This window comes from Haliotis rufescens, unplaced genomic scaffold, assembly GCF_023055435.1.
Source record: "Haliotis rufescens isolate VD_foot unplaced genomic scaffold, xgHalRufe1.0.p SCAF_3, whole genome shotgun sequence".
NCBI classification, from domain to species: domain Eukaryota; kingdom Metazoa; phylum Mollusca; class Gastropoda; order Lepetellida; family Haliotidae; genus Haliotis; species Haliotis rufescens.
Genome location: NW_025964001.1, coordinates 25,297,872 through 25,351,332, shown reverse-complemented (window position 1 = coordinate 25,351,332; position 53,461 = coordinate 25,297,872). Strand labels below are relative to the sequence as shown.

Below are 53,461 nucleotides of genomic sequence, written 5' to 3'. Positions count from 1 at the left end.
TGATTATTTCTTTTTATGTCATCAAAATATGATCCTTAGCAAACTTTGAGTAGTATATGTTCATGTACTCCAGATTTATTTGTCCACACATATTGTTTTACACACTGAAAGTATGGTTCAGTTTAACACTAAACATTCCCATCTTCATTTCCACACACTGATTATGATATTGCATAGATTGGTTCCTGTCAAAACTTGCATTGCATCACCTTGCTTTAGAAAGATTGATTCTTCCTGATATAAATTGTTCAGAGTAAGTGAGTATAGTATTTTTACGCCGCTTAAAGCAATATTTCAGCAATATCACAGGCTTCACACATTGTACACAAATAGTGAAGGCAGCTATTGTTAGAAGTAGAGCAAAACCCTACTCACTCATTCAAACTAACAGATTATATCCATCAAAATGACACAAACTCAGGTGATTTTTTAATCATATTTATTCATATATTTGGTGGAGTAAGTAAAATATAACTGTAAAAATGTAACTAATTATATTAGTCTATTATATTCACCATATCTGAATTTCTAAAACCATGCAAACTGAAGAAATTACCTCAACAGAAACAACAACTCAAACATTCATCTACATTCTCCTAGCTCTGGTGTATGTCCCCTACTTACTCCACGACCACCTTAACATCCGATGGATATTCACGGCAACCTGCAAGGGAGGTAACTCCATTTGTTAATGTGTGAAGCGAGTAGAACAACATACACAACTAGGTTTCTAGCCTGATTCAGCAATAAAGGAACATTTCATAACATTTTGGCACACACAAAACAACTGGCCTGACAATGTAAATGACTGTTTGACTATCTGATATACCTATATGTTGATGTGTTCACTTTGGTTTCTTATTTATAAATAATATCAGGACATTCTGCAACTAATGTCACTAAATGCTCATGATGACCCCAGGCAACATGTTGAGTGAGTTAGTGAGTTTGGTTAATGCCGCTTATAACAGTATTCAAGTTATATCATGGCGTGTTAACTTAATGTGGGAGGAAAGCCCAAAGTGATGCAGGTCTCAGATGTTTACCACTTCGGTGAAACCCACGAGCACGGGTATGGTGCTGACAAACCTAGAAACATAAATGGGGTGAACCGGGATTCGAACCCACAATGATAGGTTTCTGGCGTGCCCATGGGACGCCTTAGACGACTGGGCATCCCGTTTCAGACAAACCTTAAAACTAAGCAGTAAGGCAGCAGATCAAAGTTTAATGTTGGATTAAAATCTTTTAATTAACCACATTACCAGGTCGGCAAGTTATCAATCAGTGGGTTTTACAGTCAATGAATAACCGTTCAAAACATCATTTTTTTAAAATTAATGGCATCTCCGGGTTGGTATTAAAACAAATTGAGTTGAAATGCTGTCAACTTGACATGATCGCAAGCCGTTTCACCACCAGTCTGAGAAATGATAAAGTAGGATTTACGATCATGTAAGGGTGAGGGTACGTCTTTCATACAACACTGAACTTTGAATTTCTCCCTTGTACATCATCACAGCATTTTGAAGCAAAGGGAGACAACTACTCTACTTTTGAATCGACAAAGTCATAACTGATTTGCCTCCTTTAATAAAGTGTCACTGAGTGTCCAAAATTGAATGTACCATAATTTTGACGCAATTATATCAAAAAAATACTTTCCACATCAACCACTGATATAAGTCTTAAATGTACCTGGATCAGTCTTAGATTATCATCTACCGTAATGTCTGTACCGTAACATTATGTAAGTCTGGGTTTACAATCACCACCATAATCACACATACAACCTGACACTTTTCAACTTAAATGACCAAAACAAATAAACTTTGACACCGTGGAAGCACAGTTTAAAGATGTTATAACCCGAAAACCCTTTGTATGTGGAACACCCACAGTTGTATATATAAAAAATATTTTGCTTGTTTACCAATCCGTATTTCATTTATTAATTAAAAATATGTTTACCCCAGAACCTTTGATTTCAATATCAGCCTTATATGTGCCAACACGACATTACATTTGTTAATATCAAACATGATTATATACAAACCCTACTGCCTTAAAAAATATTCCAGTATGATTTTGGCGCAGGTCACTTAGTGAGATCTTCAATAGAATTAAACAGAATATACTAAATACAACAGAGCCCATATATGACATGAGTAAATAAAATTCATAATATAACAAAAAGAATAAAAGAAGCATAAAAACATGGCGCAAGAATATAAAACAAATATTGCACAGAGTGAATAATCCAATACACTGGCCATATCCACAGCATAAAGTCACACAAGTAAAGGGAGACTACTCTACAAGTAAAGGGAGACTACTCAGGCAAAGTGGCTGTTCCAGCCAGTTTCCTTCCAGTTGTCCAAATGTTACTTTCTTTGCCAGGTAACTTACATGAATTTTTATCATTGATTACTCTCATTCCTGATTATCCAGTGTGTGATATCTTTTTATAATACCCTGGACCCATTTGCCTCCATAGCTTCAATTGGAGTTTCATTGCACCACATCCATCTGTTTCCACTAAACTTGCACGAAAGGACTTTTGCTCATGAGTTTGAAATCAATAACCAATCAAAATACCTCTTCTGAATATAATTTTGGCAAAGATCTAGATTCAAAAGTGATGCTTCGTTTGAGCAATTCTTCAATTAAGTTATAAACCTATTCATTGGGATCGCTATTAAGTAAGAGACTTCTTTCTATAGGCATTAAAACCTATTGTGAGGTTTTACTTTCCAGTCGGGTTAAATCTCATAAACAGGGACGTTGTAATGTAATGTCCTGGGTCTTTTATTAATATAACTTCCGTTCAGATTGTAACATGTAATGAAATGTAAAATCAAATGACAAATGTTTTCTTTATATTCCCGAGGATCGAACTCGCAACCTTCACATCTGTAGCCCAGTGAGTGTACCACGAGGCTACAGAGGTGTTGATAAGCCTCACTGTTTTTTAGAATGTCCTTTTCAAGATCTGTACGCCAGCAACAGATATTTTACGCGGGTTTCCTAAGGTTCATGGAAAGTATGTTCGAAACATAAAAATGTTGATAAATGTTGTTTTAAGTTTCTTTTTTCGGTTTATAAGCATGGAAAAACACTTTCCCTCGGTTTTGGTAGACAGAGCATGCCCTGGGGGTCGGGAATAAACCGCGGGGGCTTCGCCCCCTTGGTTTTTCCCTCTCCCCAGGGCATGCTCTGTCTACCAAAACCTCGTGAGTGTGTTTTCTCCAATACGTAATCGACATCAGGAGAATGATAAAGGGCTGTTTTGTTGGGAAAGACTGGGGAGAGAAGTCCTTTTGCTACAAGACATTCCTGATGTAATCTTGATGGCATGAAAAATCCAATCGAGTGCTTGTTTCAATCAGGTAAGAACCATGTAATCTGATTGGACATCTATTTTTAGCCTCGTGTCATTTAAACTGGACACAAAATAAAGGTATGGTGAAGAATCGGTCCAAGGTATTTATCACAATAACATGGAAATTTAACTCACTGGATAATCGAGGATATATATAGACAACATTTCTGTTTCACACAAGACACTAATTACAAGCTCAGGAAAGAATAAAAATGTGAAGTTCTAACACACTGTGAAGAATAGTCTCCCCTTAGCAATCCCCAACAAATGATAAACTGTACTTCCTTCACATATCTTGGGCCCAGAGCAGGCATACCAAGCGACTGGTATCAAGATAACAGTGACCTAAATAACACCAGTTTTCAAACCCAGGCTGCCAATATGTAACAGAACTGTAACTGATAATTGTATTTCGGACTGAGTAGAATATAAAACCTTGTACGCTACAGTACTTTGTTTCAGGCTGGCCATCTCAGGCGACTACACCTTCATAACAATCTCAATACAATCAGATCTCTTACTCCAATGCTGAACCCTTTTGACAGTCCAATCTAAATGAAGGATGCAGAGTTCTTCAGCCAATCCCATACAGACCACAACTGTTCCTTTGATGGTATTATGTTATGGATGTAGATGGCATGGCGCTCAGAAACAACTGGATGTTAAACATAGCAATAACAAAGTAATTGCGCTACCTTTATTACATACATCTAGTTTTGGAACCTTCCATTTGAGTTCGCTTCTGAGATACAGAAATCAGATATGCTGCTTATTATGCTGCTTCCTCACTCGTACCAAGATTAGAAGTCTTGACACTGATTGGATGATTTGAAAGGTCACTGGCTGCAACCTGTGGAGGGATGACAAATATTCACTCAGGCATCATATGGAAGTAAAAGATCTGAATTAATGAGATTGCCTTCACAGCAAGCCATGGCCACCCAGTACTATAAGACAGCTGCCCAAGAGTGTCTCTAGCCTCGTCTAGTTTTGAACTCAGATACAGCTTAGAGGACAATCATGCTTTGGGAAGATTACCAGACACTACGGTCAACTGTGGCAATAATTCCAGGTACCAATCCAGAGGTATTGCTTCTCTGGAATCCTACTGATCAAACTGACATAACCTGTTCACCCAAAGCACAATCTCATTAAAATCAGATCTTAGTTCTCGCTATTGCTGAACACAGATCTGAGGACATCCCATTAGGGGTCACGTCAGAACGACCTTTCATCCGACCAATCAGAGCGTCTCTGACCAGATCATGAAAGTGACAGACGGAATGTGTTTTCTAATCATGCAACCTCGGAAAATTTAACAGGGGGTATTCCGAACGACAGTTACGGGTTTTATAATTTATATCCATACAATCTAGGAAATCTATAAGCTATTCCTGAATGTTCTTTTTATCAGTTTTATTTTTGAGAATAGGTCAAAATATGTTTTGAAGCGTAGTCGCCAATTTGAAACTTGTGCCGTAAAGCTCGAAAAAGCTGCCTTCTGATCGGCTAATATCGATTTCTTGTTAGTCATTTCATTGGTCGGTTGAAGTTCGCGAAAGGTCGTTCTGACGTGACCCGAAATGGCATGTCCTCAGATCTTTGTTTAACGGTAGCGAAAACTATGATCTGATTTTAATGAGATTGCCCAAAGCATCATGTCGTAGCAGTATGACACACTGATCCTAGGAGTCGGACATGTCTGATAGATACTCAGGCTTGGAAAGATATTACAAAACAAATCATCCATGCTTATAAATTGCCTATGGTAATAAGCAATGTGGATGAACTGGCCAACTGGATTGCCTAAGCAACTTCCAGTCTTGTTGAACAATCAAAACATCTGTACAGTGACCCAGGGCACCTGCTAAATAACAATGATGATAATAATGAGTATATTTGAAATGTGATAGATTCCACGAACCTGTATGCTCAAAGTGCTACACCATTATTACCCGAGTCAATGGATCAGTGTGTTCTGGAAAGTCACTCTCAACTCCCTGGGGAACATACAACCCAAGCTGCCTATGAGGAGCTAGAGGGCAACAGCCAGATTACTGTCTCATCCTACTGGTTACCTTTGTAATCAGTTTCCAAAAGTGTTCTTCAATAAAAACTCATTTTGTACATTTTAGAACAGCACTAAATGGGGGTAAGGGTAACATGAACAAAAATGTATATTATGAATTTTTCTAAGAGGATTTGACTATTTCAACATGAGCAAATCTTTGGCCCAGGCTAATTTTCCAAAACTTTAACTGTGACATTTATAGTGGGTCAATTGGGGCTGTTTGTCCTCCTGTATTTATCTTACAGAGTAACGTACAGTTTTCTAGGCATATGTTGTACAATGCTTGTGAGGTGTGACTGTTATATTGCAAGAGGCATTCTTATCATGTATGGATGCAGGTTCTTGTATTTGATAACAGATATAGGATGAATATCACAGCATGCATAACCCTGGTAAAGAATCTCATATAACATGCATCACCTTCGTAGTTCAAGCAAAAGGAATGTTGAGCAAAGTAAACGAATTGCACACATAAGCACTCTATATTAGGTCATTGATAGAATTCATCAGTGTAGCAGTACTCACAAATCACAACACAACTATAAGCTGTCATGAAGTAGGTCAGAGAAAAACATTTGGAAAATTTAGATACTTTTTCAGATTTGAGTTTTCACATCATGACAAGAAGGTAGGTTCTGTGCATCCTCGACTATGCAGGGCATAATATCTCCATTCCATTAAGATAAGTACCCTGGGCACATTCGCTACCATAGCTTCATTTGGAGCCAGAACTTGCACCTAAGATTGCGAGAAATCGTGTGCTAAGTTTGCAATAAGGGAGAAAAGAAAACTTTTTTTTCAGATTTGTTTGTTGTTTAACAGCGTACTCAGCAATAATCCAGCTATATGATGGTGGTATGTAGTTAATCAACATTCAAGTGACAGACATCATGAACATTGATCTACACAATTGTGATACAATGACATGCATCAACCAAGCCAGCAAGCTTGACCACATGATCCCGTTAGTCGCCTCTTCCGACAAGCACAGTGACCTTTTGCGGCAAGCATGGGTTGCTGAACACCTATTCTAACCCGGGTATTTATCATAACATAATGAAGATATATAACACCTGCATAATGGAGGATGCAATAGCTATGAATTCAGTCAAGGCTGTGGTTTTCGATATTTGATCATTCTGCTCAAACAGACTAGCATTGTCATGGATGGACCAAAGCACACAGCTTGATATTTGATGGTATGGAGTTTGCGAATGAAATCACAAGCTACCAGCTTGATGGCAAAGCATCTTCTACATGTAATGAGGCCTGAAGTTTCAGTTCTCAAATGTACAAAATCATCAAAATTTAACCAAATTTAGAGATGAAGATTAGTTTACAGGCCTACAGATTAACTGCAAAAATACAAGTATCAAATACAATAGTCAAACTAGGTTTGTTAGAGATGCAGACACAGAAAGTGAGTGAGTGAGTGAGGTTTTAAGCTGCTGTTAGCAATATTCCAGCAATATCACAGAGGGGCACACCAGAAAATGGGCTTCACACTTTGCACACACACTTTGCATGACGTACACAGACACAGTTGTTTTTAATACATTGTATGTCCATACTACAAACTGAAAACTACACTAGCACTGATGTTCATTTCAACAGGCCTCTCACTGATTTATCTCAAAACCAAAACCTACATCAGCAGTTTTTTCAATCCAACAGGATTCTGATTTAGACCAAGTGTCCATGGTGCCGACGTACAAACCAACCTTAAGACTACGACTGTTGTAAGTCAGTGTTAAGGTATAGACAGATGATCTTTGCACTAATATCTCTTTGTGCAACCCATGTCATATACAGGTATATGTAGGTCAAAAGGTGATGCACATGAACGCACATGCAACAGATGTATTGCAAGCGCAGATAGATTTTTGGGAATAGATGGTGTGCATTCCAAATCCACAAAGATATTTGCATTTACCATGTCACACATAAAGCTTCCAGGGAAATATTGATCATGTTAGGATGCTTCAAAACGGGGTGTGATCACCCCTGCCCCCACCCCTGTACCTTGGTATGTATTACTTCAATAAGTTATCCAGCTTCTGATAATCACTCACAACACTGACGTGTCTAATCTAAACTGGTTTATATCCTAACTTTCACATGTGGTCAACGATGCTTGGGCAAAAGATCGTGGTTGTGAGTGAGTGAGTGAGTATGGTTTTACTCCGCTTTTAGCAATATTCAAGCAATATTCCGGCGGGGGACACCAGAAATGGCCTTCACACATTGTACCCATGTCGGGAATCGAATCCGGGTCTTCAGCGTGACGAGCGAACGCTTAAACCACTAGGCTACCCGACTGCCCCTCGTAGTTGTGAAGAAAGGGCATGGCGGACAGAAGGGACACATGAATGTCAACAACAGGTGCACGCCTTGGCCAGACTTTCTCAAACTTGTCCGCCGACTCCAAAAACGTTGTATTCAACCAACAATAAACAAATATTAAATGTTAAAACTGATTAACTGTTGCTGTTAAATACTATAATTAGGCCAGACAAACAAAATATATTTTAAATTGGATACAATTTTTTTCGACATAGTGACCTGAATTGTTGGTCCTAAAATAGGTAAAACAAAAAGAAATATAACCTGGCCTTAAGAATATGATAAATAGGACTACAACCATGTTCAAAGCCAGGTTACACTAGTGCTATCAGACTATGATTAAGTCTATGTTCTAGTGTTCACAGCAAGAGCGGACAGGTTTATTTGTACAACATCAAAGCTGGCAACAGCTTTCAACAAGCATAGGAGTGACTAGAAGCAATATCAGCGACAAATCATGAATAGACCTGATCGTACAAATCCTCCTGGACAAGGAGCAACAGTTTCACCATCAGTCAGTCTCCTCATTACCTCACTGGTGGGCATTATCACTGTCTGTTTGAATTTCACGCTAACACTTTGAAAGTTAACCAGGTTTTCATTACTAATTTGCTTTACTAACCACCGACCAATATTTCACAAATGTGGAATACAAAATAATAATTTGGATATACCGGGTAATCTTCTTTCTAAAGAAATGTTTTGTCACTCAAATGACAAAAGATATCCCTCTAAATCACCAGTTACAGTTTGACAAACAAACTCTGTATACCAAGTACCGTATTCGACGTAATAAGCGCCCAGGGCGCTCTCAAAATTAGAAATAGGGAGCTCTTATTAGGATATTATTTAGAGTTGAAAGATCGTAAATTTCGTGGTTTATGCTGACAGCCTGAAATGTTATATACGACAGATATATTTTTCCAGGATTTAATTGCCCATAATTAAGGGTGCATATGACATACGAGTGCGTATTATACACAAGTAAATAAGTCTTGTGTACATTAATCAATTGGAAGGGATGCTAACTGAGATTGTTCACTAGCCAATATATTAGCAAATATCGCCGTGGGCGCTTATTACGTCGAATACGGTATACCTAATAAAATCGAGGCCTGCGATGTCCATTATTATAACATTCTCCAATGTTGTTAATTGGAACTGTGTTGTGATATATGTCCCCTGAGAACCAAGGACAGAAGTACAAAACATCTAAAAACATCAGATAACAAACTATTATAGTGAAGTTATTTCAAACTTCAACAACAATACATCAGGTTGCCTTAAAGAAACTAAAACGTTTAGTGACGACCATCTGATAAGTTCACAGAGTGACTCATTTAGTGAGCCGTAACCTGTGTGGAGTGATGCTCGCATTATTGACCATGAGGTGTGTTGTGTTTCAATGTCATTAAAATCAGATCTTGTACTCTGATACGATGCCTCTCTGTGTCATGATCTGAAAAACACGCCACAGGAACCAGGTCAACTCTGTACAAACTTTGACCAGCAATTCTAAATGAAAGAATGGGCAGGTTCTTGAGCCAATGGGATGTCAGCATTCTAAAATTATTCATCTTCATTTCTTTAACATCTTAATTCATAAAAACACCACACAGGACATGAATATCCCCTTGATAGTACATCCTTTCTCGATGTAGATAACATAGTAACAATATGTCACCACATAACAGCACAGCCTTTATCATTTTCCATCCATTCATTTTGAAGATACAGAGATTAGATATATGCCACTCTGAATGCTTCTGTCACTCGAACTAATAATTTAGAAGCCTCAACGCTGATTGGTGTAGAACCTTCCCTGAGCATGACTTCCGGTAGAGATTGAGAGGGCATGGTTTCACGGTGCTTTTAGCATAATTCCAGCAATATCACGGCGGGTCACACCAGAAATGAGTTTCAAACATTATACCCATGTGGGGAATCGAACCCGAGAAATCGGCGTAACGAGCGAACGCTTTGACCAATAGGCTACCCCACCACCCCTCCTGTGGAGGGACTGTCTTCAAGTCAGAAGGCTGCCATCAGAGTTATAGATCTGATTTTGATGAGATTGGGAGATGTTAGTGCCTTGCTTTGTGCATTCAGTTTCAGTTTCATGTTGTTTAACGCCGCACCCAGCAATATTCCAGCCATGTGACAGTGTTTTTTGTGGATTCAAGCTGATGTCATGTCTCAATGGGATGAAGTTAAACAGTACCCTGTGTATGGCTCTTTCATCTTACATTATCTGTGGACATCATAGGGAGGCACTTATGTGTAACAATAATAAAAACAATAATAATAACAGTAAGAAAATAACACAGGGGGAATATTGCTCGATACAATCAGATACGTATAAATACAACATTCTCCGAAATGAAAACAAGTTTTTTCTTCTGCTCAATGTACAATGTAGTGGCTCCAAGAAAAAAGACAGCCTAAAGGCACTAATCCTTTGGGATGTTCATAACAAGTGAAAAGTGTCTAAAAATGCAATACAGTTAAGTCTCATAAAAATTTCAAAATATTTCCAACATTTCCAAAATAATTGTTTTTTTTACCACAATATACAACAAGGTAAAGGTCCAAAGCATTCATCGTGATTAACATTCCACAACATAATCAAATATCAGACGCTGACAAACTGGACGTAACACATAGTGATTAAGTGATATCCAAAATCTCTCAAGAAGTGACATAAATACTAATTAAATCTCTCACAAAACTACGAGATTTGTGAATATCAAAATTATTCCAAAAAAAAGCTGACAATATTTCCCTGATTTCTTAGCTGATATTTATAAGATTTATATCGTACAGCATGGATATGTTGTCATGGAATTAGTATCAGGGATGGGTAAGTTTGACATTAACTCTTGTCAGTTGTCTGTTTCGCACATTGTTACTCAAGCACCCAGACAACAGACATCAATCTATATCAGAACATCACTTGACTTGAATATGACCACCTGTGCAATTACATCATTCTGCTTCGAACGACAACCTTTTGGAACAAATATCAACATTTTCTCCATGGCATTTTGTTGAAGACCAACTGTGTGATCATGATTTGTCTGTTATGTGTAAAGATACAGAACGGGAGGACCACTGCATCAGCTGTCAGTGGATCTAAACAAGGAATACACACTGAAGTACCCTGAGCAAGTTGACAGTGGGGCCTGTCCTTCATGGAAGATGCAGCAGATGTGGGTCCATCAACATATTTACACAGAAAGACCGGGGGTTCTACATATACTGAATACATATAAAAACAATTAAAGATTAAGCTGACTACATTTCTACCTGGCATGTAGCACATGTTGACTATGGCACATACATGGACCATGGTGCTGGCCATCAACTGGATGTCATCTGTACACAACTGGATACAATATGGAAGACGAGTCACACACCCTGCACTGCTGCTGTGAGTTTTAGAAAACAGTCCACTACTGCCTGAGTGACACAAGGGGAATGACAGTTATGTAAAAGACAATGAATGGATTCCTGGACTCGGATCTTTCTTATTGCATAGCATACCGGTACTCACACATTTTCTGTTCATAGGAAATGGATATAATAAAACCTTACACATCTCATTGGAACTAGTATCTCATGAACACCTTACTTGTCGCTTACAAAGGACGCTGATATATCATAAACACCTTACTTTCTGCTTACAAAGGACACTGATATATCATGAGCACCTGACATATCTCTTTGCAAGATACCTGATATCTCAAAATCATCTTACTTATCCCTTTGCAAGGGAACTGATATCTCTTGAGAGCTTTACATATCTTTCCAAAGGAACTGATATCTCACGAGCACCATACATATGTCTATAAATAGGAACTGATATCCCACGAGCCCCATACATATCGCTTTAAAAGGGAACTAATATCTAAATATTACTTTGCAAAATATATCAAGGCAGAACTCCAGCATGACATAGAACCAATAACTATTGTTTTTAAAGCTACCTATTTCAGTTAAAACATTACCTTATATCAGAATACAGTTTCTGCTGCCCCAAATCAGTGACAAACAGGTGCAGAGATACGAGGATATGCTAGATGCTTGTATCAGATATGTCAAGATGACAAGCTGGATATGTTACATATCCAGGACTCACACAATAGAATAATGCTGTCAGGAGTCCCACTACTGAAGCTGGTTTATCATATACATGCATAATCATGATAATAAACTCGTGGTCAAGTCGTCACTGATGCGAACAACTTTTCACAAAATCAGCCAAGCAATTTGCATCAATAGAGCCTGATCATTTGTTCTTAGAATATTCAGAAATTTGCTGATTTGTGAACATTGTCATCGTGACGCCTGATGGCCCAAAGCAATTATATAACTGTTGTTAAAGTAGTGTAAATCGTGGAGTCGTTTAGACCAGCCTGCTAGATGACCTGGCACAGGAGAAGACAAGGTTACAGGCTGACCTGCATCTTCATCATCTCTTCACATGAATGGTCCTTACCCCACAGTAGCAGCAACCGGGGAAGTGAGGTGGGCTGGATATCACAGAGGACAACCGAGGAGGAGAATCACATGGAGTGCGACGTCAGTGACGACCACAATCTCAACATCACTGACTCAGAAAAGGAGTCTGAGGATCACAAGGGAAACAGTGATGACCATGACACAGACTGAAGATCTATGGATGGACCAGGGAGGAACTACAGATGGCCGTGATGGTCTCAATGTAAAAGTGTTGAAGGATCATAACTCCAGTAATGTTAAGCAACAGATGTTATGGCCACCCTGTCAACGTTACCGTTCACTGTAGAAGCGTTGGAGGTTAATGAATTAAATAAGTTAGTGATGGCAGCAACTACTTCTGTGCCAACATCATGGTAGGCTGCGAAAGAGTATTAAATCATGAGTTTGTGAGCGACGGCAGTGACTGCCTCCGCGCCAACATCACGGCAGGCTGCAGGTACTGCTGGAGGAATGTTATGCTGAGAGGCTGCTTCGTCACCATATCCTCAAACGGCATCTTCTCTGATGTTGGTTTAGGTGCTCCGCAATCAATCTGGAAAGGAAACATGGGATGCTCAGTTGTTATAATTAGATATGTTATAGTGAGGATATGTTATAATGAGGATATGTTATAATGAGGATATGTTACATACTGAATTATCAGTTGCCTTACATTATATTTTGCCTTTGCCAGAAACAAATTCAAGTAGCAGTGTACAAATAGACAGATCATGGTGTCAAGTTTTAACATTATGCTAAACAAAAAGTCACAGCAGAGAGCAGGACAAGTTGCTATAAATCATGACACAAATAATTATTTGACTTCCATCCCCAACCACCTCACTACCAAACACTCTGCTTATTATCATTTAATTGTTAGAGGTGAGGTGAAATGGGGTTTATCGTCTCTTACAAAATGTGTGTGTGTATGTGTGGCTGCCTGTACTAGACTGGACTGATGCCGATTTAAAGTGCTAGCTCAATGAAATACAATGCCGCAGTTTAACATGAATACCCTACTCAGACACGGTATACTGACTCCGAGCTGACCAGTCCTTGTTTTAACCCCTTAATGCCTTAACGTCTTTTGGTATGACGCGGCCGGGGATCAAACCCCGGACCTACATGTTTTGTTACATAGGTAATGAAATACACCATAAACATAGTCCCACAAAATATTCATGCTTTATGTGAATCACATCAGTCAACAGTTAATTCCCAGATATTCTTGGAACAGTTTATGAACACAAATAAAACATACAAAAATAGAATGCTTCCCATCTCATATTTTTTCTCAAAAACTTCTTCTGAGTATTCAGCGTTAGAAACTGGCACTAGTCCTGTAACTTCTTTGATAGGCATTCAGAAGTTGGAATACTAATTAAGGATAAGAATTTATGGATGAACAACATTTCGGTGTAGGTTCTTGCCTGATACCGGTAAATTCTTATCCTTACTTACTTGTCCTATAGTCCGTGCCAAACTGCCCAATAATTAAGGTATATAAGGACTAGTAGAAATTTGGCATTTTTAGGGGTTTTGCTATATGTTATCATTGTAAGGGCTAGTGAATTAAAAATGTTAGTTTCTACCCCTGGTATTATGTAATTTTGTTGAATGGGACAGTTAACAACTTTAACTCTCTTTCAGAATTGCTGTGCCTTCGGTGACATGACCACCCTGGACATGTAGGAACAATGTAGCCTGACCTGCATCAAGTAGGTGACCATGGAGTGGATCTTCTTGTCCTTCTGGACTGGCTCGATGATCCACCCACTGGGCAGGAGCTGAAACACATGCCAGTCAGTAGTCAGCACATACACCGAGTTACGAGGCCGTGTAGCTCACTGCATTGTTTCTAGAATATTTGAAACATTAGCAATAGGTGAGGCGAGGTGAAATGGGGTTTATGTGTGTGTAATGACAACTTTATAGTGCTAGCCCACTGAGATAAAATATACCATGCTGCAGTTTAACATGAATACCCCACTCATACACAGTATACTGACTCCAAGCCAACCAGTCCTTGTTTAGCCCCTTTAGACAGGGTAACAAGAAGTATCATCTTTTAACGTCTTTTGGTAAGATGTAGTAGGGTATCGAGCCACTGACCTTCTGCTCTCTGGGCAGACACTCCATCAACTAGACCATGAGGGCAGTAGCATTAGCAACGAAAGTCAATAGCATGAAAACAAGTCTAAACATGGATCCGGACCCTTGTATTGTTCAGGAAGTGTTCCACAAAGTGCACTGATGTAAAAAATGCTGGCATATCCAAATGAGTGAGCGAGTGAGTTGGGTTTAACGCCGCTTTCAACAGTATTCCAGTTATATCACGGCGTGTCAGCTTAATGTGGGAGGAAAGCCCGAAATGATGCAGGTCTCAGACATTTACCACTTCGGTGAAACCCACGAGCATGGGTATGGTGCTGACAAACCTAGAAACATAATCGGGGCAAACCGGGATTCGAACCCACAATCATATGGCTTCCGTCATAGAATATGCTTTACAGTCAACATCCAATTTAATCAATTTGTAAAATGACTGAAAATTTCATTCATATTGTGGCATGTCAGCTTGATGGGGAAGGAAAGACTTTGATGTTTTCCACTTTGGTGAAATCCACAAGCACACTTACGGCACTGACAAATCTACATATATATTCAGGGTGAATCAAACTCTCCTGTATAAGTTTCTGGCACACCCAAGGAACGCAACTGCACAGTTCCTTAGATGTTCTTCTCCCAATACTTACTGTAGCTCTAACGGTATCACCTCTTGGTGGAGTTGTCGCCCAGTCTACAGACTGATACACCAGAATGTGTTTTTCTCCTTCAATTCTCTCACTCTGGACAATACAGAAATCACAGCTCTCTTTCTTGAGAATCTGATGCACCTCGTGGTATAAATATACTGAAATAAAAATATGATGAAATAAAGAATACTGAAAACAGTACGTCCAGGGACGTCAGTATATTTTTTGACAAAATTACAAAATGGATATGTCAACATTTTTCATGATTATCAAGATTTTTTAAGAAAGTTTTATTAATGGTAAATTGTTAAATTTAATTATTATTTTCTTACTTAACATGTTGTACATCAACTATTATTGTATTCTAACAAACCATCTTACCTATTCTAAGATTTTCGGAAATAGTCTGCAAAATATCCACTTTCTGAAAAAAAAGAGACGTCACATGTGAAAGTATTGTATTGTTTAGAATATTTCCAACACACAAATGTACCAATGCTATAAAGCTGTCATATCCACATATGGCTTCTGTCATAGAAAACATTATAAAGGCTATGTCCAAATTCGGTCAATTTGTAAACTGACGTTAAATTTCAGTTGACTAGGCCTACTGACTGAATTCAGTTGTGTCCTGGGACCTGTTCCACAAAGTGACCGTAGCGCTATGGTGATCGTAACTCCCATGCTTCCACATAGACTTACGACAGTCGTAGCGCTGTGATCACTTTGTGTAACAGGACCCTGATCCTAATCAACGCCACCTAGTGAGCATGACAAATGATGTATAATGCGCACCCCCCTCTAGCGGGTTCAATATTTTGGAAAAAAAGAAATTTGAATATTATGCGCAGACATTTTTTACACCGTACCCTTTCAGCGAAGTCCGGCAAACGAACGGGTGCTGAGAAACTTCGTCAGTACTAACTAACTTTGCTTTACAATGGACAAGTATGTTTGTTTGCTGTATAATGCCACACTCAGACATATACAAATCGTGGTTTCGTGAGTCCATCTATCCCAAGCCAAAGGGACTCTCAGTAACAATTTCATGTGTCTGCTCCATGAACATGGGGCCCAGACTGGCGACATGTGGCACACTTCACTTGATTTCCACAAGTTTTACTGATATCATTGCACATGCTGAGAAGCCCCTAGCCTGTTACAGATGGGGATTTTAATGTTAGACTAAAGAAAATGAATCATTAACAACCAGAACTTGGAGAGTATTTCTTACCAGAATAGTGAGTGAGCAAATGCTTTAACCTCTAGGCTACCCGTCAGCCCCCTTACCAGAATAGAGGGTGGTGGGTTAGCCTAGTGGTTAAAGCATTCACTTGTTACGCCAAAGATTCGGGTTCTATTCCCGACATGGGTACAATGTGTGAAGCCCATTTCTGGTGTCGCCCACCGTGATGTTGCTGGAATATTGCTAAAAGCAGCATAAAACCATACTCACTCACTCACCAGAATAGAAATGTCAGTTATATTTGACAAGCAAATTTTGATAAATGAAATGATACAGCCGTACTTCTTTGTTTCCTCCAAGACTAACAATGTCAATTACTTGCTTCCATTTGCATGATTTGTACACATACAGGATCATCGATGCATACATTTGCATGATTTGTACACATGTAGGATCATCGATGCATACATTTGCATCTATTTAAACCAGTAAAAATAATAAGAAACACCTTCATTAAATTATACTATTAAACCATCCGAAAGATTTTTGCAGATATTCATACAAAATTTTAAATAGTTTGAATCCTTTCTTCTCTATTATCCCCCCAGAGTCGGAGCAACTGAGCTGTAGATTGTATTTGTTAGTTGTTGTACCTTCAATGATTCATCATATGTAAATCTTGTCCTGGGGTTCCTGAGGGCCTCCCACACAGTCTGGGGCGGGGCTTCGACCACACCCTTACCCAGGTAGCTGAAACATGGAGGCGAGGTGAGGTGAGGTGAGGTGTTTGTTTGCGCCAGGCAGGGTAACAAGAAGTACCATCTTTTAACGTCTTTTGGAATTGCGAGCCAGGGATCAAACTATCGATCTTACACTCTCAGTGCAGACAGATTATATTTGTCTATGAAATGTCCTGGTTGGTAGGTAGGAAACAAATTTAATTAAGTTTTGTAATGTTTCTGAGGTACTAACAAAAGCATTGTAACTTTTATGGAAATAAAATATGTTTCAAACATGTTACAGATGATTGAACATTGTTACATTCACTTAAACTAAAGGAGGTCCATCTAACAATACAAAAACAGTTTAGAATTACAAAAATACGCATAGCATGCCATGCATGCCCTTCAGCCGACTGTCCAGGGCTTTCTGTTATTGGCTAGCCATCTGCAGGAAAGTGCTGATGAAGAACTACAGGTCAGCTTGACTGACTGTCACACACCAGCATATTGGAGTTATTTCAAACACTGCTGGAAGCCATAACCCTAGGTATTTAATAAATTCACGAAACGCTGGTGAATCATGAGTCTGGCTCATATTACAAATATTGTATCAGCAAGTCATGTATCGATAGTGCTAAAATAATGCTGACATGTTTGTTTGCTAAACCTGTGTGTTGACAGCTACTGTCCTGATTAACCAATGAAGCAAGTATTACATACCTTTGCACATGCGACCCTGCTTTGAATAATCTTTTCAGTATCACGACATCACTTTCAAAACCATAAAACCTGTTTGAAACAAAAACACAAATTGATTATAACACACAAATTTTTGAAAGACAAAGAAAGAAAAGAAATATATACATGGACACTAAATCTTAAGTGAGTGAGTGGAACTAAATGACGCTGTGAGCAGTATTTCACTGATATCATGAATATGTAATGTATATCAGTGGAGGGGGGGGGAGGGGGAACCTGGAGTGATGTTGGACAAAGAAGATGTTTACCACTCAGCATTATGAAAATAGTTTTTTTCAAGAGAAGTCAAGATGGCTAGTGTGAACCTTTCAGTAGTTTGGAGCTTTTCCTGCAAAAGTGAAGCTTTGAGAACTCATTCAGAATAACAGCCCTCAATGCCATCATTGGGTTTTCACTTGTCCTCGGCACAATTTGGTAGCCATGGGAGTGTGAATTTCAAAGTCTGACATTTGGCCACTTCGATCAGAGTGTATGTCTATCAACAACCAACTAATATTCTAAGTATTGAAAGTGGTACACTATCAGTAAGCCACTAAACCAATGTCCGAGCGTGGTATATTTTTTTCTCGCCTATTAAGATCAACTGATACTAGTCCTTCAACAAAGTCTAAAATCTACTGAAAATAATGTCACAATGCAAGTTCTACTTGTAGACAGAAAAAAAAATCAACACTGACTGCACTCATAATTTGTTTCAACTGATTAACATGATCACCAATTCTTATCAGGTACTAATATTTTGTGCATTTTCCAGAAATTACAAATGAAATGTAACAGTCTAAAAGTGATCCTGATTTGAAATTTTATGACTATATCAATATAGCTTTATAAGATGACTATCCCCCTCCCTCTGCCCCCTCCCTCCATCCCAGCAGTACATACATCCATCCTCCTGCTGTGCTGAACTGTTCCTCGGCTCCCTTGTCTAGCTCTATGTTGGAGGCCTTCAGTACCTGGAGGGAGAAACACTCCACATTCAGATGATGCTCAACACTCATACTACCAAGAACATTGACTTAACTTAATATATGAATAACAAAATGTGTGCATGATGTTTGCTTGTTTGTTGTTTAATAACAACAGGTCTGGGGCAGACATCGATCCACACAATTGGGATACGAATGTCAGCAAAGTGATAGAAAGGTCGACGAGCCAGGTCATAAGTATTTGCTCTTTGAGAAAACCAATAACTCAGGCAGGTGTGATGCTGACAAACCAAGGATCATAGACTACCTCCAAGGTCTAGTAGTAGAGTGTCTGCCTGGAGAGCATTCGTCTTCATCAAATTACGTTCCCAAATTTCAAAAATATCAGCTTCAACAGGAAAAGAAAAAAGTAAATTTTACATCTGATAATGGTGAAGATTACAATGAGGTATTTTCACTACATGAGCTACATACTGCCTTAGGGCAAGCTCATGATACAGCAGCAGGCGCTGATAATATTCATTATCAGCTACTTAAACACTTGCCAGAATCATGTCTTGAAACTTTGTTGAATATATTCGATGATATTTGGACAGCAGGGACATTTCCACCTTCATGGCATAAAGCCATTGTTATCCCCATACCCAAACCTGGGCGGGATCATTCTGATCCATCAAATTACCGACCTATCTCTCTTACTAGCTGTGTTTGTAAAACGATGGAACGCATGGTAAATAATCGATTAGTGTGGTACTTGGAAACAAATAATCTTCTTTCCAATATACAATGCGGTTTCCGTAAAAACAGAAGTACTATCGATCACTTAGTGCGTTTAGAATCGTTCATAAAAAATTCCATTGTAAATAGACAACATGCTGTATCGATCTTTTTCGACTTAGAAAAAGCTTACGATACAACATGGAAACATGGTATTTTAAAAGATCTTCATGATTTTGGATTAAGAGGCCGTTTGCCTCATTTCATATCACAGTTTTTAACAGACAGGCAATTTCAAGTCCGAGTGGGTACAACCCTGTCTGATCATTATAATCAGGATCAGGGTGTCCCACAAGGCAGTATTTTGTCTGTCACTTTATTCAGTATAAAAATTAACAGTTTGTCCAAAGTTTTAAATGATTCAGTTGATGGATCACTTTTTGTGGATGATTTTAATCTATCTTGTCGTGGTAAAAATATGCGCACAATAGAAAGGCAATTACAATTATGTCTTAATAAAATTCACAAATGGTGTTTAGAAAACGGGTTTAAATTTTCCAAATCAAAAACTAATTGCATACATTTCTGCCGAAAATATAAACCGCATAAGGACCCTGAACTATTTCTGAATGACACTCCTATCAAAGTTGTGAAGGAGGCCAAGTTCTTGGGACTTATTTTTGATCACCACTTAACTTTCCTTCCCCATATAAAATACCTAAAAGCTAAATGCCTGAAGGCACTCGATCTCTTGAAAGTTGTTTCCAATTCAAAGTGGGGAGGGGATCAAACAACCCTCTTACACTTATACAGGTCACTGATCCGTTCAAAACTTGATTATGGCTCCATCGTCTATGGTGGAGCCTGCAAAAGTAATTTACAAAAACTAGATACGATACATCATCAGGGTCTGAGGCTTTGCCTTGGAGCCTTCAGAACGTCTCCCATTCACAGTCTCTATATAGAAGCAGATGAACCTTCTCTTAAACAACGCCGACTAAAATTATCTCTACAATACATCACTAAATTATATTCTAATCCGTCAAATCCAGCTTTTGAATGTATATTCCATCCTCTTTACGAAGATCTTTACAATAAGAAATCAGCACTCAATCCACCACTCGGAATTAGAATAAAATCTGCAATATCGGCTTCGAATATTAAACTCCAAGATATAGCTCCTACTCAACTTTTCTCATCTCCTCCTTGGCAAATGGTAAAGCCAGAGGTAGACCTGACATTAACCAAACTTAAGAAATCAGATACTAACCAATTAATATACCAACAAGAATACCATCAACTAAGAAACAATTATGACACTTATAAATCTATATTTACAGATGGATCCAAGGATGGTGGCGCAGTTGCTAGTGCCACTGTCATTGGATCCAGAACAATCTCTTCACGTTTACCTGATAACAGTTCAATATTCACTGCAGAAGCAAACGCCATTTTTACAGCACTTAAATATATCGGTAATCAATCTAAACATAACCAATTCATACTGTTTTCAGATTCTCTTTCATGCCTTCAGGCAATTAAAAATATGTCTTCAAAACATCCACTTTTAATCCAAATTCTTGAGTTATTTAATGATCTTGCTACTGGCCAATATGACATCGTCTTTTGTTGGTTACCAAGCCATGTTGGTATCATTGGTAACACAATGGCCGATGCTGCTGCAAAAGCAGCACTCAACAAATCTGTGACACCACTTCTGATCCCATACACTGATTTTAAACCCATGATTCGATCTTACATCCGAGATCTTATGCAACAGAAGTGGGACGCCCAAGTAGGTATCAATAAATTACATGAAATTAAACCAAATATCGGTTATACCTACTTGGGCTGTCAGTCCAGATTTGAAGAGGTCATTATGCGACGATGTCGTATTGGCCACAGCAGATATACGCACGAATATTTATTACAAGGTGAGGATCCTCCGTTTTGTATCCCTTGTGATGAAGGAATCACGGTCAAGCATGTCCTGCTTGACTGTGTTGATTTTTCCATCACAAGGGATAAATATTTCAATGTAAAAACAATTAAGGACCTTTTTAATGATGTTAATTCTCGTTTAATATTATGTTTTTTAAAGGAAATAGAGCTTTTTCATAAATTTTGATGTGTTCAATGTATTGTTTTACAAATTGGTAGTGCGAAATTCATAACTTAGATTGTTAGTGGCTGTACCCTTGCGAGGGGTTGAAGTAGCGTAAAATTATTGTCCCCCTAAGAGGGTATGTAAGTCCCAAATCATTCGAAGTATTTTTCTGCACACTAGGCTTTTAAACGTAGTATCTTCATTATTTTAATCTAAGGCTTAACTGGTACACTGTCGCCAGTGACTGAAGGGATGATATAAATCCTGCCGGGGTCCATGCAGGAAGCAAAAGTACTGTAAGTCCCCATGGTCCCCAGTATGGTGATCTCCCTTCAGTTGCTGACGATTTCTAGCCCATTTTTAAATTGTGATGTTCATTAATGCTTACTGCCTTTTAATATTCTCAACTAGTTTTAAATCAAGTCTGTGATATTCTAGTTATTCTACTGTCCTTCGTTGACAGCTTTTTATTCAGTTTAAATATATGTATCATAAATGTATCATAAATGTACTTTCTCGTCACGATATGGCTGAAATATTGCCCATGTGACGTTAAATAATAACTCACTCACTCACTCACTCACTGCCTGGAGAGCGGGAGGTCCGGGGTTCGATCCCCGGCCGCGTCATACCAAAAGACGTTAAAAGATTGTACTTGTAGTTACCCTGTCTGGCACTCGGCATTAAGGGGCTTAAACAAGGATCGGCCGGCTTGGAGTCAGTATACTGTGTCTGAGTGGGGTATTCATGTGAGACTGCAGCATGGTATCTCTGTGGGTTGGTACCATAAAAATCGGCATTAGTCCGGACTAGTACAAGCGCACACGCACACACTGACTGACAGACAGACAGACAGACAGACAGACAGACAGACAGACAGACAGACAGACAGACAGACAGACACACACACACACACACACACACACACACACACACACACACACACACACACACACAGAGCTATATAAGTGCAATAATCTTGGACGCAACATCAAACCCCATTTCACCTCACCTCACTATGCATCACAATCAAAGCGAATTCGGAATTCACACAGCAGATCCTGGCACTGCTAAGCAAAGCAACTCTGCACAGGTAATGACAGTACCGTAGAGCACTGGCCACCCAAGCCCCCTTCCCCTTGTATGTTGTAGTGAAGAAGCTGTATATTATAGTTACCTGGGCCAGCAGTTCTGCAGCAGCCTGGCTGGCCAGAGTCTTGTACTTCGACAGCAGAGCTGGATCTGAGAAGAACAGTATACCCCTGTACACCAACTGCTACAAACAACCACTGACAAACAGAGTTCTGGAACTCGTTCCGGTGTTTCCATCAAATGTGATTCGTCAGTAATTGCATTCCAAGCTTCATTTCACATTGACGCAGATTCATAATTGTCAAGGGGAGTTGTGAGGGCTTGCTGTACATAATGTTGGAGGAGGTTGTTGAGAGATGGCTGTGAGGGGTGTTTGTGAGGGGTTGTTGCGAGTGATGATTGTGAGCGGTTGTTGTGAGGGGTTGTGTGAGATGGTTTTTAGAGTGAATGAAATGGGTGGTTGAAGAGGGGGTTGTTGAGAGGATGGTTGTGTAGGATGGTTGTAAGGTTTGTTTGTTTGTTGTTTAACGCCGCACTCAGCAATATTCCAGCTATATGACGGCGGTCTGTAAATAATCAAGTCTGGACCAAACAATCCAGTGACTGACATCATGAGCATCGATCCACGCAATTGGGATATGATGACTGGGATATGATGACATGCATCAACCAAGTCAGCGAGCCGGACCACCATATCCCGTTAGTCACCTCTTACGACAAGCATAGTCAGCTTTTACGGTAAGCATGGGTTGCTGAAGACCTATTCTACCCCAGATCTGGTTGTTGGGGATGGTGTGAGGCATGGTTGTGTAAAGTGGTTGTGAGGGATTGCTGTAAGTGGTTGCTGTGAGGGATGGTTGTCAGGGAATGCTGTAAGGGGTTGCTGTAAGGGGTTGCTGTGAGGGGTTGCTGTGAGGGGTTGCTGTAAGGGGTTGCTGTAAGGGATGGTTGTGAGGGGTGGTTGTGATGGATAGTGGTGGATAGTGGTTGTTAGGGGAAGTGGTTGTGAGGGATAGTAGTGGGGGTGGTTGTGAGGGGTGGTTGTGATGGATAGTTGTGGAAGGTGGTTGTGAGGGGTTCTGGTGGGAGGTGGTTGTGAGGGGTGGTTGTGAGGGGTTCTGGTGGGAGGTGGTTGTGAGGGGTGGTTGTGAGGGGTGGTTGTGAGGGGTTCTGGTTGGAGGTGGTTGTGAGGGGTGGTTGTGAGGGGTGGTTGTGAGGGGTGGTTGTGAGGGGTTCTGGTGGGAGGTGGTTGTGAAGGGTGGTTGTGAGGGGTGGTTGTGAGGGATAGTGGTGAGAGGTGGTTGTGAGGGATAGTGGTGGGAGATGACTCTGAGGAATAGTGGGAGAAGGTGGTTGTGAGGGATGGTTGTTGGAGATAGTTGTGAGGGATAGGGGTTGTTGGATATATTTGTGAGGGATAGTGGTTGTTGGAGATAGTTGTGAGGGATAGGGGTTGTTGGAGGTAATTGTGAGGGATAGTGGTTGTTGGAGATAGTTGTGAGGGATAGGGGTTGTTGGAGATAGTTGTGAGGGATAGGGGTTGTTGGAGATAGTTGTGAGGGATAGTGGTTGTGAGGGATAGTGTTGGGAGGTGGCTGTAATGAATAGTGGGGGGAGGTGGTTGTGAGGGATGGTTGTTGGAGATAGTTGTGAGGGATAGGGGTTGTTGGAGATAGTTGTGAGGGATAGTGGTTGTTGGAGATAGTTGTGAGGGATGGTTATGGGGGTGGTTGTGAGGGATAGTGGTGGGAGGTGGCTGTAAGGAATAGTGGGGGGAGGTGGTTGTGAGGGGTGGTTGTGATGGATAGTGGTGGAAAGTGGTTGTGAGGGTTGGTTGTGATGGATAGTGGTGGAAAGTGGTTGTGAGGGGTGGTGGTGGGAGGTGGTTGTGAGGGGTGGTGGTGGGAGATAGTGGTGAGAGGTGGTTGTGAGGGTTGGTTGTGATGGATAGTGGTGGAAAGTGGTTGTGAGGGGTGGTGGTGGGAGGTGGTTGTGAGGGGTGGTGGTGGGAGGTGGCTGTAAGGAATAGTGGTGGGAGGTGGCTGTAAGGAATAGTGGTGGGAGGTGGCTGTAAGGAATAGTGGGGGGAGGTGGTTGTGAGGGATGGTTGTTGGAGATAGTTGTGAGGGATAGTGGTTGTTGGAGATAGTTGTGAGGGATGGTTATGGGGGTGGTTGTGAGGGATAGTGGTGGGAGGTGGCTGTAAGGAATAGTGGGGGGAGGTGGTTGTGAGGGGTGGTTGTGATGGATAGTGGTTGAAAGTGGTTGTGAGGGGTGGTTGTGATGGATAGTGGTGGAAAGTGGTTGTGAGGGGTGATGGTGGGAGGTGGTTGTGAGGGGTGGTGGTGGGAGGTGGTTGTGAGGGGTGGTGGTGAGGAATAGTGGGGGGAGGTGGTTGTAAGGAATAGTGGGGGGAGGTGGTTGTGAGGGATGGTTTGTAGGATAGTGGTGAGAGGTGGTTGTGAGGGATAGGGGTTGTTGGAGATAGTTGTGAGGGATAGTGGTTGTTGGAGATAGTTGTGAGGGATGGTTATGGGGGTGGTTGTGAGGGATAGTGGTGGGAGGTGGCTGTAAGGAATAGTGGGGGGAGGTGGTTGTGAGGGGTGGTTGTGATGGATAGTGGTTGAAAGTGGTTGTGAGGGGTGGTTGTGATGGATAGTGGTGGAAAGTGGTTGTGAGGGGTGATGGTGGGAGGCGGTTGTGAGGGGTGGTGGTGGGAGATAGTGGTAAGAGGTGGTTGTGGGAGATAGTGGTGAGAGGTGGTTGTGAGGAATAGTGGGGGGAGGTGGTTGTAAGGAATAGTGGGGGGAGGTGGTTGTGAGGGATGGTTTGTAGGATAGTGGTGAGAGGTGGTTGTAATCAACACAAAATGGGTTGGGGAGGAGGAAGAAGAGAAAGAGGATGAGTCCATGAGAGAGGTTTTTGCAAATGACAATGTTTTTTCTCCTCACTTAGATGATGAAAATGAACTCAGTTCTAATCAGTTTACAGATATTGATGCATTCATACTAAATTCTACGATAACTGAACATGAAATTACATCATCAATAAATAAGTTAAAAAAAGGAAAATCCGCCGGGCCCGATCAAGTGCTGATAGAAATGCTTAAATGTTCCCAATTAGATATTATGCCATTTCTTCATAAATGTTTCAACAAACTCTTTGATAATCAAATATTTCCAAACAGTTGGTCTTGTTCAGAAATAGTCCCTCTACATAAAAAAGGCGATCCGAGAAACCCTGACAACTACAGGGGGATCTCATTAATGAGTGTTCTGGGGAAAATTTTTACCTCTGTTTTGAATAACAGGCTTACTAACTGGGCAAATATGAGAGATAAGATACCGGAAGTTCAAGCTGGTTTTAGAAAAAATTATTCAACCGTAGATCATATTTTTACATTATATGCTGCAATTCAAAAATGTCTAACACGTCGTAAACACAAGGTTTACGTTGCTTTTATTGATTTTAAAAAGGCATTTGATACAGTTGATCGTTATAAATTATGGTGTTGTTTAAGAAAAGCTGGACTACAAGGGAAGATGTTTAATATAATACAATCAATGTATTCAAATATCAAGTCATGTGTACGTAGTGATTATGGTGTTACTGATTTTATCGATTGCCCATCTGGTTTACGTCAGGGATGTATACTGAGTCCTCTGTTATTTTCGTTTTTCATAAGCGAATTATATTATGAAATCTCAAGTAACGGCAAGCATGGTATACAGATGTATCCTGACATCCTTGAACTTCTTATGCTCCTTTTTGCCGATGATGTTATTTTACTATCTGACACTGTTATTGGTCTACAGAATCAGTTGAATGTATTAGATAAATATACTAAGGAATGGAATTTATCTGTAAATTTAGATAAGACAGAAATTATAGTATTCAGAAAAGGGGGTCCTTTAAATTTTAGGGAAAGATGGTACTTAAATGGACAACAAATTAATGTAGTTAATGGTTATAAGTATCTCGGCATAATGTTTAATTCAACACTAAATATGAACAAATGTGTATCTGACTTATCACTGCGAGGGAAACGAGCTTTACTTAATATAATGTCTGTTTCACATAAACTTGGAGTTATTACTCCAAAAGTATTTTTCAAATTATTTGATACTCAAATACAGCCAATTTTATTGTATGGATCTGAAGTGTGGCGTTACCGAAGATATGAATGTTTAGAAAGAATTCACCTACTGGCATGTAAAAAGTTTCTTCGCGTTGGAATAGCAACACCAAATAATATGATATATGGAGAATGTGGAAGATACCCACTTTACATTAATTCACAAATAAAGTGTTTAAAATATTGGTTTAATATCATCCGTATGCCAGAACATCGGCTTCCGAAAAAAGCTTATAACATGCTCTTTCATTTAGATAGTATCGGTAAGGTTACATGGGTATCGCATATTAGGACACTATTATTCTCACATGGATATGGGTATATATGGCTTAACCAATCTGTTGGTGATCAACATTTATTTCTAAATGATTTTCGTAAAATAGCAATAAATATGTTCTATCAAGGGTGGCAATGCAACTTGGAAAATAGTTCACGTTATGATTTGTACAGAACATTTAAGACTCTATTAGAGCCAGAAAAATATCTATCAGTTTTAACAAATAGTCACCTAAGAAATGGATATATTAAATACAGACTTGGCTTGTCAAAACTTATGATTAACTATGGACGGAATATATCACTTGAAAGAATACAAAGAATTTGTCCATTCTGTAACTCTGCAATAGAAGACGAAATACATTTTACCTTTGAATGTCCTTATTATGCAGAATTACGTACTAAATATATACCAGAATGTTTCTTATCTAAGACAAGTAGAATAGCTTTTGTTTCTATTTTGTCATCGAATGATGCCGATGTAATGTTTAAACTGTCTTTATTTGTAAAACATGGGATGGAACTACGAAATAACATGTTGAGTGGAAATTCATAATTTTAATTACCTCACCCTAGAAAGTCCTCATGATTATCACCGATTGTTAAATGAATGTTATATTTATATAATTTTTGTTGTATCTCCCAATCTGTAAATTCTCACCCACTGTATTTATCTGAACTTGTATATGGGCCGATGGCCTTTGATACAATAAACATCTTTGACTTGACTTGACTGATATGATGTTAGCTCTAGCCCACCTGTAGACTCACATGCCTGCTCCATGACAACCTCTGGGATATTCTGAGTCTGAGAGTTCTTCCTTCTGGCCACCTGTCTGAGAGCAGCTGAATCACTGACCGACCTCTGGAGGGGCTGCTTTCCATTCTCGACGGTCTTCTTGTCAGACACACAGTCCTGGAGGATCTCCTCACTCCCTGCCTGATCTCCTTGAGGGGTTTCCTCAGGACACACCGTATTCCCCACAACCTCAGTTTCTACCTTCTCAGAGGCAGATGAACCAAATTTCAAAATACTGGAATACTTTTTAATCTCCTCTTTTTGAGCTTCAACTTTGGATGCATTATTACTTTGAGCAGTTTTTTCTATGAATGATTTGAACTTTGTTATGAGTTTGTGTGACTTTTTCCCTTCCGTTTTGAGCTCTTTCTCATCTGACTTAGGCGTGCTGGATGTGAAGCTGGGTGCAGAAATGTCTCGGGGCAAAGACAGGGTAAGCAGGGGTGTGGCTTGCATCTTACGCAAGTGCAGAAACTCTCGCAGAGATCCTAGAGTAGCTGCCGCCATCTCCCCAGATTCATTTCCATCATTCCCTGAACTCCATGTTACTATGGTTACCAGGCTCTGGTCAACTTCTGTGCAGACAAAAATTTAAAATGAAAAGTGACAAGATGTTTCAACATCAATGAGTGCTGAAAAAAACATTCTTTAACCTTTTCAAATGATGAATTTGTAGTTGTACTTGTAGTTCAGAGTTTGTATTTACTAAGCAATACGTTTCACAAAACATTTTACAGACATTAATGTGGATTGTACTTGATCCAAAAATTAAATGGAAAACACACTGAAATGATTGTCTGCATGCAAGAAAAGAAGTTATTCAGTAAAACAAAAAATAAAAATACAAAAGTTGTAAATATACATTGGTGGTCATAAATGGGTTGTTTGTCATGCAATAAAAAGACGGGTTTGAGTGAGTGAGTGAGTGAGTATGGTTTTACGCCGCTTTTAGCAATATTCCAGCAATATCACGGCGGGGGACACCACAAATGGGCTTCACACATTGTACCCATGTCGGGAATCGAACCCGGGTCTTCTGCGTGACGAGCGAACGCTTTAACCACTAGGCTACCAAGACGGGTTTGAAGGGGTTAATGTTCAGGAACTATGGAACATGCAACTAGGTTATCTAAACTGTACTAAACATGCTACAGGAGAATCAAAGTGGCAAATATGGTGGGGAACTACTCACAGATTCTGTGTTTTCACTGCTAAGGGCATGATGGGATACGGATCAAAGTTCTGAGTCTAACTACGAAGGATGTATGATACACCCTCAACAGTTTGCATGTATAAAGTACAATACTTTCCATGCTTAGATGCTGCCTGTGAACCAAATACACAACCTGGCAGCATACGTCTGCATGGCATCAAAGTGACTAGTCAGTCTCTGTTGATGAAAATGGACAAAACGAAGTATCTCCAACTAACAGGGCTAACTCCAACAGCCATCCATGCAGACTACAGGGGATAATACTCCTTCATTTGCCACAGTGAACAAGTAGGACACAGAGTTCAAGATGGGAAAAGAGGGCCTCGAAGACGACCCAAGGTCAGAAAGACTTCCAACCAACTGTCACTTCTAAGGAAAATGTTGACAACATATGTGACGTGATCATGGACAGTGCACCACAGGTCACATGGCCAAGGCAGTGGGCATCTCTCATGAGAAGGTGGAGAATGTTCGGAGGAATGAACTGGTGAAAGGTTTCAGCATGCTGGTTTCCCAGGCTTCTGACCAGATAATGTTCCAGGTTCATCATCTGTTGTGACAATTTAAGTGGTTTGAGAGCAGACCCAGCTGATTTTGTTGAGTGATCTGTAACCACAGATGAACGAGTCATGGATTCACAATATCAGCCAGAGACTAAACAACAGTCAAAGCAGTGGAAACATCTAACGTCTCCTGCTTCGAAGAAGGCAAAGTCTGTTCCATCAACTTGCAAGGTGATGGCTTCTGTTCTCCCCGGTCAAGATCATTAATCTGCTGAGGCAACTGTGAAAGAATATCAAGACTAATACTCACTAAAGGTGTGTTGTTCCACCAGAAGAACATACCTGTGCACAACTCTGTTATTGCAATGGCTTTAATGCATGACAGTGGGTTTGAAACCATTAAACATCCTCCGTATTCACCAGACTAGGTGTCATCACTACATCTGAGTTTCATCTCTTACCAAACTTGAACTGTCTGGCAAGCATTATGCAAATGATGATGACACCAATGCTGCTGTAGAGGACTTTTGACACCACCAGGAGAAAGCCTTCTACACCAGTAGGGTCCAGGCACTCCAGCATCTTTGGCAGAAGTGTGTGGACATTGTGGGGGGTGGGGGGGTGGTGGGGGTGGGGGGGGTGATTATGTTGAAAACTAATTGGCAACCAACTCCATTAAAGCAGGCCATCATAGCTAGGCTTAGAACTTTTCAGCCACCCCTTGTAACTTAATTTACAATTCTTTTACACTAAAGAGTCAGGTATGACACAGTCAGACCTGTCTGCAATTGCTGCAAACAGTGAGTGAGTGAGTCGGACACCACTTTGAGCAGTTTTACCGTTATATCATGGTGTCTCAGGAAAATGTTGGGAGAAAGTTTTAAGTGATGCAGGTAAAAGACATTAACAAATTTGGTGAAACCCATGCAGTCAGACCAAGGATCAAGACTAATCTGAAGATTCCAACACTCAATTAGCAGATCTTTGTGTGGCCAAGAGGTGTGCAGACATTCAAACACAAGGCTTTGTTCACGTCTTTTTTTTCATCCAGACAACATGGTCAACAAAAAAGATTGGTTTTAATCATTTAATTTAATTTTATAATATATATGGCTTTATAATAAAAACAGAACAATGCACCATCCAGGATTATTGTTAAATGTACTGCACATTCTCCCTTTCAAAGTTCCATTTGGGAAGGTTTCGAGTACCTGCCCTGAGAAAAATGTTAAAACTAAAGAACAAAACTATCCTCATGGAATTATTAACAGAAGAACAGAGTCAGTAATAGACATACTTTACCTCCACCATTGACCATGCCTTAGTGGGACAGTCCTGTGACTATGGCAACACCATGCACTGGCCAAGTGACCGGTAAAGGAAACCTTATACTGACCAAACCAACCTTCCACGGGTTGGGCAAGGAAAAACGTCCATGCTTGTCTCTTTTCATTCATCTGCAGTAACCAGCAGCATCCATTGTCTTCTCTGTGCCAGAGCCTGTATATGTGATGAGTCATTAAGGATTACATGGTAAGTCACCATGACAACCTAGTTGTCATAATAAATGTAACAGAGTAATATTATTCTCATAAATAATTATATTAGTGAATAATTATTATAGCTCATTTCTTCAATGTGCAGATGAAATGGAGAAAAATGAATTTAATTATGAAAATCCATTCACATAGGGCCATAATGATTTTTTATTTAGATTTTTTCTTGGACCCAGAATGACACTTTGGGAACAAATATCATTCATTTCTCATTTCAAAAACTACAGTATTTGAAATGATATATTGTGGTATTATTATCCAAATGGAAAACATGCCTTTATTTCTGTGTGCAATGTTACATACAGTACATAATAGAAAATAAATATCTGTTTTTATATCAGACTTTCACACAAAATGCATTCTTGAAACACCAGTAACCAACTTTTACGTCAATAAACAAACTAAAAAATTGCCTTTTGATATTATCAAGAAGATACATTGCATATTGTTTAGATATTTAAATTCTATTTCAATTACAAAGTGAAACTTTGCAAAAAATATTTACGCGCTTTGGTTTTGAACATGGAATGTACCACTTCAACTGAAATCAAGATAACCTTTAGGAAATTAGAGTAACCTCCCCTTAACTTATGAAAGCAACATGGCCACAGCAAGGTACAGGCAGTTCCTTAGGCTTTGTGAAGAATGGCCATTAGATAAGACCAAAACAGGAAGAGATCTTGCAACTGTGATACGCCAGAAGGTTGGAGAAGCTTTCAAACAGGGTGAGGCCTCACAAATAAATGAAGCACAGTGCAATGATGCATTTGAACATTTGAACAAAATCAACATAAATGCTTTCAAACGTAAATATGAAAGGACATCAGAAACTGGTGCCACTGGGGCAGAGAAGGAACAGTGTACACTTGTAGTATCCTCTGACACCCTCCAAGAGCTTAACAATGCAGATATGGGATTTGTTGCAAAGATGAAGAGGACACTGGGATTTGAAGGTTGAATGGGATATTCAGCATCACACAAACCAGTTTCCCCTCCCTCCCTCGCTACCTCTGGCTGATCAGTTCTACATCAGGTGGAATTAGATGCTCAACAAGGAAATACTGAACTTTTGAATCACTTTACTAAACAGCCAAAGTGTTTTGAAACATATTCATGGTTGTTCAACCTTCAGTCAACACGATCAATGAATGGCTGTACGTCATTCTTCACTACAAATGAGCAAAATGGGTGTTCACTAGCTGTTCACTATGATCCACAAGGACTACAAGCTCACCGAATTTAGACAAATGTACAAAGTAGAGATAATTTATTGATAACAACTTCTTTATTTACTAGTAAGTCAAGGCGACGTTTCGGTATAAATCCTTATACCATTGTCAAGCAAGGCTGAAGCAAGACATATGTACATACAGTCAAAACTGAAGGTTTTACATGATTGTTTGAATAAAAATATATATCATAATACATGTATGTATGTTCTTTCTGACTACTATGTCTAAACTCTTCTATAAATTATGATCATGCCAATATACACGAAGGCTGTGTACATTGAACAAACTGATGACACATATCAAACAATGAGAAATCATGCCTTTAATATTTAACACATGGATCAGGAGCACAGGAGTTGCCATGTTTATTATTCATGTCCCATGCACAACTGGCATGGCAATGTTATGAATATTTTTGTAGTGAAATCAGTCCAGAAAGTACAGTGATAACATCCACTACACGGATCAAGACCCACATACATGTACACAAGACACTCCTACAACATTACCACAGTGGATACCTACTAGATCCTGAAGTTGCACAATGGAAAACATACAAATTTCAATAATGTATAACACCGACATTATAACAAGTACCATATTCGACGTAATAAGCGCCCAGGGCGCTCTCAAAATTAGGAATAGGGGGCTCTTATTAGAATATTATTTTAGTGAAAAAAACAGAGTTGAAAGATAAATTTCGTGGTTTATGCTGACAGACTGAAATGTTTATGTACGACAGATATATTTTTCCAGAATTAAATTCCCCATAATTAAGGGGAGTGTGTATTATACGCGAATAAATAAGTCTTGTGTACATTGATCAATTGGAAGGGGTGCTAATTGGAATTGTTCACTAGCCAATATATTAGCAAATATCGCCATGGGCGCTTATTAGAGCGGCGCGCTTATTACGTCGAATACGGTAATGGTTATTGACTTAACACACATCTGAACCAGTTAACACAAGGGTTTTATGTTTTTTAGACCCACTGAGGTGCAACCAACTACTGAAAACATGCTTTACAGAGCTGGACCTGATAGGTGAAAATGCTGACTTTTGTTGTTTCTATTTCTTTCCTGTGTATAAGATGTAATTGGCAGTATCAATCAGCAGGATCAATGTCTCATGCCCATTAAAAGTCTTGTTATGGACGTAATCAGTGGAATGTGTGGAACTGAGATACTGTAATTAGTGTAATGATAAACAGCTAGACTGATGCACCATGGTATACAATAAATCATGAATTTAATGGGAGTTCCCAAACCTTTTCTTAAAAGTATGAAAATGTGAGTAACACTACCTTTAAACATGTTTTAGTTCATAATCGCAATATGACAAAAGCAATTGTGACATACCATACCAAGTATTGGGTATTTGCAGTTAGACTGAATAATGCATTTACATTTATCCCAAATATAACCTATCAAATATACCTACACGTTGTTACAGGTGATCTGACCACCTTGAAACCAATAGGTTTCAGTGTTGTTACATACACAAGTTAGCATTATCTTTTGAACGTAAGAAAACATTGTTACTCATTAAGCATCTGGTGTTGTGTAACTGTACTTGATTATCAGTGTTCGCAATAACTACCTGCCCTTATTCTCAGCACGGTCAGATATGCTGTCGATTCAGCAAATTTATGTTGATATGTTTGTCAGCATAACATGTAGATTTGCGTTTCATTTTTCTTGACGAATATTTTCAGCCAGTCACATGATGTACATAAACGTTAATGTCCAGAGTCTTTAGTGCAGTTACAGTCAATATATTCATATAACCAGTCAAAACATGATGTCCTTATTGTGTAGATTCAGGCATTATACACAGACTCTGAACGTACCATGCTGAGTTCAGCACCGACTCCAATCCAGTCGGGACCTACGGGTTCCACAGTCTCTTGTTATGGATGGTAGTTGGGCAATTTTGTTTTCTTTAACGCTGCTTTACATGTTCACTTTGTTGATGATTAGTTATCATGGTCATGGCTTGCGACGGTAATGACCTTGTCATAACTGCTTTGAATCCACTCGTGTAAACAAATCGTGACCAGATTTGACAATACCCAGTGAAAAATACTAAGTTAAGTGACAAATTAGACGGTATATTGAGAGCTTTGTTTTGTGACATATGTAATTGCTTCCGGTGAACCTGATGTGGCTGAAAACTTCAATATGTCAGCATGGTAATCCAGTAGGTGGGCACTTGATTAATGCAAGCAAGGGGTACGTGCCTCACATCTTTGGTTTTGATTTCATGCTCGCATTAATTTCACAAATTTCAGTACAGCACAATATGTGAATTTGCAGAAAAACAAGGGGTTTGATATATTGAATGACTTGAAAGAAATCTGCTGGGACAGCTATTTGGTCTGAAACCAGACTCTCTACATGCTCTAACCAGGAAACTATTAGTCATTAGTCCACACATTGATACAATACTCTTCAAACCCCAACACAAGCAATCTCTGACTTTCAGATAAAGCAGTGTTCCACATAATTTTTCAACCATATGATTATGAGTACAGTACAGGTCTTTATTAGAACTGACGAGTATCAGACATATGTTTTTCAAACCAATGAGTACCATACTGCTCATTTGTAATTGCAGACTTGACGAGTACTGGTAGGATATTGCACAGCCATCGTACAAAGACCTCGTGTTGTTCATTCAGATTTTGGTGCTAGACTAATGTAAACTCAAGAGAGAATTGGAATGCACAATTATTAACCAATGACAATGCAGAATTGGAACACACGATATTACTTATTTCCGTTTAAGCGGAAAGCTTTTGACAATAAATGGACAAGGTACTTTGACAAGCATGTGGTATTGGTATCATATTTGATATGATTTTAATTTGCAATTGGTCTGTATTTGACTGGTTTTCATCCATACAATACACCGATACAGCATCTGTCTGGAGCACTGCTTTCCAAGGATATAATCAAAACATGTAGAACTTTATCTAATTATCTATCACGGCATGTTCAGTTCCTCCAGTTCTACCAGAAAAGTACCAAGGTCTTTTCAAGAGGCCCTGTAGGGGTGAACACAAGAAGGGCTTGTTCACCATGATTCATAATGTGTTCATTATGCTTTGAATATGTCACATTTAAATTTTGTAATCAGCATGGATAGTTATTGTTTTCAATCCTTAAGAGTTTAAAATTTAATACAACACCGAAATACAAAATGAAATATGGTCCCAAAGGGGTTGGGTTTGGGCTGGGAAAAGTCCAAATTTACCACCCTATTACCCGGCCCCACCTGATATAGGTCTCAAGAGTTGGGTACAAAATGTCCGCATGGGAATCGTTTTACCGCAACCCTGGCAAAAGTTATTTAGATACACATATAAAACGACCTGATCATGCATACGCTGAAGATGACTGTAACTTATCTCTACTCAATTACCGTATACAACGCAACAAGCGCCCAGGGCGCTCTAAAAATTAGTGTGTATTATACGCAAATAAATATATAAGACGTGTACATTGACCAGTCGCAAGGGGTGCTAAATGAGATTGCTACCAGCCAATATATCAGCAAATATCGCCGTGGGCTCTTATTAGAGCGGGGCGGTTAATACGTCGAATACTGTATATAAAGTCACAAGGAATGTGAACATCGACTTGTAGTGTAGCCATTGAGTTTTATTGTTATTGTCATTATACAGTATATCACGTGGCTATCTATGAGTCCTTGTAGTCCTGTGGATACACGGGACCTACTCAGGAGCCACCGGACCTATGTACCCGAGTTACCTGTCCCAGCCCAAGGCTGGTCACTGTGAGACCGTGCAAGGTATACCAGCAACCCCACAACATCAACAAGGTTTCATTGTGTAGGACAAGTTAAGAATCTATCTACATGACCTATAGAATTATCAATAATTATTTTGTTAGTTCGTAGGACACATGCTAGTCTCTAACATAGCTACCTTTAGGGGGAAACACAGGTTTGTTGTGTGATGAGCTGATGAGTAAATACTCGGATTATTAGGAGTTCATCCAAATAGAAATAAACTGCAAGTGATTCCAGGACATTTGATTGACTCACCAAGCAATTTGTTTTCCATTTATGTTTCCACTAACTTAAAAACAATTAGGCCAGGCCCACCTTAGGGACTACTGCTTCCTGATTGGCTGATAATAGTGGGTGGGGCTTGTGTTGCATAATGGCACTAATCGATGTCACTGGTTTAGTACTGTCTACAGTTTCTTTATGTTAATGATTATCTATGCAGATTTTTGACTTATTTATTTATAAGAATTGACTTCAATATTATGTTGCCCTTACAGAGGTATAAACGTATAAGCCGGTGTGCACACATTTTTTAATCCTGCAGATTTCAAATTGTGCATACTGGTTTTCTTTTTTATACCTCCATAAAAACAAAAAACAATAATAAATTGTAAGCTTATCCTACGAGGAATACGGTTTCATGTACTCTCCGCACAGATGTGTACTACGTACCAATTGTATTTTACCGCCAGTTTATCATTTACCACAATTTGAAAAACAGACTGAGATGTGAAGTGGTTTTTTTGCCTTATGAATTGCCGAGATTACAGAGATACATAGCGAGGGTATATTTTTTCTAGTATTTAACATGTAAGGATAAGATTTGTAATCACCACTGATAAAGTCAGGATACCTCAAGATGATCCTTTATATCCAGTTTCATTTTTGCTTTTTTTCCTAAGGAAGTAATTTGAAACCTATGTTACCTGGAGCTAGAATTATGAGAGAGAAACCCACCTCCGATATTCCTCGGTGGTTGTCTGGGTGATGTTGGGCTGCCACCAGGCATCGAATGGTCTGGACGGGCGTTGACACACCCTTTCCTCCCTCACCACATCTTGCTTCACCGGCATGGGCGGCACACCCTTGGACTTGACCGGGACGTCGTGGGAGCTTACATCGCGGACATACGATGTGGCCACCACTCCGGGCTTCCATTCACATGTCATGGAAACATCTTTGAGGAGTTGAAGTACAGACTGCAATGGAAAAGACAAGTACCTTCAGGGAGGACTATAAGAGCATTTTAACTATAATTAAATAATTTTAATTTTTTTATAAGTTTGTATGATGGCAGTCTGCAAATAATCAAGTCTGGATCAGACAATCCAGTGATTGACATCATGAGCATCGATCAATGCAATTGGGATACAATGACATTTATCAACCAAGTCAGCAAGCCTGACCACCCGACCCTGTTAGTCGCCTCTTACAACAAGCATAGTCACCTTTATATGCCAAGCATGGATTGATGAAAATCTATTCTAACACGGATCTTCACAGGTTTCTTGAATACAGATTTTGCCTCTTCTGCAGTTTGCAAAATAACTGCTAACTGTACACAGTGTTTAAGCAACAATCTATCCCCTCACTTTGAATTAACAGTCTAACCAATCACTTTGTTAGCTGGTCCATCGATTATTTTTGCACTGTGAGAAACAGGTGACTATTTTGTCAAATTAATAAAGGCAATAGTCCATAACATTGCTTCGTATGCTATGTGATGGATCAGTGATAGAAGCTAACTGTTTTTGTCTACTAGTCCTTATAATGATAACATATAGCAAAACCCTCAAAATGGCAGATTTCTACTGGTCCTTATGATACCTTAACTATTGGGCAGTTTGGCAAGGACTTTAGGACCAGTGCCAATTTCTAACGCTGTGGATTTATTGGCAATGTGAGAAATGTGCCATCATATTGCCCCACACGACACTTAAGTTATGAAGCATCAGTCTATACCATCACATTTTTCATAACTAGAGGCTTGTGTGTTTTTGAGAGACAGTAACTAGGGGCTTGTGTGTTCTTGAGAGACAGTAACTAGGGGCTTATGCGTGTTCTTGAGAGACAGTAACTAGAGGCTTGTGTGTTTTTGAGAGACAGTAACTAGGGCTCATGCGTTTTTGAGAGACAGTAACTAGGGGCTTGTGTGTTTTAGAGAGACAGTAACTAGGGGCTAATGTGTGTTCTAGAGAGACAGTAACTAGGGGCTTGTGTGTTTTTGAGAGACAGTAACTAGGGGCTAATGCGTTTTTGAGAGACAGTAACTAGGGGCTTGTGTGTTTTGGGGAGACAGTAACTAGGGGCTTATGTGTGTCCTTGAGAGACAGTAACTAGGGGCTTGTGTGTTTTAGAGAGACAGTAACTAGGGGCTTATGTGTGTCCTTGAGAGACAGTAACTAGGGGCTTGTGTGTTTTTGAGAGACAGTAACTAGGGGCTTATGTGTGTCCTTGAGAGACAGTAACTAGGGGCTTATGTGTTTTAGAGAGACAGTAACTAGGGGCTTATGTGTGTCCTTGAGAGACAGTAACTAGGGGCTTGTGTGTTTTTGAGAGACAGTAACTAGGGGCTCATGCGTTTTTGAGAGACAGTAACTAGGGGCTTGTGTGTTTTGGGGAGACAGTAAATAGGGGCTTGTGTGTTCTAGAGAGACAGTAACTAGGGGCTTGTGTGTGTCCTTGAGAGACAGTAACTAGGGGCTTGTGTGTTTTTGAGAGACAGTAACTAGGGGCTTATGTGTGTCCTTGAGAGACAGTAACTAGGGGCTTGTGTGTTTTAGAGAGACAGTAACTAGGGGCTAATGTGTGTCCTTGAGAGACAGTAACTAGGGGCTTATGTGTGTCCTTGAGAGACAGTAACTAGGGGCTTATGTGTGTCCTTGAGAGACAGTAACTTGGGGCTTATGTGTGTTTTTGAGAGACAGTAACTACAGGCTTATGTGTGTCCTTGGGAGACTGTGGACTTAAGTTACAACACGTGTGTTTCTGGTTTCCTTGCCCTAATCTGGGGGTGCACAGTAGTTGTGACACATTCTCTGATGTGTCAAGCTGAACTGACTACAGTAGTTGTCTCATGTTCTCCGACAAAGGGTAGCAGACAGCTGCTGTTAGTACCAGCTGCTAATGTTTCATTAACAAAAGAACATTCAACTTATTGACAAATACAATTTTTTATTGCCTCGAGCAAGTCAAGTATAACAGGTAAATAACTGTAGAACTAATAGGCTAGGCTTTATTCCAACCATATTCAAGTACCACTTCAACACTACTCAATAAATCATTAACTTGTATTTTCTGAAGATAATCTGCTTCCAGCAAGTTCAGGGCTTCATAAATTAAGTCTTCTATTTAAGCTTTATTAAGTTGTTGTTGTTGCTGTTTGTTGTTTAACGCCGCACTCAGCAATATTCCAGCTATATGACGACGGTTTGACGCCCATAATACTGATGCTTCAATTTTGCTTCAAATTGGAACTGAATAAAACTGACACAAAATGTAAAGGATTTTTTTTTGTTGACTAGTGAAAAAAGGTCTCTGGATTAATGTTTGAGAAACCATTTCAAAGGCAACACTGTATACTGTCAGGCAAGGTACAACGTGCTGTCAATATTGTAAACAATGGTTAAACATGGCAGTTAGCCCTAATTATCAGGATAATATTTCTGTCAGTACTGAAATAAATGTGACTTGGTTTTTATGTAGTCTGTAAACATTTTCTCTTTATGCTGACCAAAATATCTTTATCCTTTTCAAAGCAAGACTTACATCATAAAGAATACATTTAATCTTCAAGTCAGAACCGGGGCAAAATATGAACACTATTCCACCAGTCCATGGACTACTGAACATGGTGAAAGTCGGGAAGGACTACAAATCTGAACCACTTGTCCAAAACAAGTTGGGGACTAGTTGTTATTTATGCTATCTTTCAGCTGTAACCATGGTAACTGGTGCAAGAGCTGCAAACAATCACTGAAAGAATTTACCCAACATATTATTCATGGCACTGCCTCGTGTCATGTTTATCATGCTAAATGACATTATTAATGTGCTATGTATGTTGAATACACAATGTCACATAAACTATACACCAAATGAACCAAACATTATCTATTGACCGTTTGTGCATGTTGTGTTTTTTTTGTTCGTTCATAACTTCTTTCATGTGGTCGTTCCTGTGTGACTTTGTTCATGATTGAGTGAGTTAGTGAGTGTAGTTTATGCTACAGCCAGTTATATCATCATCTGCAAATCATCACATCCAAGCCAGGCTGGCTATTGGTTGGGGATTTCAATATAATTTGTTTCATCTATGTCACAGACCCGTGAAGATCCAGGGTAGAATAGGTCTTCAGTAACCCACGCTTGCCATATAAGGCGCCTATGCTTGTCGTAAGAGGCGACTAATGGCATCGGGTGGTCAGGCTCGCTGACTTGGTTGATGCATGTCATCGTATCCCAATTGCATTGATTGATGCTTATGATGTCAATCACTGGATTGTCTGGTCCAGACTCGATTATTTACAGACCGCCATAATATGGCTAGAATATTGCTGAGAGCGGCATTAAACAACAAACAAACACAGACTAAGAGAGACACAATACATGCAGTAGGACTTATTTTGGTCTGTTTCTTTGCCAGCAATATTCCAAATATATGATGTAAATAATTGAATCTAGACCAGACAATCCAGTTACTGATATTGTGAGCAACGATCATCACAGTATGGATAAAATGACATGCTACTGGGATGTCAACCAAGTCTCCCTGTCTGACCACCCAATCAATCTGGTCGCCTCTTATGACCAGCAGAGGTTGCTGACGACCTATTCTAACCTGGAATTTCCACAGGGTTGCCTGTTACGACCAGCAGAGGTTGCTGAGGACCTATTCTAACCTGGAATTCCCACAGGGTTGCCTGTTACATCCAGCAGAGGTTGCTGAGGAACTATTCTAACCTGGAATTTCCACAGGGTTGCCTCCTACGACCAGCAGAGGTTGCTGAGGAACTATTCTAACCTGGAATTTCCACAGGGTTGCCTGTTACGACCAGCAGGGGTTGCAAAGGACCTATCCTAACCTGGAATTTCAACAGGGTTGCCTCTTACCATGCTTACAACCAGCAGAGGTTGCTGGGGACCTATTCTAACCTGGAATTCCCACAGGGTTGCCTCTTACGACCAGCAGAGGTTGCAGTGGACCTATTCTAATCTGGAATTTCCACAGGGTCGCCTCTTACGACAAGCAGAGGTTGCTGAGGACCTATTCTAACCTGGAATTCCCACAGGGTTGCCTGTTACATCCAGCAGAGGTTGCTGAGGACCTATTCTAACCTGGAATTTCCACAGGGTTGCCTCCTACGACCAGCAGAGGTTGCTGAGGACGTATTCTAATCTGGAATTCCCACAGGGTTGCCTGTTACGACCAGCAGGGGTTGCAAAGGACCTATCCTAACCTGGAATTTCAACAGGGTTGCCTCTTACCATGCTTACAACCAGCAGAGGTTGCTGGGGACCTATTCTAACCTGGAATTCCCACAGGGTTGCCTCTTACGACCAGCAGAGGTTGCAGTGGACCTATTCTAATCTGGAATTTCCACAGGGTCGCCTCTTACGACAAGCAGAGGTTGCTGGGGACCTATTCTAACCTGGAATTCCCACAGCAGGAGAAGGAATTGAACAATTTCAAAATTGAATACAAAACAGGGAAGGGTTATTTGCATGTCAACATGGTTTCAATGTGAAGGATAATTTCTGACAAAATACACACACAAAACTCCTATCATGATTATGCACGTTATACAAATTACATTTTTATTACCGGTATCACTCTTATCCATCAAAATTAATAACACATGTATTTTATTCATTTGTCATCTACCAACTGACGAAAATCTATATTCCCAATAGTCTATCTACATAAGCTTATCCATAATACTATGTCCCTTTTACGTCGCGTCCAAATTATTGCACTTATATAGCAATGTGCATGCACATGCGTTTGTGTGTGTATGTGGTTGCCTGTACTAGTCTGGACTAATGCCAAATTTTATAATGCTAACTGACTGAGATACCATGCCGCAGCTTAACATGAATACCCCACTCAGACTCAGACTCCGAGCCGACCAGTCCTTGTTTTAGCCCCTGGTTCAAAATTTGGATTCTTTTAAAAATAATTATTTTCCTAAACTCAGGCCAAATGTCACTTTCTGCCACTAACACATCACACATTCAGCCATTAGACATGCAAAATGCCAGTATAATAAAAATCTTCAAGCTGTATTACAAAAGACAGCAAATGAAACTACACCTACACGAATATGTGAATATTATATTCAATGCGAAAATATGAAATTTAACTATAAAACCTCTTCTAGTTTATTGATCCTGTTGTCAGTGAAATGCAAGTCACCACTGCATAGTGATATCATTAGTTATTTCTATGGCAACATTACTTGGAAAATCTATATCCCAATTCGGAAATTTTTACTGACATTTGCTTCAGACTTGGCAAAACACCAGCCTCTGTCTAGAAAAAAAATCCTAAATTCCTAAAGGCTTTATACTATTTCAGTTACCCTGGTTACATGTAACTGTGCATAAACCACCAGCTGTGTAACAAAATGCATCAAATGATAGCTGCAGAATACATTAATCAAGTTAAGCCACGTGTAGCATTGCTGCTGACAGACACTACACAATCAGCAACAGGTGTTCCTACACCGTCAGTCAGATGTGTCTGATCCTGCGTCAGATTCCAGATGTGTCTTGTCTAGTGGAGAAATGTCAGACAATCTAACCAGGAAGGTGAAATACCATTGTCTATCACAACAAGGATATTTGTTTTCAAGCATGCCCCAGGGCACCTGTTAAGATATGTTGGAGTGCTCTTTGGAATTAAGTGTGCCAACAAGAATATTACTTCTGATCGATCTTTGATTCACCATGACCCAAATATAAAACATAAGCAGTTTTAGTTTCAAAAGTTTGCCCCTTGCTTTTCATTGCAATCGACAATACGGTTTTACACTTTTCAATTTCTGAATCCCCAGGTTTATTTCGGGCATAAAAAAATAAAAGAATGAGTTCTTAGGCAATGACATTTGAAAATATAGTGTGGGTGGGCAGTGTTTTTTTTGTTTTTTTTTGCTTGTTCAAACTAAAAACAAAAAAAAACAGTTGTGTACCATCAATCTGGGAAAGAGCCTCCATACATAAACAAGTATACAAACTCCTATTGCCGCCATGACCATAACACAAGATGCGCAGTAAAGCAGAGCGCATGTATAAGGAAGATATCATATGCTATATTGCACTGCATAGTTTTTAAGGTATTAGTATTTTTGTATTTTTTTAGAAAATGGAAAAAAAAATCAAAACGTGTGGCAGACTTTATGATGATGTGGGCACTGCCTGAGAACCAGGGTTAAAGTACTGTCGGAAATGCTAGAAAACTGCTTTTCTGGCTTCATTTAATAAATACGAGTCATAGGACTATAAAAAGAGCATACATCAAATAACACAAATTGCCCCAATCTAGCCACTGTGATTACCCTTAAAATGTACTTTTACAGGTAAAATGATGATCAACTTAGAAAATATTTGTGTGTTGTCATGCATGTATGAAATTACCAAAACACCTGTTCCGAGGTGATGACCTCACAGCGTCCCGTGCATTCTCACAGGTGCAAATGTCACCCGAGTTGCTCTCAACATATTACTGTTATTGTGCTTAATTGACATGTGCCTTGATGGGGTAGCAATTTAGGATATGTACTGCATTATATTTGCTTGGAAACATGATGGAATAGTTAAGAGCTATGAAACGGGATGGGAATTGGAATGTAGCGATTTTGGAATCCAGAAGTATTTGTTGTTCTACAGATGATTTCTTGAGGTAGCATTTATCTCCGCTGATGACGTATATGAATCTGTACTTTTGAATGTTGTGTTATGTCTTGCCACGAACCCTTTACACTTAGCTAAGATGGGCACAACAGGGTTGAGCTCACAATGTCTGACTGGTGTACGTAACACAACGTAACCGTGTTGTGCTGCCAGCACATATGCCCTGTTCTTATTCAGCCGAATTTTTTTTAAAAAGGTTGAACTTTCGTTTTATATGGTCTGAAGTTGACAATGTCATATATCCCTGTATGGTCAACTTCAGACTACTCATGGTTTGGGCGACAGTATCTGATTTCCGGACGTTATATTAACTGGCGTTATCCATGACAATGACCCTGACGTTGTTTAAAATGGGCAACAGCTGAAGTTCCAACCAGTCTATGAACACATCACTTCCTATAATTTCCTTATGAAAATCACCAGTTTTCTTTTTTGCCTAAAAAACTAGCACACATCCATCAATAAGCCCCATATCATGGGTTGCAGCGTACAAAACAATGACACGATTACCTTTAACTGATGGTCTGTGGGTGCTTTTTGTCCGTCTGCCAATATCCACATGTAGACAGTGAAATGATTCATCAAGGTAAATTATCTGGATGCCCTTACTGTGATAGTTATGAATGGTTCGGAGATAATGTGACTTATAGACAGGATTGAATATTTTCCCCTGAAAAGTGCTCGGTCATCGCCACGTGCAGTGTATCGAAATCCCATCTCTTGGAGGGCAATAGCCAGTGCAGTTAACATTAATTGTATCTTTAATTCCTCCCAAATTCTACTACAAGTCAGGGTTACCTTCTGCACATAAAGCTTGTACACTATACTCCTAATCACCCTGTATCAAAGCTGTCTAATATCCTTTTACGTCCCTGTTTTGTTTTTGAGACCACCCCTATACCTGTTTTGTATTATTTATCATACCGTAGACTTGATGATATGAATTGAAAACCCAATAGCTTGGGCAGTTCGGTAGTTCACCCTATCTAAATTGATAAATGGTTTCCCTCTTTCTCTCTAAAGTGTAAAGAACTTGTATACATTTCCCAGTACAGACTCCATATCGTGTACCATGGTTTTGGCTATACAAGTGTAATGTAACATGCATCATGGGAGCAATGTTAACAAAACAAACGCATCTTCATTTTAGAAGAAGCACATCTAGAATATTCTCAAAATGATTTTGGTGTGTAGATTAGATGTTTTATGAAGACTACATTATTATCATTAGAACGGAGTCACGTGCGCATATTTCTATAGTCTGTTTCAGACTGCCACCATTGGACTTAGAATAAATGCAAACTTCCTATTTTCTTTCGAATTTGTCCCCTGTAAACTTGTCGATAGGACTCCTTGTGACCAAAATACTTCAAACCACAGGTAGGGCGATTGGTAGTTACTCGATATTTCAATAACAACAGTCTGTGAAAAAATATATCCTTTTTTAACAGGCTAAAAGCAGTTGTCTAGCATTTCCGACAGTACTTTAGTATTTGTTTTAGCCTTACAAATCATGCTGTTAACAATGTTAAACATGTTCTCACGTTCATTTTCCATGTGTTTATCCAGCTTACCTCTGTGAAAGTACATTTATCTCTGGTTTCATAACAATCATCCCAAGAAGTCATTTTTAAATGATTCCTAAGTGTGTTCTTCCAGCACTAAAGATTATTGGAACCATGCGATTACATATACAATTTTCATCACATCATTGTCACTCTCAGACAAAGAATTTTGATCCCTGCATGAATATACACAGCCTGTGCCAAAAGCTTGAGTCTACAACTCTGATCATGGCACTTAGCCCCGTTTTCATTAGAGTTCAGTGTTGTTTACTAGCTGAGCTAACTAGGCCAAACAGATTTTTCCGGGGTCAGACAGATATTTGTGTTGTTTCCTGCCAAGACAAATTTCAAAGTGCTCCAGCAGTTTTTTAATTCTACATGAAAAGCTTGGACAATAATCCGGAATAATCAAAAGAATAATACAATCAAAATGCATAGTTAAATGTAAGAAATAATTAAAGGCAAAAATATGGCATTTTTGAACCTGTGTGAAGAGAATGGTTTGATTAACAGAAAATCTTCTTGTGGTCATTGACAAACCGTACTCCGAAATGATCACAAGAATCTTGTGGTATATCTGCACTTTTTCACAACTTAAAGATGATGCAACCCAAATACTACCAGGAACCAGTCTACATAAACATATCGGAACAAAAGTGATATTACTGTGCAAAGTTATTGAACTTTAAGTTGTAGTTGGCAATGTGATGTTAAGTCATGTAAATAGTAATAAATGTCTTTAGTAATATTTTTGAGCAAAGATTGTCTGATAACTTGCAACAGCCATGGTAGTCCTCTATAAATGATTTATCAAATGCTACTATCATCAGATCATAAACACTTCCAGCATGTTCAAGAACAAAGATAGTAATAACACTCATATTTGCTTGTTTGTTGTTTAACGCTGCACTCAGCAATATTCCAGCTATATGACGGCGGTCTGTAAATAATCAAGTCAGGACAAGACAACCCAGTGACTGACATCATGAGCATCGATCTACACGATTGGGATACAATGACATGCACCAACCAATAATATTTTATTTTGAGTTACAGTAATCAGATATGCTTGTCTGAATGCTTCGCTCACGTATTCCAAGAGTTTAGAAGTCTTGATGCTGATTGGCTGATTAGAAAGTTCACCTAATGCGACCTCAGATCTTCATGCCAAGAGGTATCATTTCCGAGTAAAAGATCTGATTTTATGAGATTGTCAGCATGGAACATCATGAATATTGTTAACAATAGTGAAACAAATGTACTCGTTCTAATAGACCTTACAAAATAAACCTGTGTAAGATCCACCCAAGTCTTTGGTCTAGAAATGGTAAAATGTACTGTCTATCAAAGTCAACTGTTTTCTGAAGCTGCACTGACCTGTGAAGATGCTCGGAGTTTACTGAAGACAGCGAACACCTTGAGACTGGCTGTGTTTGAGTTGGGAATGGTGAGGAAGTGAAACCACAGACGATGATCATGGACGTAGCAGTGGATCTTCCACCCCTTCTGACATGACACTGGGAATGGCTGAAACACAACCACTGCATCAGTATGAAGCCCTCACATTTTTCATTTTTAAGTTTCTGGCTCACCGAGCCATGAAAAATAAAAATGACAATTAAACATAAATTTCATAATACATGACAGAATCTTGTGTCCATAACATGAAAAAAATAGCTGCAACATACATGATATGAATACAAAAAAAACATTAATATTAAAAATTATGAAACTGCATGCAATTATTCATTTTAACAAGTGAGATTTACCAACTCAACATGCTCACAGCTTCGTATACTACTCAAAAGTGTCAAAGAACATTCAATTTTTTCATTTTACTATAGGTAAGACATGTCAGATTAGCAAAAGTCATACAAAATAATCTTAATCATGTTAATATTCATGTTCTTTTTTTTATATTTATATAACAGTTGAGACAGATTAACTACAGTTGCATGAAACTTCTTTTGGGTAGTAGATATCTATATTTTATAAACATACAGAAAACTTACTTTTCTCTCAGTGATGTTTTCTATAGCCCAGCTAGTGAAGTGCAACAAAATTGAAGAGAGTAGCATATAATTGGGACAAGACCCAGATGTTGATAAAACGTCAGGTCGGATGCTTTAGTATTACCATGATTACGGTTGGTCAGGATGCTGGAAACACATATTTTTTGCTCCTATCATGGTTACTTGTATCACAAAATACTTACCGTAATCGACGTAATAAGCGCCCCGCTCTAATAAGCGCCCACAGCGACATTTGCTAAGATATTGGCTAGTGAACAATCCCAGTTAGCACCCCTTCCGATTGATCAATGTACACAAGACTTATTTATTTGCGTATAATACGCACTCGTGTGTTATATGCACCCTTACTTATGGGCATTTAATTCTGGAAAAATATATCTGTCGTACATAAACATTTCAGGCTGTCAGCATAAACCACGAAATTTATCTTTCAACTCTGTTTTTTTTCACCAAAATAACATTCTAATAAGAGCCCCCTATATATAATTTTCAGAGCGCCCTGGGTGCTTATTACGTCGAATACGGTATGTATCACGTTTATATGCTCATTTGAACACTGATGTTCACCAGCTCTATGTCATGAACTGATCAACAGGATAAAATCTGTATGACAAACACCATTAATACGGTTTCCTCACCTTTGCATTTTTTATAAGATCAAGGACTTCTTCAGCAGTAACTTTTTCTTGATTCTGAAAATGTCATTGAGTTGTTGGAATCATAAAACTTACAATAATTTACAACATGTACAAATTCATTCCTTCCACACATGTTTATACTCACACACGACCAAAGAAGATGGTCAAGAGAAGTGAGAAGGATCTTAAACAAATGCCACTCTTTACTTAGCGTTATTATGATTGTTTGTTTCTTGTCTCACGATGCACACAGCAATATTCCAGGTATATGATGGCAGTCTGTAAATAATCGAGTCTGGACCAGACAATCTACATGATCTTGTGATTGATATCATGAGCATCAATCCACACGACCAAGTCAGGGAGTCTGACCACCCGATCCCATTAATCGCCTTTTATGGCAAGCATGGGTTGCTGAACACCTATTCTAACCCGGATCTTCACGGGTCCATTATCATGTTGGCTTAATGGTCCAGAATGGACACACAAAATCCATCAATAAGTGGTATAGCCGGACACATGGCGTAACAAAATGAATGAGTGATGTCAGAGTTTGTCTGTTTCTCCTTTCAGCAGCTTCAGCACTAAAAATTAATACAAATGTTCTATATGCCATACACATGTTACAGGATTTCCTTTCAGTTGAAGAAAATAGTTTGCAAAAATTATAAATGAATCATGTTTTCCTGCCTCGTATCATGTCGGTCACAGCTGTTATTTTCAAGAATACAGCTGCAGTAAACAAGAGAACAATGTACAGTATGAAAGAAACATAAACATTGTGAATGAACATGATTCAGGTTGGTGGACACTAATTATCATGATTACAACAACATAAATATGCATATTTACATGAAACTTCCACAAAACATATGCTTATACCACATATACTAGTCATGGGTATTGGCCTAACTTTCGTATTGCAATGTATTGCAATGATGACTTATGTATTACGATATGTAACACCTGTAATTTGTTTTATACCTGAATGAAAATGGAACCAAACATCAGACTCCCCCCCCCCACCCCACCCCCCCCCCCCCCCCCCCCCCACACACACACACACACTTTTGACAACTTTGTTCCCTATCTCCGTTGGATGTTGCTATGGTCACATGTGTAAACATGGTAAGAGACACTTTATCAGGGTGATCAGCATGATCAGTCCATTTTCTACGACATTGACTAATTGTCATCCAAACTGTCAAAAGATTTCATCCAAATTTGGTAATGACATATATGACATTTTGTCCAATCAAAAAGTTGACAAAATCATGAAAACATCCTGATACCATTTGTCTCCAGCAAAGTCACTGACTAAATACAGGAAACTGGTCACAAATAGTTTTGCTTTTTGGATCACAGGAAATTAGTTGCAAATTTCTGAATGTCCCAGTTATACTTATGTAAACTTTGCCAAAAAGTTAGCATTACAAATTGTGTTATACCAGTAACACAGCACACATCTAATGAATGTCATATGTACATGTTATTGCAAGCACAATTTTTGTCTCTCATGAAAAACAGTCAACAAGTTAGGATATGGTAAGAAGAAATTTATAAGTTCCATGTTGGCACACAAAGTAGATTCTGGATAGATTCTGCTTGACTCATATATATCTAGGTGACTATTGGTCTGGAAATCACTATTGTGATACCTATTGATATTGCAAGCAGCTACTGCGATAAATATCGATAGTTTTCAGTGTATCATTTTAGATGGATTTTAGAGTTGAATTTAACCTTGGAACTGAAGTTTTCTTTGAATATGATAACCATAACAACAAATAAAAAGTAAAGTTTGAGATATGACTGATTTGTTTTTTCTTTACCCTAATAATTTAAGAAAAAGAAACTTCCACATTATCATCATGATCATGTGTAAATTACTACCATTCATGATCAAAAGAAAAACAAATTTGAACAGCATTGCATGTACTTTATTGATATGGTAAATGCAATCGAAACTATCGATATTCCTTCCTGAAATCGATACTATTGATCGGAAACTGATTTAACAATCGGTTTACTGACTTTAGGTGCTCACCAATACATGTAGCAATATATCGATATTTTGATTTATCGTGACACCCCTATATATGTCATTGTCAACAATCCTAAGATTGAGTTTCCCGCTTTCCCCCAACTAAGATATGGTTCTCATCATTGAACTTGTTGAATGCTACATGCAAGTACCAGCTCTCTGCTATGTCTATCCCCTGACCATGTTAACAATTGGTGTTAATGAAATTGTATTGTATTATTTATGCAAAAGCATCACCAAGATTACCAGAGAAACATTTCTATATATTACACAGAACATTTAAATGGCAGTTCTAACTTTACCATCGTCTACTTTGAATATTATCATTACAAATAGTCATGATACATTTTAAGGTTACCTCAATATTTTAATAACAATTTCTTTCCATAAATAATAATTACTTCTAAATATTGCCATCATTCACTGATATCGTTTCTATGGCCCCGTTTGAAGTATCCTACTAATTTCCGTAACAGACATACATATTGAATGTCATCATCTGCCGAACAAGCAAAACACAGATGTTCAACAGGTGTTGTATATTTCCTGACTCAACATAACCCAGGAAGTGATGTATCCCACCTGATTGATGACACCACGAAATAATATACACAAAGTGCACTTACAAAAACAAATCACAAGCTTACTTGATATCTTACCTGCCGTAACACATAAGCCCGACCACTTATCCACCTCAGAAGGGAGAGGTATTTGAGACTAAAAACGAATATTGTGCAGAATATCGTTGCGAACGTCGACAGGTACAGAAGTTCCATCCTGCACTGTCACTCCCTGTCGGGCTAAGATTCCTCAGCTTGGTGGCAGAATGATGTGAATGAGTCATGCAGATATATTCCAATAGAAAAATCGAACATCACAGGTATTCCCTTTCCTGTACGGCGTTTTATTTGATCATGTGACTGTTCTCTGCACGTTGGTTTGTTTTAAACGGAAGTAACCTATTAGTTGCCTCCCTTTGCAATAACCTATTCCTAAAGACTAATAAATATATATGGTAACAAATAGGCGTACTGGTTCTACGAAACGGGTCTCAGAATGTTGTTCTTTATTCCGAGCGAGAACGGGCTTGTTATTAATCACACATTTATAAGGTTAATTGTGTAACATGTAGGGTCATGAAACAAAAAAGCATGTCAACACTGGGTCCTTGCTTTCTAGGGGCGCTGGGGTAGCCTAGTGGTTAAAGCGTTCGCTCGTTACAACGAAGACCCTCGTTCGATTCCCCACATGGGTGCAATGTGTGAAGCCTAATTTTGGTGTCCCCCGCCGTGATATTGCTGGGATATTGTTATAAGACCACAAAACCATACTCAATCACTCATTTGCTTTCTGTACAATATCATAAAATCAACTCTTTCTATCCTGATTTGACCAACTAGATTCACCATAAATCCTCGAATAAGCGCTGCACTTGTATGTATATCGGAATGACCTTTCACCCACATTACATTCGAGGCATTTATTCTAAGAATTACTGTAGATTTAGAAAAGGCACTCATCGCCACGGTAAAATAACGAGAAACTTTGTAAACAGTCCAGTATTTAAACTGAAAGTACCATTAGTTGCTATCAAGAATTTTATTCTTATTCTATTTATTTTATTGCGTTTTAAACGAGAGTAGGGTTTATTTCCGGATTTCATAAGCTGTTCAGTATTACAAGTGATAACTGTGCATAAAAATCAGACGAGATTGCTAAAATGATGCATTTTGCTATTCATGTTTTTGTTTTGTTTTTAATTTTTCGAATTTGTGAGTTCGTAGGCAAATAATTGGAAAACTATGGAAATATATCAGTCAACTACTGAACTATTATATTTGGCAAATAAGGAATTTAATATTTTCAGTGTAATATATAAATGAGGAAGAAGCCAGTGAGTGTAATTTTAATTCATTCAGTTCACCTTCACTTTCCACCGATTTGTCGTCGAATATGACTCCTTTACTCGGAAGAAAAATATTTCCAGAGAAACAAAGACATAGAATGGATTGCGTTATTCTTCAATTCATATAAACTGTTAGCATTCAAAGTGCATAAAGATATTTACATAAATAATTAAAAAATACCTTTACGAAGTGTAAAGTTTCAGTATATAACAGTTAATAAATTATCAGCTCTGAAAGAACACCTCCCTAAACAACCCACTGTACGCTTTCCATTCCATGTGTCTAATGGCTAATCTGACAGTTGTGGTAAGAGTAAATCTTTACTAGGGGGTAGCTCGCTTTCAACGAAATTAATGTTAACACTACACCTATTCGAGAGAAGATTTTCTCAAGATTAGAAGTTAAGAGACTAATATTTACCACGTTATTGCATTGTCTTTTTTATGGCGTTTACAGAAATATTCTATTTGAAAGTGTTCATGTTAAAATATATTATTCTAGTAAAAAGTGTTCCTGCAGACCTGTGGTCATACATAATGTTTTACTTGTATAACTTTTCGGTTAATTATTTAAAGCCATAAAATAATGTGTAAAACACGTTTAAGGTGACTCAAATGAAATATCTGTCTATCTGGTTGTTTTACCCATTTGAAGAAAACAAAAAATATTATCCCAGTTTACTCGCATGACACTGTATTCATTGTAAATGGGGCCCTCTCGCGTGTTTGATCAGCGACACCGGTAATCGTTAGACTGGACAAGATCGTAAAACTGCGTTAGCCGACGAGTAAAGTGTAAGGGAATTACTCGAACTCTAGATGCTTCTGGCGAACCGAGACAGCATTTTACATTACGCCACACAAAATTACCCAGGAGTATATTTCCACAGTAAAACCTGGGATGTTGTTCGCTAGATTAAGAGAAGCGGTAATAAAATCTGCCTTTAGGCGTGATTGCCTTGTCGTGGCATCGTGTTTTACACAGCTGCACACTCGTATACCAACGGAGTGGATCGAAATTCAGACTTTAGTCAAGATATAATGGCTAGGATTGAAAATAGACATCGTCGTGAATTAAAACAACGTGACATACAATTACAGACATGTTTAGGGAGGGACTACCTGACACGCAAGATTATATGTTTCGGTCAACGATTGCGTGACTTTAGCTCACTTAAGAATTACATGCCTTGAGTAGGAGGTATATTTCCTGCTGAGCGATATTGATCTCCACCCCCCAAGCCCATCCGATTTCCAGATTGACACTCGTAAATA

General features: G+C 39.0%; 1 protein-coding gene across 4 annotated transcripts; it reads right to left on the bottom strand.

Annotated features, from left to right (window-relative positions):
- Positions 1–9,374: 9,374 nt before the first annotated feature.
- Positions 9,375–51,235, bottom strand: LOC124144554. Of its 4 annotated transcripts, none has more exons than XM_046514024.2 (14): positions 50,940–51,235; positions 48,237–48,290; positions 46,943–47,092; positions 37,047–37,288; positions 30,884–30,987; positions 27,732–28,346; positions 22,647–22,711; positions 18,602–18,672; positions 17,681–17,749; positions 16,892–16,988; positions 15,434–15,476; positions 15,053–15,210; positions 14,006–14,083; positions 9,375–12,849 (listed from the first exon to the last, which is right to left on the bottom strand). In XM_046514024.2, the coding sequence occupies exons 1-14, from the start codon at positions 51,054–51,056 to the stop codon at positions 12,694–12,696; spliced, it is 2,019 nt and encodes a 672-aa protein (XP_046369980.2). In that variant the 5' UTR covers positions 51,057–51,235; the 3' UTR covers positions 9,375–12,693. The 4 variants fall into 4 exon arrangements, with proteins under 4 accessions (XP_046369980.2, XP_046369995.2, XP_046370005.1 ...); XM_046514039.2 differs by having other exon boundaries at positions 27,744–28,346; XM_046514049.2 differs by having other exon boundaries at positions 28,233–28,346.
- Between the last annotated feature and the right edge of the window lie 2,226 nt (positions 51,236–53,461).

Excerpts from the sequence above, each read along its gene's own strand:
- LOC124144554 (XM_046514024.2), bottom strand. The coding sequence starts at position 51,056 with ATGGAACTTCTGTACCTGTCGACGTTCGCAACGATATTCTGCACAATA. Across the intron at positions 37,289-46,942 it reads AACTCCGAGCATCTTCACAG|TCTGTACTTCAACTCCTCAA; the intron begins GTCAGTGCAGCT and ends TTTCCATTGCAG. Across the intron at positions 15,477-16,891 it reads CATATGATGAATCATTGAAG|AAAGTGGATATTTTGCAGAC; the intron begins GTACAACAACTA and ends CTTTTTTTTCAG.